Raw genomic sequence first — 72,089 nt, 5'->3', positions numbered from 1 at the left:
CTCCTCTGAGGCAGCAGGTCCAGAGCAGTGAAAGGGATCGTCAGGCTCGTGGACTGGACAGTAGCAGGAGGTGGGGGTCTACCCCAAAGCTGACAGCGCAAGTGAGCAATTCCTTTTAGTGCAGCGCAACACTTGTCGTCTACTCCCACCAGGGGCATCAGGAGGCCCACAAGAGAACCGATCAAAACGCACAACAACGGCCCCCAGCCACCCAGAACACGGCCGCTGGTGTAACGCCACACGGTCAGAGCTGCCATGGTGGACCCCGGGTTAAAGCCTCCATCCTCGGCTAACGTGCTCTCATTTCACCTGCTAGCACTGCCGGAGGACAGATGCCATAACAGCACTGGCTTTGTAGTACTGCATTTTAATGACAATTCAGCTTTTAGTTTTCACTGTTCTTAAACTGTCTGGAAGAAGGTCGACAAAACAGAAATATCCAAATGTTGCGTTTCTCCTTCCGCGGTAGCTGTGATAAGCAAAAAAACATCAACTTTCCCCGGTCAGGACGTAAAAGCATGATACAACATGATTGGTCCAAGCCAAAATGAAGATGTATTCCTATTGGCTACGAGGATACACGGAGCGGTCTTTGATTGGATAATAATAACAGCATTTTACGCTGTTTATAGCTTCTGAGGCAATCCAAACTCGCTGTGATTTCTGTTCGCTCAAAGGTTAAATGAATGTAGCCTATTTATTTATTTTTAACACATAAATAGAGATGCTTTCCTTTATATTCTGTTTGTGCTGCCTGTCTAGTAGTCTAGCCTATATTTATTTTGAAACACAAGGTGGCGCCATTGTTTTAAAACAGCCCAGAAACAATGTTTTACTCCGAATAAAAAAACTGCGGTTTTGTAGATTCGTGTTTTTGATTTTTGTTTTGTGTCACAGCATTGACACCTAAGCTGTGAGTATGAAATATGAATTTATAAAACTGTCAAGGTAGTGGCCAAGGGTTTTTATAAATATCTGTATTTGAGTTGGGGTACATAATGTTGATCTATTTGCACAACTCTAAAGACCATCAGCTGAAATAAAGTGAGGTCATAGAAGCCAAGGCAGACTGCCAAAGCCAACACTTTTTTCACACCAGATGGGCCCGTGATTCTCCTCATAGCTCATACTAACACATTGCTTTAGAGTCCACATAAAAACGCCACAGCCACCCAGGGGTTGACTAAAGAAAGTTTACATTTCTTCCCAAGTTAAAACCCCATATGAAAATAAAATAACTAGAAGAGCCTAGGATCCAACAAAGGCAATATAAACTGTACAAAAGGCCCTTTAAGTTCTAAGTTCTTGTTAGTTTTCTTGTTTGTTGTAATCTGTGGAGGGTCCACTACAGGGCGCACTGACCTCCTATTTTGCCTAAATTGTGACTGGGGAAAACGTGGTTCCTGTAAAATGGAGTTTACTTTAGATTAGCAGATTGTTTTTTGGAAGTGTGCGTTTATGACTGCAGTAAGTTTGTACCTTATTATTATGTGTTTTAGTTTCCTATTACTGTTTGATTGTATGTTTGTTGTTTATTACAATTAGTAATTGAATGTTTTATTTCTGTTTATTCCTAGAAACCACACACCCATATGCATACTACTCATGTTCAACCCCATCAATGTGTACCTCCTTATGTCAAATACAAGAGCCTGAACGCCACCATTTGTCTCCTCATTTCCTCCTCCTACTGAGTATTCATCTGGGCCTTAAGAGGTGTTCTGGTCGACACCCCAGAGCAGTGACAGCTTTACACCCGAACCAGTGCCTACAGTCTACTCTAGTTGAAGTTCCTACCCAACATAAACCAATAGATTACTTAAAGTAAGGCAAGGTAAAATATGAACCCAAGCACACAACAGGCTCTGTTGCTGCAGACCCCAGGTGGAGAAATGGACAGGAGACTACAGCATAATTCTGTCTCCACTGAGAGAAGACCATTAGAGACCAGTCTCTGTATCAAATAGAGTGGGAGTGCAGGGTAGTTCAAATTATTCCAATGCCAATAAAACTGTATACTTTACATTGCAATAACAATGGAGGTCGTTTTATTCACACACGCAGACCTGATGTCCGGGCATACAACCCAAGTAACACTGGTTAACACATTGTTCTAACTCATTTATTAAAATGTATTATCCCTGTGATAACAGAGCTGTTTGGTGGTTAGTTACACATAAATGGTTTTACTATAGGTATACTATTAGTATGGCAAAACTTTTCATGGAGAATTATCCATACTCCATATTCCATGAAATCTTCCAGGTGATGTGCTGCTTACAGAAAGTTAGTGTTGCTGGGGTCATGGTAAAGTATGTTATATAGTAGATTACTTCAGATCAATACAATGAATTTTATGACACTAATGACTAATGACACTAAATGCTGTTGTTCAATCAGACTAGTTTTCTCCAGATTTAAGAAACCTAGGGCCCGACCTTGCCCCCAATCGAACTAGTGCAAAACGAGTGCAAGTGTTAAAGAGGGGGCGTGTCCAGGTGGGGCTGTACTTCGTTGCTGAAGGCTGAAATGGGACGGTACAAGTACATGTAGTAGGTATTGGGCCGGCACAATCACTGCTGGCAGTTTAAAATATTTGTGTGGTGAGAGATTGGTTCTGAAATAAACAAATGGAGACGGAGACGTTATTAGCTGTGGCTTCTGCTTTCTGCTACCGTCGAGTAACTTTAATTATACTGATGTACAAAACAATAAGTTACAATTTACATAAAAATTACTCTTTCAGTCCAAGTCTCTAATTTTCTTGGTAAACAAAACCCTGACTATTCATAGATAGTATTTATTATGTAATCTTAATTTTACAGTTGATCTCCAATTCAAAGATGTCATAAAATGACTTAACTCTAGCAGGTTAGCATATTGACTGTGACACAACTTTTATAACTGTAGCTTTGTTTGAACTTAAAGTTGCATGTTTATATGACTTCATATGGGTCCGTATTGTGATTTTGGGACTGTACCAACCTGAAATAAACAAATGGAGACGGAGGCTGTGTCCCAATTCAAAGGGCTGCAGCCTCCGAAGGCTGGGTCCTTCGTCGGCCGCGAAGGCTGCAGCCCTTGAACTGGCCTCCGCGGACGCCAGGCCATTGTGGAAATGGGACAGGTCTAGCCCTCGGAGACACTCCCCCGCCGCCCAGCAATCGAGGGACGCTGCTACCGCTAATGCTAATGCTAACACGCTCCGCGCAGATTACGCACACGGATCAGTAAAAAGAATACGCACAGATCATTAAACTGTCGGATTTTGTGACCAAAATATTTTAATAATTCGCATCCAAATCTTAGGGCGAAAATGTATGTTTAACTTTTGCAAAACAAAACGGCTATATTTAAGGGATACATCTTAGACTAAATTATAATAAAGTTTAAAAAAAAAAAACTGTGATAAATTTGCTTTACTAAATATTATCATTATTAAGGATTTTATATTGACCAGGGATTACATTTACATACGTTTGTAAAGAAAGAAAGACATCTCTCCTGAGAAAAGATGGTTTATTAAACAATCCAAGGAACTTCTGGAAATACTTTATCATAATATGAAGTCAAATATTAAACCCATCACACACTCACACACACTCACACTGCATTAACAGGTTAGTACAAACAGCTGTATGTCAATAAATCTCATTGTCACTTGCTTCAGCAAAAAGGGAACGCAATCAAAAATGAACACATTATCTTTGTCACATATGATCATGTAGAATACCACTGCTTATCTGCAGTACAATAGTACATGTAATTAGTTACTATCAAAAGAGACACCAAATAAACGGCACATTTCACCATAAATCAAATGTCAGTACAGGCTGAAAAACATTCAGAAAAATGTATGAGCAGATGTTTTCATTTCTGTCTCACACACTTGTTAAGGTCATATAAGACTCTGGACCTCCTCCTCAGAGACTCTGGACATGGACATTGGAGACATGGACAGTGGACTTGGACCACTCAGTCTGATGTGTCTCTCGTCTTCTGGAGGAGGAAGAGCAGAATGTGCGTTACGTCTGATTGATTCAAAGTTCTGTCCTGCAGAGTGAAAACCTGTAATGACACACACATTAAGAAAACTACAAAACTATTAGAGGAAAATAAGTTTCACAGAGCATGCAGCCCCAAAGAACACCTGGACTCCCTCCGCACTATTTACATTTATTATTATTTATATGCAAGGGAGTGAGAAAAACAATTCTTTATATGTTTTTTGTATGAAGAATTGACAATGAACGTTTTTTAACGTTGAACTTAAACTTTGATGTACATTCAGATTCAAAGGCAGTTTACATCTGAAACAGCTAAATGAATAGAGGAATCCCACACATTTGAGAAATACATATTTTCACAATTTAAATCATAATTTCAACATGAGCATGATTCATTTGCAGCTCTTATTATTAGTAGAATTTTCAATGTAACATGCCCCATACGTAATCGTTGGCAGGAGTCTGGGTCAGCACCTCCAGCTCAGTGTGGCCTTTACTTTGTCATCTGCATTTGACCCATTTTATGAATCACAAGCATCTTGCCAGCCAACAGTTCTGTGGCCCCTGCAGTGTGCTGTGTCCTCATACTGGAGGCTGCAGATGAGAAAAGAAAATTCATGTAAAACAGATTTCTCATTGTTATAACATTAGATGTAACAGACTTAACAGACAGTCAGGTCGTATCTACACCAGTGTCTGCACAAATCTGTTCAATGAGCCTCATGTCCATCATAAATCTGACCTGTCCAGACAGGATTATTTACTTTTCACTTTACAAACATGCACGGATTGTTAAACGCAGATAATGTATTCCCTGAATTAAATGCACACGCTGGAGGTTTATATTATGTGATTTAAAAGTAAATATGAGCTTTGATAGAGTCAAACTGAGTCTTTTCAGTTGAATGTATGAAATAATGCGTGTTTTCATCTTAACTCCGAGCTACACTGACCAACTGTTTACATGTTTACACTGTCCGTGAAAACGTGGAGTTTTCTCCTCGTAGCTTCTTTAAATCACTCTGTGGGCTTCTTTTCCCCTAACAGTAAAAACATGATGAGTGTTTGATGGAAATCTGTCCAAATATGACAGTTTGAGCGGACTTTTCATCGCATTAGCTGCACATTACTAGGCAAACTTTAGCTCAAAACTCCGCGGTTCACGCAGTTAAAAACAAATTTACTTGACAGTTTTGTTGGAGTTATGGTCGTATTTTACGTTTACAGTTGTGTTAGTAATGATTTCCTAAAGTTAAAAATGTTACTCACATGTTTTTCTCCGCTCTCCGGACGGGCTTTTTGCTCCGTGTTGTCGCTCCGTGTTTTCGAACATCTGACTGCCGCCGCGCAGTGCATGCTGGGATACTGAAGGCTGCGAAGGATACTCGGATGTGTCCGTTCGCGGCCCCATCTCCATGGAAACGTGGCCGGTTTTAGGGCTGCATTTGAAGGCTGCATGACATAAAAATGAAATGGGACAGGCCTTGTTTCACCGGAAGTGACGTATGCGGCATTAAAACCAGCCTTCGGAGTCTGCAGGGCTGCAGCCCTCGAATTGAGACCATGGATTGGGACACAGCCGTTATTAGCTGTGGCCTCTGCTTTCTGCTACCGCCGAGTAACAGGAAACAGAGGCCAGAGCGCCCCCAAACCGTCTCACCGCATGCTCTGCCATCTGATGGACAAAATTGAAATTGCAATTGCTTCCCAAAACTAAAACACCACTATTCTTTATATACAGAATTTCATTACATTAAATAAAAACAATGTGACTACACTTTGTGGGCGTCACATACATATATGGTGTCGGCATCTGAACCAATCTGTGACCGCTGTGGCATTTAAAAGCACTGCCAGTGTGGGTAATGTCTGTAAACTTTGCCTCATTACAGGCAAGCGGAGTGCGGGAAAAAGTTATGTATGTGACAGTAAAACAGCTCCATAGCCCCGCGATGCAAGTACACACCAGAGGCACCAGGAATATAGAATTTTGTGTGAGCCATGACAGAACTGACCGAGTTTGTGTTCAGAACACTCGGCGTGCACGTGAGCCCCTCTCACGCACCCGCGCAGCTGTAAGCCCGCGCACGCGCGCACACTATCCATCCATCCATCCATCCATCCATTTTCTTCCGTTTATCCGGGGCCGGGTCGCGGGGCAGCAGTCTAAGCAGGGACTCCCAGACTTTCTTCACCTCAGACACGTCCTCCAGCTCCTCCGGGGGAACCCCGAGGCGTTCCCAGGCCAGCCGAGAGACATAGTCCCGCCAGCGTGTCCTGGGTCTTCCCCGGGGCCTCCTCCCGGTGGGACATGCCCGGAACACCTCCCGAGGGAGGCGTCCAGGAGGCATCCGGAACAGATGCCCGAGCCACCTCAACTTGCCCCTCTCGACATGGAGGAGCAGCGGCTCTACTCTGAGCTCCTCCCGTGTGACTGAGCTCCTCACCTTCTAAGGGAGCGCCCAGCCACCCTGCGGAGGAAATTTTGATCTCATCTGTAATGATATATAGGTCACAAGAGGGCGCTGTCGCGCTTTCAATGTTTCTCATTTTAACAACGAATTACAGGTTGTTCGCTCTCATTAAAGCAGTTGCTAACTCGTTGTAGCAAGTCGCATTTCATTGCATGGTGTCAGAAACGGTATTAATCTTCGCCAGAAATGGAAGCGCTAAAAGCACCGGACCCCCTAATGTTGGAAGGAGATATTGCTGATAACTGGAAAAAATGGAAACAAAAATTCGAACTTTACATGACTGCTGCAGGCACTGAACCAAAGTCTCAGAAAGTACAGAGCAGCACGTTACTGCACGTCATCGGGGACGAAGCTCTAGAAATATACAATACCTTTGAATTCATGCAGCAGGAGGACAGATTTAAGCTCAAAATACTATTGGAGAAATTCGACGAACATTTTACCCCCCACAGGAATGTGACTTTTGAGAGACACGAGTTCAACACTCGTATACAGGCCCCCGGTGAGGACATAGACCAGTTCGTTACAGACTTGAGAACAAAGGCAAGGTCATGTGAGTTCGGACCATTATGTGACAGCTTAATGAAAGATCGAATTGTCGTGGGAATAAGGGATGACCAACTAAGGGCAAAGTTGTTGAGAACAGCAGACTTAGACTTACCCAAAGCTATCTCCATATGTCATGCTGCAGAGGCCAGCCACATGCAACTGGCCAAATTACAAACACCACAAGCTGAGTGCACTGTCAATGAAGTCAAAAAGGAGTGCGGGAAAAAATCTCAACTGCCATCTGTTACATCACGCAGGCATAACACGATTCAGGACTGTAAATACTGTGGAAGAGACCACCAGAGAGGAAAATGTCCCGCCTATGGAGAAAAATGCAAAAGCTGCGGAAAAATAAATCACTTTTCGAGCAAGTGCGTGTTCAGCGCATTGTCATACTCAACAAAAAAGCCAGTACACATGGTAGAAGAACAGTCCGATTCAGACGCGGAAGAAATGTTCATAGACATGGTGAAATCAAACAATGATGATGACTGGGAAGTGGACCTCATAATAAATGACAGGACAGTAAGATTCAAAATAGACACGGGGGCTCAATGCAATGTCATACCAGAATCGATCCACAGACAGACCGGTGCACAACTAGTGAAATCTAAAACAAAGCTAGTGACTTATGGAGGACAATGTTTAAAGCCAGTAGGAAAATGCCAGCTGTTGACAGAATACAAGGGACGACTCCATCATGTCGAATTCGAAATTCTAAATCGGACTGCAACACCACTACTAGGGTTAACAACCTGTGTACGCCTTGGCCTCATAAAACGGATTAGTGAGGTAAAAACACACCCAAGTCAGGATATACAGGAGAAGTATGCGGACATATTTGATACTGGGCTGCTTTGAAGGAGAACAGCACATCAAGATCAGAGCAGACACGCAGCCGATCATTCACGCTCCGAGGAAGGTCCCCGTTGCATTGAGAGACAAAATAAAGGCAGAACTGAGGAGGATGGAATACCTGGACGTCACTGAGAAGGTAACAGAACCCAGGCAGTGGGTAAGCAGCATGGTCACAGTCTGGAAACCAGAAAAACAGAAAATCCGGATATGCATGGACCCCAAAGACCTAAATGCCGCTATCGAAAGGGAACATTACCCTATGAGGACGATTGAAGAGGTGATGGCTCGGATGCCAGGACCAAAGGTATTCAGCACGCTGGATGCTCAATGTGGATACTGGCAGGTCAAGGTGGAAAAAGAAAGCTCAGTGCTGTGCACCTTCAACACCCCTTTCGGTCGCTACGCATACAAAAGGCTACCATTCGGAATAAATACAGCTGGGGAAATATTTCAAAGACTCATGACGGAAGTGTTTGAGGACATGGAGGGAGTAGAGGTAATCGTTGATGACATCCTCGTATGGGGGACAAATGAAGAACAACACAACCAGAGGCTGAAAAGGGTATTGGAACGATTGAGAGAAAAGAACATCAAACTCAACCCAGAAAAATGCACATTCGCAGTACAAGAAGTGAAATACATGGGGCACATCTTGACAGCAGAAGGACTTAAGCCAGACCCCAAGAAAATGGAGGCAGTCAAGAAACTGCAAAAACCCACGAACAAGACTGAATTACAGATATATCTAGGGATGATAACATACCTAGGAAAATTCATACCACATCTATCCACTGTAACTGCCCCACTCAGAACGCTGTTAGAAAAGACGACAGAATGGAGCTGGATGGAGGAACAAGACAGGAGCTTCGAGAAGCTGCAGGAGATGGTCACAGAAGGTCCAATACTAAAATACTACGACGCATCAAAGCCAATTAAACTAAGCGTGAATGCCTCTAGTTATGGAATAGGAGCTGTACTTTTTCAAGATGAATGCCCCGTAGCGTACGCATCAAAGGCCTTCACCAACACACAAAAAAGATACGCTCAAATAGAAAAGGAGCTGGCCGCTATAATGTTTGGATGTGAAAAGTTTTACCAGTATTTGTTCGGACGCGCATTCGAAATTGAAAGGGATCACAAGCCATTGGAAGCCATAATGAAAAAGCCATTGGCTGAGGCCCCGCTAAGACTTCAGAAAATGCTACTCAGGCTCCAGAAATACAACATGACCGTGAAATACAAAAAAGGAAAGGAACTATACGTGGCTGATGCCCTGAGCAGGAACTTTCTAAAAGAGACAGACGAAAATTAAAATAACGATGATGTACAAGTGTGTGCAGTAATGTGCTTACCCATAGCACCCGATAGACTCCAGGAAATACGCACTGAAACGGAGAAGGATCCAACCTTCACAGTAGTAAAAAAGTTCATCCTCCAAGGCTGGACAGACAAAAAAATCAGATACACCAGACGAGGCCAAAGTGTACTGGGACTAAAAGAGTGAGATGACAGTAGAAGATGGACTAATATTCAGAGGCAACAAACTAGTGATACCAAACACCATGAGAAGAATGATGCTAAAGAAAGTACACTCCAGCCACCAAGGAATTGAGAAAACAAAGAGGCTAGCAAGAGATATCATATTCTGACAAGGGATGCAAGCACAGATAACTGACACAGTCTCAAAATGTGGCATATGTAACACATACAGAAGGCAAAACAAAAGGAACCCCTGATTGGACATGACATACCGGAAACGCCATGGCAAAAGTAGCCACCGATATATTCGAACTCAATGGAGAACACTACCACGTCCTGGCTGACTACTATTTGAACTTCATAGAGTTAAACAAACTAAACCCCACAACAAGCCAAGCAGTCATCAACATCTGCAAACAGCAGTTCTCCCAACACGGCATACCTGATGAACGCTGCTCTGACAATGGCACACAGTATTCTTCCGACGAATTCAAGACATTCAGCAAGGAATATGGATTCAAACATACCACATCATCTCCCACATACCCCCAATCCAATGGGAAGGCCGAAAAGGCAGTGCAGATAGCAAAAAACCTTCTAAAGAAAGCCAAAGCTGACCAACAAACCCGCACCTCGCCCTCCTGGACTACCGAAATACGCCTCAGGAGGGATTACCCTCACCCGCACAGCTGCTTATGGGCCGCAGAACAAAGACAACACTGCCCACAGCAAAAAAACTGCTTGAACCAAGAACAATAGATGGGGTACGGGATAGAATGAGGATCAACCACGACAGTGAGAAACACTACTATGACAGAGGATCGCGCATGCTACCCGCCCTCAGCCCAGGAGACACAGTGAGGTTAAGGGAAGGTAAGCAATGGAGACCAGCTAAAATAGTAGAACCAACACCTGAGCCACGGTCAAACATAGTGGAAGCGGGACAGCAGTACAGGCGAAATAGGGAACTCATCAAAACTGAGGAAGAGCCCCTTGCATGTACAGAGGGGAAAGGAGAGAATGCAGAAGAAACCCATACATATACTGAGGGGAAAAGCGAGAACATTGAGACAAAAGAAAGACGATACACATTCAGGAAACCCAAACCCATTAGTCGGGGAGCCAAAGTCTCAAAAGCTCTAGAAAATGGGTTGAACCTGACATCGCCTGCCATACTTTTTATTTGTGTTTTTTTTGTTAACTGTGACCCTGAGGACCAATAATTATAACCTTCATTTTGTGATAGAAAATTTTGAAAAATGAAAAATTTCCTCAAATCCTCAGTGGATTGGGTAAGCTGTCTACAAATGCATTCCAGATGCAAAGAACACATGTGGTGACAACATTCAGTGAAAAAAATATTCATAAAACACATTTCTACATGATTTTGGCTCAATTTAATGCCAAAAAATAAGGCATTTTTTCACTTTTTTCCAGTATTTTCATCTTTACTTCATTGGCAATCAACTATTCCCCCAAGTTTTGACATCAGCCAATATGCCATTCTTTTCTTCAAACAGTATAGTCATTCCACAGAAAAAAATATAAAAATCCAACCAAAATCAATGGATCTGTGATGATTTCATTACCATCAACAGGCCCAGAACCTCAATAGAATGTTAGGCTCCTCTCAACATTCCATAAGGCACACTGGATATTTAGCATGGTTGTTAATGTCCACATTATTAAACATCATGGCCTAGGCATCTTTTAAATACTACTACTACTACTACTACTACTACTACTAATAATAATAAATATAGCCGCAAGCGGCAATGATCGGCCCTCGCTTGAGCCTATGCCATGCCCAGGCCACGCCGCACCCTGGCCACGTTGAGCTCTGCACATGCCGTGCCCCACGAATGCACCTTACTCATTGATCTAACTTCTAAATTAACACTAACCCCTAAACCTACGTGCACTCCTAACTAGGGATGGGCATTCGATGAAATTTTCTTAATCGATCGTCGGAAGAATTAACGATCAATTATCGATTAATCATTAACGTTTTTATATTAAAATGATCATCATTATTATTACTATCTGCACTACTAATCCCCGACTAAATAGAAAGACTGAATTTATAACAGAGAGAATAAACTTACCTGAAATGTTTACTCTTAGTGTTATTGTTCTCTTACAGGTTACCCAAAGCAAGACTGATTCAAATGTTGCTACTTTATATCTTAAAACGTTACTACCTTAAGTCATTTAAATGTTGATGTTCTAAGTTAACCCCATACAGTAATGTTGTATATGCCGTATTTCAGTTAACTCAAATTAGAAAAGGGGAGATGTAATGATATACAGGTAACAAGAGGGTGCTGTCGCACTTTCAATGTTTCTCATTTTAACAACAAATTACAGATTGTTGTTCGCTCTCATTAAAGCAGTTGCTAACTCGCACACGTTGTAGCAAGTTGCATTTCATTACATCATCATTTCTGTCATTACGCAGAGCTCATGACCATAGGTGAGAGTAGGAACGAAGACTGACCAGTAAATCGAGAGCTCTCTTCACCACAACGGTCCGATACAGCGACCACATCACTGCAGATGCTGCACTGAACTGCCTGTCAATCTCACGTTCCATCCTTCCCTCCCTCATGAACAAGACCCCGAGATACTTGAACTCCTCCACTTGAGGCAGGGACTCTCCACCCACCCGGAGAGGGCAAGCCACCTTTTTCCGGGCGAGAACCATGGCCTCGGACTTGGAAGAGCTGATCCTCATCCCAGCCGCTTCACACTTGGCTGCAAACCGCCCCAGTGCACATTGCAGGTCCTGGTTCGATGAAGCCAACAGGACAACATCATCTGCAAACAGCAGAGATGAGATCCTGTGATCCCCAAACTGGACCCCCTCCGGCCCCTGACTGCGTCTAGAAATTATGTCCATAAATACAATGAACAGAACCGGTGACAAAGGGCAGCCCTGGCGAAGTCCAACATGCACCAGGAACAGGTCTGACTTACTGCCAGCAATGCGAACACAGCTCCTGCTCCGGTCATACAGGGAGTGGACAGCCCTTAGCAAAGGGATCCGGACCCCATTCTCCCAGAGCACCCCCCACAGGACACCACGAGGAACACAGTCAAATGCCTTCTCCAGATCCACAAAGCCCATGTGGACTGGTTGGGCAAACTCCCATGAACCCTCGAGCACCCGATGGAGAGTGTAGAGCTCGTCCAGTGTTCCACGGCCAGGACGAAAACCACACTGCTCTTCCTGGATCAGAGGTTCAACTATCGGCCGGATTCTCCTCTCCAGTACCCTGGCATAGACCTTACGGGGGAGGGGGAGAAGTGTGATTCCCCTGTAGTTGGAACACACCCTCCGGTCGAGCTTCTTATACAGAGGGACCACCACCCCGGTTTGCCATTCCAGAGGTACTGTCCCCGACCGCCACGTGATGTTGAAGAGGCGTGTCAGCCAAGACAGCCCCACAACATCCAGAGACTTAAGATACTCAGGACGGATCTCATCCACCCCCGGAGCCTTGCCACCAAGGAGCTTGCCAACCACCTCAGTGACTTCAGCCATGGTGATAGACAAATCCGCCTCCGAGTCCCCAGCCTCGGCTTCCTCCTCGGAAGATGTGACGGTGGGATTGAGGAGTTCCTCAAAGTATTCCTTCCACCGCCGGACAACGTCCCCAGTCGAGGTCAACAGCTCTCCCCCCGCACTGTAAACAGTGTTGGTGAAGAACTGCTTCCCCCTCCTGAGGTGCCGGACGGTTTGCCAGAATCTCTTTGAGGCCGTCCGATAGTCCTCCTCCATGGCCTCCCCGAACTCCTCACAGCTCCGAGTTTTTGCCTCCGCAACCGCATGAGCTGCAGCACGCTTGGCTCGCCGCTACCCGTCAGCTGCCTCAGGAGTCCCACGAGCCAACAAGGCCCGATAGGACTCCTTCTTCAGCTCCTTCATCCCTTACTTCCGGTGTCCACCACTGGGTTCGGGGATTACCGCAGCGACAGGCACCACAGACCTTACGCCCACAGCTACGAGCGGCCACTTCGACAACAGAGTCCGAGAATGAAGCCCACTCGGACTCCATGTCTCCAGCCTCCCCCAGAATCTGTGAGAAGTCCTCCCGGAGGTGCGAGTTGAAGGTCCCTCTGACAGAAGGCTCCGCCAGACGTTCCCAACAGACCCTCACTACACGCTTGGGCCTGCCAGGTTTGTTCGGCTTCCTCCTCCGCCAGCGAACCCAACTCACAACCAGGTGGTGATCAGTTGACAGCTCAGCCCCTCTCTTCACCCGAGTGTCCAACACAGAAGCCAGTTACGTCGCCCGGTAACGCCATTCCGGGCGACGTAACTGGCCTCTGTGTGGACGTCTTCATAAGGGGCTTCTGAACCGTTCTTCGTCTGACCCGTCCCCCCGGACCTGTTTGCCTTGGGTGACCCTACCAGGGGCATGAAGCCCCCGACAACATAGCTCCCGGTTCAAGGAGGGGACGTGCGCACACGTCACATTCTCGTCTCTCTGGTGTCCAGTACATTTGGTCCCACACAGGTGGATGTCTCGCAGATTATAGAATACATTTATTGTCATATAAATGTTTCTGATGTTACCGCTTTGCCCACAGATATGATACGTGCCTCTGTTCCACTGTCACAGCCCCGATCTGTCAGTGTATGCGCGTGCAGAGTCCGGCCGCGATTAAGTGAATAAAACGACATCGCTGCATTAGAACCACAGACAGGGTAAGAAAACCCAATTTAGGGCATTGCTGTAAACGGCCTCATGTGAATGAGCACCTTTTGTGCAGATCCAGATCAAACTGTAGAGCCGACCTGAGCCGATACAGGGAGCGAGCAAGGGGCCGTGCTCTGCTGTGGGAGGGCATCCGGACGGCTCCCCATGCAGCACACAAACATTATGAATGTTAAGCATTTAATATCCTAATGTATTTCCAACTAAAAGACGCTTTGAGCATGTTACATGTTGTGTTTCAGTGAACTCGTTTGATATTTATTTTTACGATTCTGGCAGTTCACTAAATGCACCACACCATGTCCTCAGTCTGCTCCACTCCACCTGATATTCAGGCACGGCACACCTCCTGTTTAGAACTCAACGCCTCACACTTGCTAAGATCGGGGGCAAGGCCCCTAATCTTTTTGCATGAATCACTGTAATGGCTGATGATTTGAGGATTTTATGTCCATGTTCAATCCAAAAGAGTAAAGTTGTGTGATAACTTTACAGTAATAATGGCTAGTACAAAAATGTAGTCTAATATATAGATTATTCTCAAATATATATTCCATAAACTTTGGTATTGAGTGTTTCAATCTGCACTTTGGAGACTGTAAGATTTATGCTGTTGCCTTACATTTCTGCTACTCTGTAATCAACATATGGGGACCAAGTCAATGCATGAAATTGTTAGTTTGTAGTTCTTTGTGAACAGATCGATTTTCATATTTATTTGTGAATTTAGTTCAGTTGGAGTTAATGGTCTTGTCATATCTAGTTTGGAATAATCATATCATGTCTGAAAATTCATAAACATTTATGAAGAGATTATGGAATACATGCATTTCCATAGAGGATTTTGTGATCTGTTCCCAGAAAGATTACAGCTATTGTCCCAGTGTGTGTTGCATTTGATTATTTATAAACCTGCTGAGGCCTCAGAAATCTAATGCCAGCTGCAGTGGAATTTTCATGTTGAAGGTTACTGAGCTGAAAAACGTGAATGTATATTGTTGAATATGTATTAAAAAGGTGATGTAAAAACAGGTGATAGAACAGTTCAGGGGAGCAAAATTTTAGATTTTCAATATTTCACATGTTGTGCTTGTGTTTGCAGCTGTTCTGGCTAAGTAAGACTTAAAAGACTAAAGGTTGAAAAATAATTTATACCCCAATTAACAATCACCCATGGCAGTTGTCCAGATGTCATTTTTCTCTGCATCACTGGAAACATCTGCAGCAAATCTTATATTCAAGTCAGCCTCAGGATTTCCTTAATTCCACTTCAAGATTTCTTTAGGTTTTTCATTTATTTGTTCATTTAGTAGCATTTGTAATAACCTTCTACACATGTGTGTGTTTACCTCTCTAAAAAGAAAAATATGCTATTCAATTTGTTTGTTTAGTTGGGCAGATTTGTGGAGCCATTTGTTAGTACTAATATAGATTTTGTTGTGTTGTCAGATTTATTTTTTGTCACCTCAGAAGCTCAAATTTAGCTGCATGTTTTAATGCTGAATATTTCACAATGTGAGTTTGTTCACCTATTCTTTACTATGTTTTTTTTTTTTTTTTTTTTTTTTTTGCAATTCTGTGTCAACCATAATTTAGAAGATCAAACCAAAATACCAATAAAAATCAACATTTAGGAAATTACCTTAGAGAGTTTTTTTTTAACTAAAGGCAGAAGTGAGAGTAGTTGAAAAAGCTGGTCAGCTGCTAAAGAGGAATGATTTGGTTGAGGAATTCAACCTTGTGCAGACATTCATCTGGACTGCCGCAGCGCTGAAGGTAAGCTTATTACTTTACTTATTAGAGTCCACCTATAATCACACAAAAGATCGTGTAGAAAGTTTTATACTATGAAAAAAAATACTAAATTATTTACATAGTTTCATCTACTTCTTTTTTATGTTTTAAACATGTTTTCAGAGGAGTCATACTGGTTTTGCACGAGCAGTAGTGTAGTTAGATCCAGTATTTTGGCAATTCTGCTCACCTCTGCTGCTCTGCATATGTTCTTCTACAGAGAACATATGCATGGACATGGAGAACATGGACGAGTACCTATACGACTTCTACAACTACACAAATTATTCTGACTATGTTATTGATGACGAGCCGGCCTTCAAGCACCAGTCGACCTGCTTCAGCGAAGTCCTGTGTGTCTTTGCTGATAGTAAACGTGATAATCTTTCTTCTGGGTTTCTTTGGGAATGGCCTGGTGATTTGGATTGCTGGCTTTAGGATGAGAAAGACAGTGAACACCACATGGTACCTCAGCCTGGCCATCTCTGATTTCATCTTCTGCACTTGCCTGCCCTTAAGCATTGCCAACATGGTCATGGATAACTGGATTTTTGGCCTATTTATGTGCAAAGTGACATCATTTATAATGTTTGTTAATATGTTTGGCAGTATCTTCTTACTAGTCATCATCAGTGCAGATCGCTGTGTGTCTGTGATGTTCCCTGTTTGGGCACAGAATCACCGCTCAGTGAAAAAGGCTTCTGTTGTTGTTGGGGTGGCTTGGGTTTTGGCTATATCTCTTAGTGTCCCTTCGGCTATATACCGCCAAGTAGACACTCATTTAGGTCGGACCATTTGCTTCAACACGTACCCCCCTCATGGTCACCAGATAGTGGCCATCACACGCTTTTTTGCTGGTTTTGTAGGGCCTTTGGTCATCATCATAGCCTGTTATTCTGTTATTATCTTCAGACTGAGACATAACAAGATGACCAAATCGCCCAAACCATTTAAAGTCATGACAGCATTAGTAGTTGCATTCTTCTCCTGTTGGTTGCCCTATCATGTCTTTGTCCTCTTGGAGCTGAACCATCATAACCTAAACCACAATGTGTTAGTGACTGGCCTCAAAGTAGGCACAGCAGTAGCAGCAGCCAACAGTTTTTTCAACCCAGTGCTGTATGTGTTCATGGGGAACGATTTCAGGCAAACGTTCAGGAGTTCACTGCTGAGAAAGATGGAGAATGCGATGGGCGAAGATGGTCGCACCACCAGCAGATACCTCTCTCGCTCTAGTTCCATGGACACCCGGGCCTCCACACACATCTAGGCAGAGCAGTGGTGGATGAAATACGCAGTTTTGTTTCTTATGTAAAAGTACAGCTACAGGGACAAAAGATTACTCAAGTAAAAGTAACACAAATTTTCTGTTTAAAAATGTACTTTAAGAGTGAAAGTAAAAGTATTCTGTATTTTAAGTAATTCAACAGATTTCTTAATTTTTCTGTATTGTGTATTTGTTTTGCTCAAAGTTGCTCAAAGTTGGGACTAACTCAATTTAATGTGCTAAAAAAAAGTCTCAGCTTTTTCAGCAGGTCTCAAACCATAAAGAAAAGCACTTTTTACTTTTCAGTCCAGATCTAAACCTTAGTGCAACAGAAAGTACAGTTGCTTTCAAATGTAGTGAAGTAAAAGTAAAAAGTATCTTCTGTAAAATGTACTCAAATAAGATACAAATAAGTTTTTCTTAAGAATTGTACTTTTACTTTTGTACTTCATTACAATCCACCACTGAGGCAGAGGGACACTGGACACACTGGAAAAATTTTTTTCTTCTTCATATGTATAACCAGAAAAAGATAAAATAATAATAATGATTCACAGCTATGTGTTAAGGATCTTTATAGTCCAAAGAAGAAATAATGATGATCAAAATAGTCAATTATTATTTTAATGCTATTTTAATATAATTTGATTAGGCGTTGATGTAGCAATGTGTGCAATTCATTTTTATCGTATTAATTTTTATTTCATTAAATTTTTATTTCATTTCATCACTCACTTCACTCTTTATTTTTTTTTTCACTTCACATATGCATTATTTAATCAATTAAAAAAGTAGTTATAATTTTTGTGCAATATTATTTTATTTTTCTTTCCTTCTGTGATGTACCTTTGTAGCAGCATATGTTGTAATTTAGGTGTAATAAAACTGACCCCTAAAGCAGGTTTAAAGGTCCAAGTTTTTGGTTGATTGTGTCATCTTGAAATGAAAGAGGAAACAAAACAGGAACAAATGTCTGGTGCTTCTGTTGTTTTGAAATACAGTGTTACGTCAGTACATGGCCAAGACTACAAAAGGTTTATAAAGGCCAAAGGGGTTTAACATTGTAATTTCTCCAAGCAACAGAAATATCACAATATATATTTCATCTTTTATTAGGCTTTCACAGTACATTCTTCATTCCATATAAAATACATTCAGTGGCACTTGGTGTTAAAACATGCCAGTGTGTAGTTTTAGTATTTAGCTAATAGCCAAAAGTCTTAAAGCATGTCTGAAAAATATACTCTGTCAGCATTTTGCAATATAAAGAATTGTCAATTCTATAAAAATAGAATTATATTAAGTATAGCTTTATACTGAAAATGGAAGTCAGCGTTTCATAATATTCACAAATTTAAGCAATTTGATGAATTATGGCAAAAACATAAAATATTTCATTAAGTTTGTTATCATAAACTAAACCCATTACATGAAACAGCCATTGTACTTGCTCCCATTTTTAGGGCTCCTACTTTAGTTCAGTTTGAGAAAACTTAGAGACAAAGGCTGTTGAGTCAGTGATTTTGAGAAGAATAGTACATCTTGGATTTGAAAGTTTTTATAAATAAATAAAAACACAGGTGTCGCAGCCCATATTGCCCATATTTGGTAAAAACCTCATAAGGCTTTTATAACATAGCAGCTAAAAGGTTGGTTGAAATTCTTCATGTCAGATGTGAGCATTTGCCAGGTGACATACAGGCTCATGCCACTTACTACAAAATTGTGTAAAAGTTGCATTATTTTACATATATTTATATACATTTGACTTTGGGTGTGAAAATATGCCGAGCCTTTATTTTAAATGTGTATGTGCCATTCTATTGTAATGAGATACAGAATGGTTTGGTATTGTTTGCAGACATGTTAACTGTACTGATGCGTCTGTATTCACAGCTGTAGCGTACCTTGTTCAAGTTAAGGCACATGGCCACATTGCACATGTGCATAGAAGTGCTTTTCATCATGAAAAACTGGAAAGAAACTCCTACAAAAATCTGAATAAATAGAGATTAGGAATATGACAAAATAAGGCAAGACACTACACATAAAAGGTGGCCTCACTTTTCCCTTTTCAGCATTTTGGGACCCTTATCCTGTTTGTTACTAAATAAAATAAAATAAAAATATATAAAACCAGTCTATTTGTTCCATCAATATTTGGCAACAATTTGTTCTTTTACTAGACTTTTTCAGATATACAATTTAACAGCATATGTAAAAATACAAAATAGAATAATTTCTGATGTATCTATTACCTATTTTATTTAAAATATTTTTTAACTTATTTTATTTTTTATTTTTTTGTACTATTTCCCAAACTTAAATACAGCCAATTTACGGATAGTGTCTTGCCATAAAACATACTGTCTACAACACACATCTATAATTTAAAGCATCAAACACAGTTACTACATGTATCATCTGGGCCTGTACTCCTCTGGAACCCCTGACATGTGCTTTTTCTTCAGCGCTGCATCAACAGTTCTTATAAGTTCATCGATGTGTGCTCTCATCTCCGCTGTGTAGGGGTCATACTCCAGTTTGCGAAGTCCAGAGCGCTTAAAGTTTCCATCCTTCTGTCCCTCAACACAGAGAAGGCGCTCCTCAGACACTTCCAAGCCCAAAAATTGTACCATGCCTTTGAGCTGAGCAAACAGGTCCCTCTTCAGCTCCTCAAAATGAACCACATGTACACGCCGTCCGTACTGCAGCCAGTCCAATGTGTGCGATGCCCACCAAGGGGCGTAGTTTTTTACAAACTCAGGCCACTCTGAAATGAAAAAAACAACAACACAGGATTATTGTCTGATATTTCACAATTGGCTTTAAATAGTGGAAAATAAAAATAACATAAATATTTGTCATCGTTATCTTTGTTTGTCTACTGTAGTCATACATGTTCTAGGGGAGACTGATGACAGCTTGGCTTTGACCACTGCTCCTCCAACTACAGACACACAATCATACTGACATACTCATACAAAAGCAAAGTGGGAGAGGTGTCTTTGCAGGGACATAAATACAGGATGACAAAGTTTGAACTTGTGACCACCTTGCTGATGGACGATCTCTTACCCATGTTGTTAATTTTCCTGAAAATGAAACAGATCTGAACTATCATTCATAGTGCGTTAGTATGGCTAGCCACACATGAACACGCTGTTATGCCTGCCTTGTTTGTTCAGTTCTTGTCAGGTACTTTAATGACATGCTAAATTTTATTTTGGCCTTTTGTGTGCACCATTGATTGAGTCAGAGAAAGCAGCAGCTTCCCTAACACCCACCTGCACTATTCACAGAGAGGCTCTTTAAAGTTTAAAGAACAATGCTAAATTCGCACAACTCAGGTATTGTGTAACAAGAAGCAGACACCAGAGAAAAGGGAAAGAAAAAACATTAATCAAACCAACCCAGAATTGACAATGTAAAAATAAACATTATAGCATGTGCACTGTTTGTAGGTTAATAGGCAGATAATATTGTACTGACGTTACAAATATTTACAATAGTACTATTAATGTTTGTACACAATTTGCTGATTTTAAGTAAAACAATATGATATTAAACAGAAAAAACTTGTCTTTATGCTATGATAAAGAGTGTGCTCACGGTATAATGATGACTGTGGTTCCCTGAATGCTGACTCAAACTAAAGCCTGCGTCAGTCACACAGGCATCAGTTGTCAAAGCAAGTCCAAAACATCAATGTTCACTGGGAAAGTCAGGGCAAAATGTGCTAATGTTTTCACAAAGAGAGCAACTGCTGACTTGGCAACTCTGCAGCCCAGCACAATCGATTATGACACCTCACAAAACACCAAATCGCAACCAAAAGACACCTGATCAAAGTGAATAAATAAAATAATTCATTACTATAGGCCAAATTCATTTGGATGGTTTTGAATGATTATGAAGAGCTACTTTAAGACACAGATATTTGAGATTGACAACAAAATAATGAACATAGGGCAAACCAAAGTTGTGAGTTTAAAATAGAGCTACATTAAAGGAATAAAAAAGGAAAGGAAATATTAGCTACTAGAACAATTTGAGAAAAACATAAATTTTTCTGACAATTTAATTTGTTTATGTTTTAATAATATGATTATAATATCTAATTTGATTTTGTTGAAGGTTCGCATTTAAAAAGTGCCCAGAAGAAAAGACTTACATTTAACATTTCAGAACATGTCAGTACAGATCTAAATGACAGGTTTAGTACTTTTTTTAAGCAGAATAAGACAGAATATTTTATTGTTTGTGGAGGAAATTGAAGTATTTCAAAAATTGCATGCTTTGTCATTTGCTAATTGCATCCATTCAAATTGACATTTCAAATTGATTATGATTATCTTAATTAACATGTGAATATTTTGCTAACGTGGGGTCCAGCCTTGATGGAAATCCTTCTAAAAAGTTAGAGGAAAATATAATTGACAATGTGAACAGTATTTTTCTGGACAAGGTGGGAAAAGATGAAATAATAAAAATTGTTAAAAAGTGTGGAAACAAAAGATCAACTGACTGTGAGGGTTTGGACATGATGATTGTGAAAAATATAACTGATTCTGTTACTGAGCCCTTAACAATGGGAGTTTTCCCAGATAAAATGAAATTAGCAAAAATAGTTCCTCTTTATAAAAATGGTGATAAACACAACTTTTATATAGGCCAGTCTCACTGTTTCCACAGTTTTCAAAAATACTGGAGAAGGTGTTTTCAATAAGACTGGATAGTTTTTTGCAAAAACAAAACACACTGAATGATGACCAGTATGGATTTAGGGCAGAGCATTCAACAGCAATGGCAATAATGGAACTAATCGAAAAGATAGCAAATGAAATTGACAAGGGTAATAATTTTTTAAGTATATTCATTGACTTACAAAAAGCTTTTGATGTGATAAATCACTCAAGATTATTTAAGAAAATTAACAAGTATGGCATTCAAGGAGTGGCTCATCAGCGAATAGCAAGCTATTTAGAAAACAGAAAACAATATGTACAACTCAACGACCAAATTATTGATATTATACATGAATAATTTTGTTAAAGTTTCTGGGCTTGGGAAAATTCTATTTGTTGATGATACAACAATTATTTTACTCGGGAAAAGACATAAAAGAGGTCACAAGTAAAGTTAACAAAGAGCTAAAAAAAGTAAAATACTGGTTTGATTTAAATGGATTGATTCTCAATGTTAAAAAAACAAATTTAATTTTATTTAATGATAATAAGAAAAAAGACAACATAACATTAGAAATAGATGGGATACAGATTTAAAGAGTAAACAAAACCACATTTTTAGGAGTTATGATTGATGAGGATCTAAACTGGAGGTCTCCTATAAATTACAAGGCAAAATTTCCAGAGCCATTGCTGTTCTGCATAAAGTAAAGTTCTCTCTATATAGTGCAGCATTATTAACTTTGTATAACTCTATAATTGCACCATATCTGATTTACTGTGTAGAAATTTGGGGGTCAACATGTAAAATTTACCTACAACCTTTATTTATTTTACAAAAAAGGGCTCTCTACAACAGTCATTGTAGAGAGCCATCCAACCCATGATTTGTTCAAGTTAAAGTGTTGAAAATACATGGCATTGTTGACTTAAGTATCTTCAAAGTCATGTATATAGCAAAGTGTAGAGTGTTACCTGTAAATATTCAAAGACTGTTTGAGAATAGAACAAGCCACTGCAATTTAAAAGGAACCTACATGTTTAAAAAACCCAGATTCAGAACCAAGGTTATGGAATGAAGCATCGCTGTGAAAGGAGTTAATTTATGGAATAGTCTTGACAAAGATATAAAAGAATCAAGTACAATGATGACATTTAAAAAAATACATAAAATCAAATGGAATGTGTATGTATGAAAACTAAGTTGTTGTGCATAAAAGTGAAGGTTTCTGTTTACAACTGATTAATAATTGTGCCTGAACTGAAATGTACTGATTTGAAATTTTTAGTAACCATCGGTGTTGATGTTGAAAAGGGAAAAGGGAGCAGATAACATAAGATTAGTCTTCTTTCTGCTCCTTTTCATTCATTTCTTGTATGTTTGATGTTGTGACACTGTTGATGTCTTTTTACATTTTATGAATGAAATAAATAAACAAATAATAATAATAATAATAATAATAATATTAGAAGCTTGTTGAACTATATAAGGAAAGTTTAATATAGTTTAAGCCTTTGATTTAAAATCTCCAAAAAGATCTACTTAAGTTTCTGTTAAATAAATGCTTACAAAATGCCAGATGACTCACTCATCCATTTATAACTGTGTTTCTATTTATTTCATAAAACCGGAAAATCTGAGGAACAAATTTTAGTTATGTGGATCAACATGACTCATGATCAGACCAACCATAATGACGCAGTGTGTGGTTGGGTCTCAGTTTCATTTCTCATGAATTTTCATTCAAAAAAGTATTTGAGCCACAACAACAGAAGTGTTTATTAACCACAAAACTGCCATATCAACTGCTGACCATTCAGAGGTTTTCTATGTCAAAAGAATTCAACTGATCAGTAAATTCAAACTCCTCAAATGGTATCAATTTTTTGGTCTTCCTTTTAGATTACTCATATTTCAACTGTTCCCGTCTCTCTTATCTCTGATCATCTCTCTCATCAATCACCTTTATGGTCTGGAGTTTCTGTGCACAAACATCTATTGTATTACAGCAAGTACATTTACATGGGCAGTAAAAATCAGAATAATCTGATAAGATCTGATTACTCACATGAAATGGCATGACATTTAAATAACTTGAAAACGCAAATCAGATAATGGTCAGGGTTTAAAGTGTACAAAGTGTCTGTGTAGCATTGAATGACGGTGCTTTGACTCTCACCTTTCCCTTTCCAGTGGGCCTGAGAGGCAAACCCAATATGGCCTCCATACTTGCGGTTGAATTCTGCCATGAGGGCCTTGTAGGGGTTACGGATCATGAGGATGCCTGCGTCAAATGCTTCGATCTCCTTCCTGCCGCTCTCATGAGTCTTGATGCAAATTGTCCGTCCACTTCTCCAATGGTCGCGTTCACCTTTGAACCCTGCAAACAGCCCACAATTAGCCAGCTATTCCACTGTACACTAACCACTGACTGGATGTCATTTTAAGTTAATATTCTTAATTCAAAGCCCACCAGGTTGTTTTCAATGGCAACAACTAGCTGTTTGAAAGTAAAATATTCTTATTAATTGAAGACCAAAATATTGTCTTTAAAATCAAGTTATGTCTAAACCGTATACAACCAGCATATTATTGTCTCTATAACTGTGGTTATAAAAAAGCAAGCAATTGCAAATATTGTTCGGTGTGACAATTCAGTGTTCAGTGTGTCAAGACTTTCAAAAACTGAGCAGTCAAGGTAAAATGCACCTTTGTTATAGAGTGATCCATCAAAATAGTAGCTGCCAGTGTAGAAACCGGTAGCAAGCTCGATCAGGTGACGTGCCCAAGTGTTGCCTGCTCCGGGGAAACTGCTCAAAGCAAACAGTTGCTTGGAGCGGGTAGGCAGAAAGTGGCGGTCCATGCAGCGGTTATCTGAAAATACATCCATTTTGTTTTTGTTCATCCATTTTGTTGATCTGCGTATTTCTATTAGTAGCCACAGAAATCTATATTAATAGTTTGCAAAGTACAGACATAAACAACAACAAACAACATCAAAAACTGATACATGTGCATGAACTGATCCTGTATAGATTTTCTCATCTTAAATTTTATTAATAACTTCCAGTATATTTAGCTGCTTGCATATGCAGTCACAAACAGGAAGTGACTAGATGTGTTGTTTGCACTAATATCACAGCTCAGTAAAGCTCAGTTAACACCTAAAAGCATTCTAAGTGCCTCCTGTCTATGTGGCTACAGGAGCTCAAATTATTTATTCAAAATATGTAATCAAGTAACTGATGTGTTTTTGGCCAAAATTCTAAATCACAAGGAAAAAGTCCAATAGTTGGAAAAGGCTCAATGGTTATATAAAAAGTTAATCTTTAAACTGTTAATTACTTTAACATCTAGTTCAAATGTTTGTATTTTTGTGTTTTTACTTTACCTTGCACCTGTGTCTGATACACCACAAAGTACTCGTCATTCCCACAGCTCTCAAACTCCTCGCCTTGGCAACGGTAAAGACACAGGTCCTCCTCCTCCAGGTCATGAAGGGGGAAGAGAGGAGTGGGGAACCCACAGTGACAGCGATCTCCAGCCAGCACAGCCAGCGTCTTCTCCTAAAAACAGTATTTGATTTATGTGGTGATGATAAAAATAAAATGGATAGTATTTTGATTTCTTATGTGATTAAAGGTGCACAATGTAACTTTTCTGGTGCATGGTCAGCCACCTGCTTGTCTTCATGGATATTTTTTTCAAGATTAAGATTACATTTATTGTCATTTTTATGCACAAAATAAAAACTAAATCATGTTTTGCAGAACCCCTTCAGTGTAAAAGTCAATAGCAACATGTCAATATATATTGATAAATAGTCATATAAATAGTACATTACAAAATATAAATATAATAATTGTCTTCATAGAGATGTCAGTGCTGTGTCTTGATTCCATAGTATGGCATTAACTTATCTACACCAGGCAAGGTTACATGTCAGATCTATGGAGGGGTGACCTGGCTCACAGTAAGATTTTTTCACAGTATTTTTTTTTTTTACAATAAAAATACCTTTAATAAAATACATGCAAGATTGATAAGTTTAATGCTATACTGTGGAACATTCCAGTAAAAGCAATAACATATTCATGAATCAAAAAGCAGATATTCAAGAATATTAAGTGATGCAAAATAATCTAATTATTCCAAAACCAGTGACTGATGTATGATATATTTGACTATCCTGAGTATAGTTACTGTAGTACTGAAGTATTTAAAGGCTTACCCTCTCTGTGCACATGTCTACACACTTGTCTACAGACATGTTTTGGATCACGGCGCTGAAAGGAAGGGCCATGGTGACGTTGTCTGGTTTGTGGAAACAGCCCTTGAAAATGGCACTACCGTCTGAAAAAACAGACACAGGACACAGAAACTACTCAGAAAGGAAAACATCATTCAGTCTGTTTATGTGGTTACTGAGCTTGGCGGATTTGGTCTGTTTCCATTGACCCTGTGTAAAGGGGTCCCACTGGGAGGGTCTTGGCTATTCTATAGACCTGATCTTCTACTGGATTCTGCCTATAGCAATGCTCTGTTATGATGAACTTTGACCCTTTGTTCTTGCTTCCTCTCAAATGAATGGAGCATAAATCTAAACAGTAACAAAACAGTACATAGCACTGGACAAGAGGCTAGGGTTACATGTTTCATTATAGTCAGTTATAAAATCTGTTAAACAAGAGATGAAAATGCATATTTAAATTAGATTTGACACTTTTTTCATTTAATTGTATGTATTAGTTGTACTTTTTTTTTTTTTTTTTTTACAAACATTTGGAACATTCCATTAAGGAAATTATGTTGTGAAACAGTTATTGGTGAGCCCATACTTTTTAATGCTGAATCAAAAATCACTTAATGCTTTTGAGGGAGTCAGCTTTAACTGAATAATAAATGCAAATGGCCTATATGGAGCTCCTTCCTGTGTTTTCAGCAATCCTTTAATGCCTGAGTGAAAAGTGTGTGCATTGCAGCTAGCTTATGTTTTATTTATCTGTGACCTTGTCCCTAGATTAAACCTGCATCTTTGATATTTCCCTGCTCCCATGGGCCTCCTTTACACTATTCAATTCACTCATGAAGGAAGATCACTGAAAAGGGAAATCACTGAACCAAAGAATAAACAGTGAAACCACATTTGCCTTCTCAACACAAAAAGTTCCCTCTTTGGTTTCAGGTCTTCATGTGCTAAATAAAAGTGTCAGGGGTTAAGTCAACTGTTAATGGAAAAAAAACTAAACAAAACAGAACAAGTAATTCAGCAGAAATTACTTCCAACTAAAAAGTAAATTTACTGACATTTACTTTGATCCCCGTATGGGGATCAAAAGGCAAGTCAGCATAAGATCATTTCGATGATTTAAAACAGACATGTCAAACTCAGGCCCGGGGACCAAATTTGACCCGCGATACAATTATATGTGGCCCGTGAGATCATATCAAATATGTATTAGAGCTGGACGCCGGCTACAGATAGGCTACAGAGACATTATTTATTTAAAATGTTATTATTTTATATTATACTCTCTGCATTCAGTGTTTAAGCAAAACTATTATTAAACATTTATTTTAATAAGAAAACTGTTAACATGATAAATCTCAAAAGAAGAGAAAACATGCAGATCTTGTTGAAATTTTTCAATAAATATTTAGTTTGGCCCACAACTTAGTCCCAGTTTTTAATTTTGGCCCTCTGTGAATTTGAGTTTGACACCCCTGATTTAAAATATACGGTTTTAAAAGATATGGGGTAATTTGAGTTGAGGTTAGGATTAGGTTAATGTTACTCAAATAATTATGGCTAAAGTTGTGATCAGTTTTCAGAAAATTAATATATATCAATGTCTGGAGCCCCAATATGTGTGTGTGCATAGTGTCTAACCTTCAGTTATTGCAATAACTATACTTCTTATCAAAGTGATGATGAAGTACAGTACATTTTTGACATTTGAGCATGAATTATGTGTTTAAAGGTAATTATAATGTACATGTGATGTTTTATTATGCAATCACATATTTTGATACAGCTCTGCTCTTAGCCTGCTGTGTGTCTGGGCCTGTGGGCGAGTGGGACTCACATCGCCGTGCCGACTCCTGGCTCAGCTCTAGTCGGTAGATGGACAGGCGATTGGCCCCTCCACAAAGGTTGTTCTTCTCGCCCTTACACTGCATGTTGCACTCAGACTCAGAGGCATTGGCTGCTTGTATCTTGTGCCCACAGTAACACTCTGCACCAAACTCCAGGCCTGCAAACATGTAACCTCTGCAAAAAAGAGAATGACACAGTTTTGTCAAAAAGGACCTCAATTCAAAGAACAAGAATCATTATTCTGGGAATAAATGCAAACTAACTATAAACTTATTTGTCATAACATTACAGATATGAAAGACAGATGTAAACAGGAGGGATATATTGGGCAGATATCTTTTCTTAACTTATTGCTGCCTCAACTGCCAACAATTATAGTAATTCATGTATAAAATATGTTCCTCACTTCTTTGACACACTCTTCAAAAATGTATTTAACTCTTATTATGGTTAGCTTAATTGTTCAGTGAAATCAACTAAAACTGGAATCTAACTGGTGAAGCTCCTGTGCTGTAATTTGTGTAAAACTATGTTAACTAAAATTACAATTGCAGTTATGTCCTGATTCAAAATATCATATCACCTGCCCCAGTGGTAACTTTCGGAACTCCATTACAAGCTAAAACTACACTTACACAGAGCAAATCCCTTGGGCTGTCAATCAAACACAACGCTCTGTTGGGTGCAAGGTGTCACTGCTTCCTATTTGTTTGTCAGCTTTTATTAACCTGCCGCTAATGGTGGGGTATAGGTGACAGGAGAGAGGAAACACACTATAGGAGCTGCAAATGAGAAACCTGCAAGATCTCAGCTCCTGCTTTGGCCTGACAAATCACTGATGTGTGTAATTTAAAAGGGGTATACAGCGTTATTCCACTGGGATGAGTAAAGGTGAGGAGAGAGCAGGAGGCACAGATGAGAGACGTGAACAAAATGACTAAAAAGGCCATAAGCACAGGGAATGCTTATGGATGACATGATGTTCATTTGTGTTTGGCAACAGTTATATACCAGAAAATTTATATGAAAACATGGATGATATTAAATTCTTTCTGTTCTCACCAAAAAATCCCTCTCCCTATGTGCAGATTTTTTAATGATATCATTGATTTGATTAGCAACCATCTTCATTCAACCAGTGATCATTTGTGGCTCAGCAGTTATTTATTAAGTGAGTTGTTGCTATCAGCATCCAAAGGCAAATATAAATGGACAAGTAAAAAAATTGACTATAAATAGATATACTATGCAATCTTTTCCTCGCACAATTATTCTAAATATAATTCTAAGTACTTAAAATGCACACTTTCAAATTTAATTTAACATTAAATGGAACATATTTGATTTATTTAAAGTCATCTTAAATTTTTTTAGATGAAGGAATGTAATAAGGTACTTTGTGTAAATTGCTTGACTAGGTTCTTTTTACACACATCAAATTCAATTGAAGAAATATTTTTCCAGTATCCAGGCTGGGGACAAACCATGGAGTACATCGGTGGCTGCACTGAATGACTTCACATGATTTTTGCACCTAAAGAAAATAAATTACCATCAGTGAGAGCTGAGAGTGGGTGTGACTCTTCTTCACACTCGAACCTTCTGAAAACTACAGATTTACATCCTTAAATGTCAATAAGGTTATCAGAAACACCATTTTTTCTTCCTGTATGTGACACAGATATGCACAGAGATAAAGGCCAAACAATGCCTCAGGTACAAGTATACTGGCTCCTTTTCTTATCTTGTGCCAACAATAAAGGATATAACAGCTGCAATGACATTGACTTGTGAATGTAATTGTAATTGTTATCTCAACCTCAAAGGCCTCTTGAGTTCACATGTTTAATTTTAATTACTAACAGATGTATGACCTATATAATTTGGACTTCAAAACCATCTTAAAGGGTTAAAGAGATGACAGAGGAGAGGAGACATGGAGAAAAGAATATTTTCAATTTTACCTTTCTGCACAGTTGTCCTGGCAACGGAACACAGTCATTTTTTTGTAGTCGAAAAAGGAAACTCCTCGCAGCGCTCGCCTCTGAGTGTCGTCCACATAACAGCCAATGTACTTTGCTGAAAACAAAAAGATTGATATATGTCAATACCGTGTGCTGTCAAAACAACATTGGGAATAGAAATGGATTTGTATTCATAAGAAGGAGGAAAAACACAGCCATACATTCATATGGTCTATACGATGTAAGTCAAATGTTGCAAATAAAAATTAGATACTAATATGTTTTTCTGCAACATGTACAATTCTGTGCCAAAATCTACTTCAGCGTCAATGTTTTTTGTTTTTTTTCACAAATCCCATGTATATGTCAATCATAAAGAATCTCAAATCAATCATTTCTTAATGAGTGAACCCTTGTGCCCAACAAAGAGCAAATTCTAATCCAAGATCTAATATTTTCAAGTTAAAACTGAAATCTGGATCCACATTATTATACATATTTTATCTTCATTTCATTAATGTGATATTCTAAAATGTTCATAGCATAGTTACACACACCAGACAGCTGTATTTTTGTTAAAGATATCACTCCCAGAGTGAAAAATATCTATTACAAAATGTACAATAGAAGTTGGTTCCTGTATGTATAATATAAAGTTAATGTATTGCAGCAAGCCCAGGTCCAAACTGGGGCACGCTGCTTTTATTTTTTTATGAGGGCACACATCCCCTTCTAGTGGTGTATCTCTGTAGTAGCAGGCATCTTTCTGCATTTTTCAGAAGAGGGAGGGGCATTGGACAAGTGACTATTATACATACATATACACTCAGTAGCAGCTCTCCAATCTCTCATTAAAAACACTGTCTATCTTTCAGCCTTTGCCAAACAAACCTCTGGCCATCTGCGCACAGCCATTATCCCCAGGAGCTTCTGTTAATAGCTTCATGTGCACTGAGTTCCACTGCCCCGCACCACTTTAATTGTCATTGTCTAAAGGCAGCATTTGGAGCCACGCTAATCCTCCTAACTACTGCTGCACTGGAAAATAATCTGCTTTATGATGCAGAGAAATGCAGATTTTTTTTATATTTGAAGTGTATAAGAAAGCTACATAATATAAGCGGAAACATTGCTTAAACCACGTCTAAACCAGAATTAATAAATAAGCAGTATTCAGAATGGGACAGGTGATTAAGTAACTTTTCTGGTGGATGAGTTATCTGCCCCCTTGTCTCCATGGAGATTTTACTGCTTTGCCTGAAATATTCCAGAGTGTGGCTTTAAACTCCCCATTCTTGTTTTTGTTCAGTCCTATGGATTTATTACTAAAAATGCAAAACCTTGCATTCTTAACATTAGTTGGCTTGCCTCTTCACAGGTTTGATCTGTGAATGGGCCTGGTAGCATCGGCTTCATTAACTCCATGGATTTAATGCTGTGGAACATTCATGGGCAAAGGAATGTAGCATTCCATAGTTACATAGTGCACCTTTAATATATTTATTATGTTACTAGATTTGTATTTTGAAATTTTTCTCACATCAGAAAGATAATGCCATTGTTAAAAGTAATGCTAACAGACCCATTACAGAAATATGTGAAGCCGCAATGTGTGCAGCCCTGATTCTGAGCATCTCATGTTGCTTTCTTCCCACAGTTTAACTCTTATCTTTTCTGGACTGTTGCCATCTAATGAGATTTAAGACTGCTTGTGAAAAAATGGAAACCAGAAGGGGGATAGCATCTCTTACAGCTCAATCATAAGCTGGTCTGCAGTGTGCTGAGAGCAAATGAGCACTTTGAAGCTATTAATTACTCTATGGCCATGTCCCACTGCAGTTTGGGGAGGTAAGAGAGTTAGAAGAGAGTGATGAGGGGAGATGTACCCAGAGACCTTGGCTCCATCAGATAATCCTGAGTTTCATTCTGCTGTGTGCACGACTGTTTCCCTGACCGTGAACTGGGATAATGGCCCAGGGTTTTAAAAATCAATGCAGAGAACCACTGTATTTGGTTACTCTAATCACTGAACTTCTTAAATAGGATTTGACCTTTATTTTGAGGTGTTTAAGCATAGTCATAATATAATAGATATAATTAAATCTGTACTAAGCATTCCAAGGGTTGCCTCTCCACAGAGCTGAGTTGACTTGGTCTGGTTTGGACTCCATAAAAATAGAACGGTTTAATGCCATACTGTGAAACATTCCAGACAAAGCAGTAACATTGCCATGAAGAAAAGCTTTTGACTAATCCTCCACCAGAAAGGTTACACAATGCATCTTTAATATTCATGAACATGACCACAAGATTATTCTTGTTTGCAGAAACTGTAAAGTCATCAAAACAAGTGTGCTAGTGCCTGTCAAGAATCTTTCATACAGGTTGTATCAAAAATGTAAGCATATTATTTGAGAAGTCATAGCATACCTCTTCAAACTGATCTCTGAATGTTATTTTCCACTCTACACAGTCTAAACAGTCCTATTCAGTGATAACATGCTTCAATCTATATCCCAAATGTTATGTTTTTTTACTCAATTTAACTGTGTAAAAACATCTAAACAATCTGTCTGTCTCCATGTTTTAATTGTGTAGTATTGTGGAAATCTCATCTTATTTTCATGTGTAAACCAAGATTTTCCTGGGATCAGTCTCCTAATCCAGTGGGCCAGAGAGTAATCTAGAAAAGTTGTTCTTAATCTCAATTATTTATACTTGATCAGTGTAGACCGGGGACATGGAAGCGCTCCGGAGCCCACACGAGTAAATGATACCACAGCCTCACTCAGGTTTCCCGCAGAGGGGCATAAGTCAGCACATTCGTTGCTGTATCTGATCTCCTTGTCAATGTTTTGAAAATGTTGTCACTCACATGTCATGAGAAGTTTACATGTAAACATTTGCGAAGGGATTACACCCGGCGCTCTAAATCCTGTTATAGTCAAGCTGTGATGTGGGTGAACATGTGGCACGAAGAACATGAAGCAAATACAAGGACTTAAATCACACTCAGTCAACTCATTTACACTTAAGAGATTTTAAATGTCACAAATTATGCCTGCTAATCCCATCCACAAAATAATCTAGTGCATTTATAAATACACGTAATGAAGTGTTTGTGAGTTTGATAGCAATTATACTAATAGTTCCATATTATAATCTGCTGGATATACCAGTGAAAGCTTATTTATGATTGAATGTGCATTTAATAGTAACAAGAAATCAAGCCTTGAAACACAGAAGCATAATGTGGGGCATGCATTTATGAATGAATATACTAGTAATATATTTGCGGACAGTAGTATTTACAAAATATAAAGGAAAATGTAATTACTCAAAAGTTAGTAGATTTAAGATATTTAAAATCTTTCACAAGTAAGTGGTAAGTATACAGTGGAGGAGCTATGCCAAGTTGTGAATAGATTATCTATATCTTCATTTTGTATCTCGTTCATAAAACTGAATTAAACTTTTCCTATGACTATAATAAGAAGGCAATACCTTACTGTATCAAGAAAATTAATCCATTGCACAAAAATTATAGCACTTCGTCAAACTAACCTCTTCCATCCTCCATGTCTTTGGCGTTGCGCCCTTTAAGGGCCCTGTTCCAGTTACTGGTGTAGTCCTTGCCTTCTGCCTCGGCTTGTCCGTTCTTCTTCCATGGAGGGCCAAAGCGGCGGCCCCCTACCTTTCTGTTTTCTTTATTAAACACCCTGCTCATCAGCCCCAGCCCGCGGACATGCAAAACTGTGGTCCTGCCTGCCATCTCCGCAGCAACCACAGAGTCCCCCCGGGCTTCTCCTCTGCTGGAGCTGGGACTGTCCCACATAATGCCTGAGTGGAGGAAGACCAGGCTTCCCGCTGTCAGATACAGCAGGATGAGTGAGAAGAAGCGCACCGGTTTTCGACAAAAGTAACGGTGTATTTTGAGAAGAGGTTTGACCATTGTCCTGCAGCCACTGGACCACACTATCCCAATGGTGAACACAATCAAGATCTGCAAGAGGGGGAGAGCGAGGGTCATCCAAGCATGGCTCTGCCCCGTTCTCATGAGGGAGACCCATTACATGACTGGACCTCCTGCGTTCTTATCCATTGTAGATAGTGTCCCAATGTAGCCCTGAGAAGTACCTATGGGTCCCCGGCATGTAAGTGGAGCACCTTTGGGTGAAACAAGATCACTGCAGCTTTCACTTCGGCCTTCAGAACACAGCAGTGATACGGCAGCACTTTTACCGCTCAGCCTCAAGTGCGTGCCTGTCTCCACACAGTGCACTCAGGTTGTTGTACCTCTCCCACAGCATGGCCCGGGACATACGGGGGCGGGGTTCACCATCTGTGGAGAAGAGAGAAAATACTGAGCGAGTGCACACCTGAGTAAGCTGGGGTTCAGGGGTAACAAAGGAGCTTGCCAGCAGGAGGCATAGACAGAGTGGGATTGGTAAAAATATACATTGCACAATACCACTGCTATACAGTATAATGATTTAAAGTATGAATGTATGTTAATGAAGATTACTTTAAATAGTAGAAAAATACCTTCTGGTGATGAGTAATAAAAAATAATATTCATTTTAGCCTATTATAGTATCTAGATCTCTTTAGTAATGTGTGAGTCATGGCTCTATACTGAAACAAGCTTATATTTATATGAGTATCTTCTTTTGGGGTTAATTTTTCACAAGTGTGGGTGGCCAAGCGGTCTTGGAGGCATCAGTGTAAGAATCACAGCCCAGGATGGTTTCTTTACATGGCAACGTTATTCCAATAACATTGAGCAAATAGCATCATCCGACTACAAAATTGATCCCACATTTAAAAGGACCCTCAGCCTCCCATTGGCTAGCCACTACCAACAATTCAGGTAAACAGTTATTTCTACCCCTTTTACAATGAGGCATAATCCATTTCTTAGAATACATATTCACATATAATACACATGTATCAATAAAAACATAAACATCCAATTATACAAATCCCTGCCATTTTTCTCAGAATATAAAAATATACATTTTTGTAAACCAAGCATCCCCACCCAGAACCAATATAAGCCAGGTGAGGTCTGTCGGAGCGCTTTTGGCAGACACCACTCGAAAGATGCCGCCCACCGACATCTGTAAGTTTTACACTTGTAACTCCAATAATTCCACATTTATCCATTTTTGGTACTCAAGACTTGCTAATTACCTACTGCCTGTGCTGTATGATCGAATCCAGCGTGGTGCTCCTGACCTCACACAACCTATCATGAAGCCCTCGACCCACAACGTTCACAAGCATGTTTCACTTTTTTAAACTTGTTTTATCTTTTATAAATGTCCATACAAACATTTATGTTTGCATCACTTTATTGAAAGTCATTTACTGTATGTTTACTGTACTTTAAAGCCACAAGTATTACAAGAAGGGGCAATTAAGCATTTGTTCTTCAAATTCAAAAGCACTACTAAACTTAATAGCTATCTTTTGCCCCTAATCTTTCTCTTAAGTAATTAGTATGTGAGGACAACTGTGTGAATTTCAAGACACAGGATACCTGTCTCAATGGGTGCACTGTTTGAATGTGAGTCCCAATCAAAAGGTGTAACACTACACTCTTGGGGGTCAAGGAAACTTCTAGAATGTTTGATGGGACACTCGCTCCTGTTTGGCCCAGGACAGATCGGGAGGACTATACGAGCGTCACCTGAGCCCATGAGTCCCTCCCAGAGTCTGGGAAGAGTCCTGAACACTACTACCTCCACATCCACACACAAAGACACTCTTCATCAGGTCTCATTTTCCAAATACACCCTCTGCATCCCAGTCAACCACTCCACAAGAGCACCTTTGAAATTCATGAGATTGCAGGTTGGACTCTATTGTAAGGTAAATCAAGGTACCACATGTTTTATGAGAGTCTTAAAGTACATGCTTGTTCAAAATGAAGAGGGACAGCAACTCAAATAATCCAACAGTAAATGCTAAGAAAGAAGATGAATGCAACTGCCTCTTGTTGCTTCAATACAATTCCCAAGCTTTTCTGGGGTCAGAACAATATATCTCTCTCTCACTCATACTGCAATTTATAAAGGAAAATATTTGTAACAGTAAAAAACATTCCATTGTCCCCACAGGGAAATTTGTCCCTTTCTTCAGTGCAAAGGGGAAGTGTGTGACCACAGAGCAATGCCTGGGGATCCTTCTCCACTCTCTGGAGTTCTATAGAGGATTTAACTTACACGCTGTAGCCACTTATAATAATATCATTTATATTTACAAACAACACACCAAAATAATGAGTTGCCTCAACAAGCCTCATTTGAATGGAGCCAAACACTGTGGGTGATGTCACGCTCACTTAGTCCACTTCTATATACTGTCTCAGCATAAAAATTACCTGCAAGTGCATGTAATGCCAGATATTTGGTTGAACCACCTGGCCAGGTTGCAAAGGATTTGAGGAGGATTGTGAACATGACTGGATTTTGCTGGCCTTGTGAGTGTCTCTGCATCACATCTAATTTATTATTCACATTTAGTATTATAGCTATGGTTTAAAATGCATTCTACTTGCAGTGTACATTTACTTTTAAAATGGTTGCTGTTATTTCTATCTTTTTTCTACAGAATACAATAGTTAATTGTCAAAGGCTTAGTGAAGACTAGGACACAGCTATGGTCTGACCCTCAAAGTCATGACCCAACTACCGACAGTACAAGAGTTTCACATACAATATGGAGGGGCATATGCTGTCTATTTTCATTCCCCCATACATTTGGAGCCAAAGTGAGTTGTTTTTGCTTGAACAAGGGTGAGGCATTTCTATGAGCCAAACTTCACAATCTCGAGTGCAATCCCTGCAGCTCAAGTAAAACATCATGATGCCCTCCCGCTGTTTCACATGACTTTTGTTTTTGTTTTTTTTCTCAGTAGTTATTGTAAAAAGAGACATAAAAGATGGTTAAAAGAAACACAGAACAAACAGTTCTTAACAACAAGTCCTTTCTTACCTTGGTGCATATTTGTCATAACAGTTTCATTAAATCAGACTAATCGCAGATTTAGCTTGTTTTAGTCCATTAGAGATGCAACTTGAGGCCAAATATTTCAAATATTCATTTTTCCCACATATTCTCAACATGAGAGGCAGAACCAGTACAATACAAAATTTGCACCAGAGAGGACATTGTCTAAATAAATGTCTACTGTGATTTGTCATAATGTAAGCATGGGTTTGCTTGTATAAAAGAGACAGCTCAAATAAAGACATTGGATGCCAAACCCCTCTCACTCGACACACATGAGCAGCCATACAAGTGTGTGGTCTTTGTGGTCCGGAGAATGGGCAATAAAAACAGTGTATCATTGTGCCAGAGCAGTTTCTTCATCCTTCTGTCTCCAAAATCAAACAAATTACTCAACATATGGACTGGAGTCATGCCTTAACTTTCTGTTAGCATCAGTTTTGTCAGTTCAACCAGAGTGGGGGCTGAATAACTGGAGTTGTGCCCAAAAACAGCAGCTCTGCGTCTCACACAGGATGTTTGGGATAAAGGAAGAAAAATATAGTTTGAATCAAAGTTCTGTAAAGAATTAGTGGTGTTATGAAAAATGCTGTCCTGTGAGAATGAGACATGCATTGAAAGTAGGCCAGATGCAATGTTGCACCATGGTTATAACTCACAGCTTCTTGGTTTCATGACCGACAAACTATTGCATGTTTCTGACCCTTAGAAATGCCCCATGGGACTTACAACACAATGTAATAAGAATTCCATGTCCAAGAAATCACCATGTTCTTCTATTGTGCTATAAAGACACATAAGTCTGCTCATACATACATTGTATGCTCATACATACAATGCTTTAAGGTACGTGTGTGACTATGTCGCATGGTTAAATAAAAACTTATAAGTCTGTCAGCTGCTTTTCATTACGTTCATTCAGTATGGCATTAAATGAATCTACCTCCATGGAGTGAAGAAGGTGATGCCACCAGGTCAAGTTACAAGTCAGATTTGTGGAGAGGTGACCCCACTCAGAGTAGGAATGCATGTTTTGTTTAGTAATAAAAGTTGAAATTGAGCAAATGCAAGATGCATATGTTTAATGTCATGCTCTCAATTATACCAAGCTTGTGGCAATAGAGACAAGCTGTGATCATCACCCATTAAAGTTGCACAGTGCAAATTTTAGATCAGACAATAAATATTATCACTTTATTTGACAAACAAATTACCTGAAAAAACAAGTGCAATGCTTTTAAAGTAGATGTTGATACTACTGCTGTGGTCCCTTGTGTGAAAAGTCTGAATTATTCCCTGTGTAATATTCATGAGGAGGTTGTGTTTCACTGGCACTCTAAATACATGACCCTTTTTACTGAAGAGCTGACCTGAGATCAGAAAGCCCTGCTTAATGTACACAGGGTCAGTGCAGATTAATGATAAAGAGATCATGGCTAGTATCATGAAACAATTGCTGTTCTTATGTCATCGTGGACATCTATGACTGTGGTAATTACATAGCTTGATTTAGTATAAGTGACTAGATCAACCAAGCACAGAAAGAGTTTAAGGCACCGAAGCTTAAAAACACAGTTCAGGATGGAAGGGAAAAAGCTCTTTTTAATCCTGATAATACGCACCAGCCCATTAAACTCAATACTGACCTTTTATTCTGAACAGGAATCGGTAAATTATAAAGGGCTAAAAATAATGTAATCCTCTTCTTTGTGGGCAATCGCAATAAGCTACAGTACTGTAACTGTGTGACTCATAATTCATTTTGTTGCAAAGTGGAGGTAAGTAACTGATAAGAGTCATATGGCCCCTATTATCTCTGTACAATGAACGGGATCATCACTTACATAAATGAGGACAATATTCTCTACTAATACTGTTGTTTTGGTTTGATGAACAAAGTTGAAAGATAAGTGTAGTATGCACTTCAAACTCTGTGGTCCCAGACCAAAAATTGAGCCAACCTTCTACTAATGAAATCATTGCTGTCAAAGGTAGTATCCTCAACATTTACCTCACTCTAGTTCACAAACCCACTTCATTTTGTTCTCAGCATCTGCGTTTGGGCTCAAGCCACCTGTGGATCAAAGCAATTGACCAATCACAGGGGAGCACTAGGACAGCCCAGTTAGCATGAAGTATTCATTTGGACCTTACGCCTTTTCCTGATTGTTTTCAATGGGAGCTGTCATGAATTGATTTTGTGTAGACTTAAAAGTGCCACACACAGCAATATGGCTTCTGCCAGGTAAATTCAACATAGGAAATTGCGGATTTTTTCTTTGAGAAAGCAAAGCTGTTACAACATTTTAATTATTCTCAGAAACACTAAAGGGCAATAGGACAAACTGTTGGAGCATACAGTCTGGACAGTAACAAGAAAATTGTTCTTTCCATAGAAACAGACTGAAAGAAAGTAGGTGTAGATTATTTGGAATATGTTAATTATATATTCATTGCCACTTGACTGATATGATTTTTTTTTTTTGCAGTATGTAACTTTACATATTCAAATGGCATTGGTTTCTGCACAAAGTCATTTAAGAACTGTGGATGTTGACAGACAGGTATAAAGTCATTCTGAAAGAGTAACAGAATTGCCCCCCTCTGTTGCAGCATATTGTTTATGTAGGTAAATATATAGGTAAAGCATTATACATTTTAATGCTTTACCTGGAAGTGCTCACTCAGACATGTAAGATTACAGGACCAGACACTGACTGACAAATTTCATTATTTCCCATAGGGGTGGTTTTAAAGTAACTGATTAAATAGTACCTCAATTCTTTCCCTCTGAAACTATTCAAGGTTTAAGTGTTAGCACAATCAAAAAACAAAATAACTATTAGATAGATACTATTAGATACTACTAGATATTATTTCGACTTACTGTTCAATATAGGAAAGCTGGAGAACAATATAGGTTGGGCTTTTAGACAAAATAATGGCAGTTTAACCTTATGTGAATATTCCTTACATCTAATTGATAAACAGCCCTCCATATGCATTTGTCATCAGGGACTGGTAGCAGGCTATGATCAAACACATTATGACAGGTGTTTTTAATGCTTGCCTATATAAAAAATAGTGTGAAATTGAATGTATGGTGCATGGTAGATGGGATAAAATAACTAATTAATTATGAATACATTTTATTATGCAGCCATAACACACTTTAACAGAGCCATCCATCCTGCTCTGTCCACCTACACACAATAAACACAGATCTCAGCACATTTAGCTTTCTTTCTCACTCACAACAATGACAGCCACATCCCTATATATGACGCCTAAAGAGAGCTTATAGAACTGGCTGCAAGGGCCAGTATATGCAGGAGATAAGCTGTGCGCATGTAAGCATGAACAGAAAAATATTTAGTGAACTGCGAGCCTTATCATGGCCACGCATACCAGTCCTTAAAGGTCGAGGAACACCAGAAGGCTTCCTGTCAGTCGACCCATCTCTTTCCCCACATCATGGAGTTGATACGATATTTATAGAGCACTGATACTGACTGCTATAATTGACAAAGTTGTGAGTTAGTATATAATGACCTGACTGATATATATTCAACCCTCCAGGGGCTCAGTAAACAATATGGGGAGGAAGTATAATTATTTTTGTAGGGCAGTTCAAATCAAAAGGTAATTTATTTAGTATACGCAGATACTACTACTTTTGTCTTTTCTTTTTGTACTTTTGTACTTGTACTTGAAATGTACTTCAAAGCAACATATCCTAGGGCATCATGTAAAACATTTACCAAATCCATAGAGAAATAGGAAGGCGTCTATGAAGTGCAAGCAACCAAAAATGAAAAGAAGAGATACAGAGATAAATGTTGTGTTTACTCATCTGTAAATATGAACTCTCAGTAAGATTTCCTCCAAATTTGTAAATACTGAAACTATAGCTAAAATCATTTTCAATTTGATTTGAAACAATAATAACAATAATACTAAACACTTAAGTATTGTAGTGTCACCAAATGGCAATATCCCCTAAACATGTAAAACATAAAAGAATTGAGGTAATTGGTGCAATAGCACTGGCTGGGTTACAGACTGGACAGACAATTGTATACAATTAGATGTAATGTGACGAAATAGGGGAAGTGTCGTGGGTTTACTGACAGCAGCCTACTTTGGACTTGAGCGGTAAAACCCCAGCCCTTGCTCCATGATGTATCAAATAATGCCATCGTGCACATTTGAGTGTCCCCCTCTGATGCAACACACAACAACATCTCTGGAGCAGAGGGATGTGAAAAGTCTGGAGGTGTGAGCTTGTGTTTACCACTGTATACATCCATGGAGAGAGACACATAGAACAGGTCTCCTTTCATAGCTACAAAACAACATAGAATAAAAACAAACATGGAAACCTTTTATTTCCTGTGTGCTGGTTAACCTGGCCCTACAGTACAGTCACCTGATCATATATTTCTTTTCCATTCACTTATTGTTCAAAAATGAATATTTAAATACAAGGATGAATAAGATGATTTGAAGGAACATATATATTGCCCTGATCTATAATATCACACATAAACTTGTCTATATAGTCTGCCTACCTTCAACAAAGCATTCTCCTATGTTCCCTGTCTTGCTCATATTTATATTGTGTAAATCTCTGTAATTCACACAACTTTGAATGTGGTGCTTCAGGATGCCTAGGAGTTAGACTGCAGTAGGCATTGGACAATAAGCAATAATATCGTTTATCTTGATTAAAAAAAAGGGTAGACAGTAATTGTTCGTGGGACATTTTATATATTCATGATAGTCGTCAGCAAAGGTAATCGCCATAAATCACTAGAATGGGTAAAAAAAAAGATATTTATTCATGATGATTTCTTTTTACACTAGTATTAGTCTCTTCAATCTGAAATTCACTGTATTCTGTATCCAGATCAAAATGCTTTCAAATCACCGAGCCTACCCTTAAAAATAAACTATAACTATTCCAAAACAGCCCTCTGCATTCATTCAGGTCTGGGTCACAATGAGTACACTGTCACCATCAGTAATGCACATACAGTCAAAAACCTTCATACATCCACTCATACACTTTTGTTTTGACTTAGACAATGTTAAACTTGAATGGTTTTGCTGAGTCACCCTGCCCTCAACCTAAAGGAGAGAGGCTCCACAGACTAGTCAACCGTGCTTCCCTTAACCCTGATAATTCCCACTCTCACAGCCAACCTGGACCAACCACTCTGCAGACAGACGGAGCATATTAACAGTGCGGAGGAGCTCAAGTGCAAAACCCCTGCTCACTGCCAATAACAGGCTAGTATGGAGGCTGAAGGGGCTATCTCTGTAAAGTACAAGTAGGAAAACAGGGAAATATCAAATTGTTGTTACATGCATTATGATTGCACTTTGATTTGCAATTTATGTTTCAATAATAGTCAAAGTTCAAATTTAAACCTGTACAGAAGAACTGACAAAAAAGCTCAGACAAAAATAAAATAAAAATAAACTGACAAACCAATACAAGTATTACAATTTTGAAGATGTTTGTACAGATCTGAACTACAGTGTTAGGAGTTTTTATGGAGAATAAGACTGGATATTTTGTTGTTTATGGAGGAAATTATGGTTGTCTTTGTGGTTTGCTAATTGCATCCTTTCAAATTGCAATTCTGATTTGATTGTGACCAATTTTGCAGTAAATTAATAGAATAAGATGAATGGATAGGAATAATCCAGTTTACTTTGAGAATATACATATTAGACCTGGGTAATTTAACACATCTGTCAGAGGGAATCCCAGAAGATGCAATTACCAAGCATAGCATATGTATGAGAATGAGCTACATTTAGCCTTAAATGACAAATCTCCCAAAGGACATAAACAAAAACACAGTGTTTTGCTAGCACTGTAAGAATGGCAGTGTTGCTTGTATGTTGAACAAGCTTTGAAATAGTCAATTAAAATACAATAAACTTTTTTTTTTTATCTGGAGAGGGATTTTTGAAATAATGTGAAAAATTTGCCAAGCAAGTGTGACAGCCTAATTGAGCCCAAACACTAAAGTGGCTTCTCAGCTTCAAGACATGGTAATAAAATCTTTTCTTGTGCAAAAAGAAAAAAAGATGTCTTTGCACTACAGCTAAATATGACAAAATTAACTATATATATTCACCTTTTATATGCAACGAACGAATGCATGATTTCAAAATGCATTGTAATTCAAAATATATAATATTTAGTTTTAAATTTCTCTGGCATTGGTCCTATTTTTTCCTGAAACCCATGGATAATCCTAAACTTGCACAGCAAGATGAATTCTCGCGATATTTGTGCATTCACAAATTCATGAGAATCCATCTTGGAATGTACCCGCTGTACAGTTAATTGGGTGGGTGACCAGTCACAGAGCAGCACTGAGGTTGGTGCGGAAGCCAAAGGCCAAGCACCCATACAAACCAAAACAAACATGGCAGCAGCTGTACTTCAGCCTATTTTAGCATCAATATGAACTATTTTGTTTGTGAAAAAAATGCAGAAGGTGAGAGCTTTTGCATTTGTGGACAGCAAAGATGCTTTTCTCTCAACTGAATGTGACAAAAGTTAGATTTTTCGGCCTGTTCTGCTGTTGTGACGCTTCATCAGATTAAAATAGTCGTCATGATACTTCACTGTTTCCCAATCTGTTTCAGCGAGAGCCAGTCCAGATTGATAATGTGTAGAACTCAATTCAGAGTGACACACAGATTAATCTGGTGTTAGCAAGGTTAGGATAGTCCAGTGTTTTTGGCCAAATTTGTAATCTAAACACCAAATATCTGCAATTAATTGTGAAATGTGAAGTGTTTGATCACTACGCGTTGTCATCTATAAACAAGAAGCTGTAACATATGAACAAAAGAAATGCTACCATGCCCATTTAAAAGAGTTTTAATTTAGTTCGTTACCGAGAAAATTCTTATAATTTCTACATATATATTGTCATAAATAATTGCAGCCTTTCCAATTTGATAAATGTGTCAACAGCAATTTAAATTCTGTTGAAATCCTTATCATGTCTCTAAAAATGTTTACACAAAATTGTCCTTCCTGTATTCTCTTAAAATATCCACGCATGTAAAGACTGCAGAATTGGACATTGCTGTATATTGACAGTAGTTTAAGGTTTAAGGGCACTCGATAGACTAAACTGAGTGCTTATATCATGGTGCAGTGCCAGTCTGGGGCGGTGTGGTACAGCAGGTACAAGGAAGCCGCAGTTTAACTTGGACAAAGACCTTTTTGTGTGGCACAGATCAGGTTGGAGACGGAACACCAGGGTTTACTGCACAAGGTGAGCAATTACAGTGAGATGGGTCTACAGGTCACCAGGAGAATGTAGACTGTACCCCTGTAACAACTATGGTAATCTATACAGTAGAATTTGGATATGAATATTCATTTCTTTTCAAAACCATAATTGTCTTTTAGTACTGATTTCATGAACATAAGCAATACAGTCTGAACTCCTCTCCAAATTGCATGCTTTTAATGGTTGGCTGTAGACCTCACAATTGAAAAGACCCATAATAATTGATGATTAGACATGACTGAATCTCAAGCTCAATCAAATTTGAATAATAGGGCATAGGGTGTAGCAAAATAGTTTAAAAATTAGACAGACACTTTTGGTCTATTTTTCTTTTGTTAAATATTCAAATCAAATAAATAAATAAAAAACAAAAACGAGACCATCACACTGAAATGTTGACAGTGATCAGTGAATCTATGGCAGCAGAGTAGGTTTTTGATGTCATAGCTTTGACAAATTGACAGCGCCATGGCAAAATTGTGATGCCTTTTTGACAGGCATAAATTTAAGTTTCTGTATTGGCAGATGGACAAGTATAAAGAGACATATAATGGCTCAAATTAGCTCAGCAATAATCCAATCCCTCAGTGGGGTGTTTGTGTAGCTGTCTGGACCCTGGGCCAGACCACGCTTCAACATATTCAAACAGCCCAAAAACACATTACTAACACAGCTTTCCATTCACAATTCACTAGACCTTAGCTGAATTACAGTGACACAACTTTAGCTGGTTAAAGTTTGTCTGGAGTAAACTATTGCTCCAACAACAGCAGTCTATGTCATGATTAACTAGATCTGTCTTGGTGGAAAATGTCTGGCCTTGTTAATAATCCGCTCATAAGCTGCAAATCTGGAGGCTGCATCCCTTGGACACAGTCGTGCCATATGATCCCAATACTCTTAATGCTCTTATCTTATGAAAGAAAATAAAGTAGGTGACTTTATCCAGCAGCCAAGAAACTTAAGACAACATACATTTCTGGCAGTATTTGGCAAGCTATTTTTACTTGTCTTTTATTGGTGCTGGTTTACCAAGAGAAGCACACACCACAGTGGTATAAAGTAACCAAGCAAAAAGGCAAGACAAATTGCTTACTGGAAGTAAAAAGTAAACCAGAAAATATAGGAAAATTAAAATATACTTTTTTGGACAAAACACAAACTTCGTTTCACTCCAGACAATATCAAAACAATAGGTAATAGTCATTAAACAATCTAGTGCATGGTAAAAACAATATACTTCAGCGTAATATGAAGTAGAAGTAAAATGTATGTTGTGGTAAAAGTATTTTAGAGGTATACATTTAACCCACCTTTCACTACATCACGGTATATTAGACTAAGAAAGCAGGTGTCTCTAATTCTTGCTGCTCAAGAGTGCCCTCACATTTGATCTGAGGCCAGTCCGTGAGAGGTCGCCAAGAGGATGAAGAGATAAGCTCTGGAGGAATTCAAAGCCTAGTAGCTCCATGGATGACCACCCCAACTCAGCCCCTCGCCACCCCCTCACCAACCTCTCACCAGCCCCTCACATTTGCAAAACTAACAAAATGAATTCACTAATCATGGTTTTGATCACTGATAGGATGATAGGGGAGCTTGGTGTAAATCATATACAAAAGCTGCATTAAAATAAAGGTCTTTATATTTTTTTTATTTTTAAATAAAATAAATTTGTTTTTGCTTTGATACATATTTAAAAGGTATTTTAATAGTTGTTTAGATGTAGTGATCTGTGGATTAAGGTCAAGGGTCAGTTGTACAGTAGCTGTAGGTGTAAACATCCAACAGCAGGGGAAGCGCTGCATTATGTCCAATGTACAAATATGACTAGAAGCACTTGGCATATTTCTTTAGTGCCGCTCTTCTGTGCCAGGGAGGTCTGTGTACAGCCACATTCAAAGCTATGTCAATGTGTTTCTTTTCTTTGGAGTAAATAAGTCATCTTATATGTCTAAGGTGATCCACTTTACTGACTAATGGGACAGAAAAAATACCTTTTGTAAGAACAAAACTGGGCTGCAACTATGTAACCAAATTTATAGCTGCTTTTAATTTGCAGACAAATCATAACACAGAAAAACTTCCATCATAGCAATGCTGTTCCCAACAGCAATGATTTCATTTTGAATGTCTTAATTAGAAACTCATCATAAGTCTGAATGTTGTAATACACCACAATAAACTCAACATTGAAGTCAATAGTGGGGAAATCAAAAAGACGCATCAAATCATGCTGAGTGTGCATTGTACCCAGGGGCTATAATGATCCTGTGCAGTGGGGGTGAAGTTACAACAGAAGAGGAAACTGTTCAGACTCTGTGAATTAGCAGCTCAGGTTAAAAATTAGCAAGAAGGCTTTAATGAAAGTCAAACAACATCACACTTAGAAGGAAAGTGGCCTCCAGCCAGAGGCAGAGAGGGGATCTGAATGAGAGGACAGACCATATATGTAATAACGCAACAGCCCACGGTTCACACAGACATTACAGCCTACTCACTAGTCCATATGTGGCAGCCTATCATTTTTATAGGGTAATTCAGCATATTATTACATAGCATAATCATTAGACTAGCCTACTCTGACAGTATGCCTGTACGTAACCCCAAGAGGTAAGCAATTTATTCAGACTGCAGCTGCAGTAGGCTAGGTAAATCTTTGCGAGCATAAATCTCATATCATTGCAGCACATCGAGCCCTAAACTAGTGCATGTAGAGCTGATGTAGTCATCTTACCTAAGTCACGATGGACGCTGGTGCCGTTCCCGGGACGTCTCTGGAGATGGTCATATCTGGGGCTTGGAGCTGGCGTGATGTTCACATCCGCGATGATTCACTCTCACATAACTCTCAACATGACGAGTATCATTTACTTATGCGTCTTGCGCAGGCTAGCAACAATTCAATTAGCTCTCCGAGAGTATAGTGTGCCGCGCAGTCAGCTCTGATGTAGACGCGCACACTTGGCACTGTCTGTCCAGGTCCTCCGGAGATGTGAGCGGTCACCGCGTCATGATGCGGCGGAAGATTGACCTGTCCTCACTGTTGCTTGTCCGCTCCGAGTGAGAGGAGAGGCTGTATGCGGAGAAGCTCTGCTCTGACACGAGAGGACCAACAGCGCTGCCTGCTGTACTTAAAGAGACACGGCACAAACCTAGCGGAGGCGCAACCACTGTCTCAAAGGAGACACGTGACACAATGATGAGTTAAAGGCATCTTGTGAAGTCAACATGTTTTTTTGTTTGTTTTTTTCAACTCACATGCAATAGCTACAATAGCACTAATAGGCTATTTAACAATAAGACAGAAGAGCATTCAATTTTGCTGCTGCACATTTTTTAGATCCCACAGACAACACAAAACAAAGAAGTTCATTCATCGCCTCCAGACAAATATTTTACTACAATCAGAACTTTCCCATCAGGCCTTGAGTCAGAACAAGCCAGATGTGTTTGTGACAAAATAAATATCTGAAGTCATGTTTTTTGTGTTCTCTGTTAATGTTTAGCCTATGAAGTACAATTTTCCCCTAAATGTTCACTTAGCAAACTTAGACGTACCTGAGACAAGTATAACGGTAGACCCAGACCTGACTATTTCCACTTCACTTTCTCTCCATAACACGCACCAGTTCTTATTACAAGCTCAAGTCCTTCTCCTTCTACTCTATCATCGAGAGCTCATGTACTCATGCCGGAATGACGCTGCAGGTTTTAGCATTATACATTCATGAAACAGTTGGTTGTCTGCACCATCACCAAGAGCGTTGTCACCCAAAATTGCTCCCCTCTGATGATTCAGCCAAGCATTCCAGGTTTGAGGAGCAGTCCACAGATTACTGCTGTTACCATCAGGGAGACAAACAACTGTGTTTACTCTTCAGCAGGGTGAGAAACAGACATCTGAATTTCTAGTCTTTTCCAGACATTTATTTGTGAATAATGGCACACCAAGAGTGCATTGTGTGTTGGTGTGTGGGTTAATTATACACATTCAAAATGATAAGCTTTTTGAAATCATGATCACTTGAGTGTGAGCACCAGCAGGTTACATATTCAGTTTCGTACATCAGATTTAAAGGCCTGTATTACATCAGATTAACTCTTGTGACTTTAAAATGTTGTTGCTTCCTTGAAAACAAACATGGAGTTGTGTTTCACTTCATTTACATACCATTCATAGTATAATATGGGCCTTTTAACCCACCAGTTGATGACCTTTGGATATTCTGGACAAAAATGTAGAGCTGAAGCAAAGACATACAGTGACAAGACCTTATAATCACATTTGCTTAGAAACAAGAGAGATAACCACTGTGCCACTGTGCAACTCACCTGATGTTTTTGTTCCATCAAGTTGTGAGAAGAGGAATGCTAGTAGATGTTGTATGTTAATAGATATGAGGATATCGTTGCAAATTTTTCATATTTAGTATTTTCCTTTGGCCAAGTAGCCTGACACAGCCATGTGCGAGCTGTAAACCAATAATTACTGTAACTCTATAGCAGGCTGCATGCCTCGTGCTGTCTACATCCGTTGGTGGATATAGGACTTCATCCCACATGTAACAGAGAAGAGTAGGGTGAAGCTTCTCTCATCAGAAACAACACAAGAACACCTCTAATGTTACTGTAAACATATGCAGCTATTTGTTTTCCTTGTCCCCCACAATATCTGTGAATGAAATGAAGGATGGGTCAGAGAGCATGTCTTTATATAATGCATATTAGTCAGTAGGCAAACAGTGCATTACAATTGTGATTCTATTTTGATTTATGTTTTAATAATATCGTTCTGTTCAAAGTTCAGATTTTAAGCATGTTCAGAAGCATTACCATTTCAATGAAGATTGAAATATGAACTGCCCAACTAGTCCCAGGCTCCCATGTATTTCAGGAAGAGTTTGTATAGTGGTCTAAACTGCAAAGTCAGCAGGTTTAGATATTTAGTTGTATGCAGAGGAAATCATAACACTAATTGCAACCATTTAATCTCGCAGCCTAATCTGTTGCTATGACACTGCAAAAGCTACAACAAAACACATAGATGTTAATTTCTATGGCGATGAAGTCGTGCCACCTTCTAACCTAAATCAGTCGATAATCACGTGTCATGTTTATTGATCTGCTCAGTGATTTATTACACACCCTCCAGCCAAATACCCATGAGACCAATCAGAGCACTCACATTCATTGAGTGATGGCACTCTTTCATTTGGTCACATATCAACATCACTTGTACAGTACAGTTACACTAACAACATGTGGGAAAAGTTTGCATTGATTTTACATAATGAAATAACACAATCAATAAAGCACTGACCTTTAAAAATAAACTATTGCTTCCTTGTCCTTTGAGTTGAATTCTGCCTATGATTACAACTGTGAGAGCATGAAGGACTTTTTGTCATTAGTGATTCCAAATTAGAACTGGTAGCAATGATCTTGCTTATTGTATTCTAATTGAAACTCATGAAAAATAGAATTTCTACAATTACTTTCCCCTTCATAATGAAATACTTAAGTTGCCAAGTGAAAGTCTTATGTAACTCATTTCAAAACTGGCTCTGAAGCTATAGGTGCATGCACCAGACTGACTTCCTGCCCATGAAAGCAATGTTGAAGTTTCAGATATTAAACAATATTTTTTCTCTCCCTCTTTTGCTTGTTGATGCATGTGCTGGGGATGACGTTTTAGACAGACAGTGATGTTGTTGGAAATCACTGCAGCACTGCCACTTTATAAAAAGACAGTTTGGTACTAGTAGGCTATATGGTGTTGAAAAGTCTTAAAATATGTTAGATTCCCAAGAAACATGAGAGAGTATTCATGGCCTGAAGCAATCATTATTATGGTGCCTCATGTAGTCACATTCATTATTCATTATGGATGGTTGAAAAACAGCATTGCATAATCTTACAGGCCACTCTAAATTAATAAACTGTATGCATTAATTATGTTGTGTTTAGTTAAAGAGGCACATTTTTCTTTCTTTTCATCAGTAACTATCTTGTAGTCAGTTATCTTCTTGTTCAGATGTCACAGTCACCTTTTAACGTGAAATGGGGTTTAATATGTGGTACTTACAAATCAAGACAGGAAATGAAGTGACACATTTGGGCACAATGTAAGGACAAATTCTATTAGTATCTTAGTTGGTTATGGGTGCAAGATGAAGAAATGAAGAGATTTCATTAAACCATGTCAGATCTGGTTTTATGTTATGTCTGTATTTAAAAATAATGTAGCTATATTGCTAAAAGTGGCTAAATATGTGTTTCTGAAACAAGTTGAGATGATTTCTTATAGTTACTTTAAATGCTTTTTCTTGTTGCCTTTGGGGTACAATAAACTAAAAATAAAAAAAAAAAAGATCCCATGACAAGGTTAAAACATCTGCTATTCACATTGTTCGAGCTCCCATGTACAGAAATCTAATTTGTCTCTTCTGATCCTCGATTCATGGTTATTATGAAAGAAGTTTTTCCTGTGTTCACTATTGCATAAAATGTGATAATTGGTGCTTGTTGGAGAAATGGTGGCTGCAAAGGTGCGAGAGCCACAGTCCCCATAATTATATTGCACACACCCACACTGATCTCAGGTCTCTAATCACAGTCATTCACTTGGGCTAATTATTAATTTTATTTTATGTTTTTTACTCTGACTAGATATTTCACCAATATGATCATGTGGTAGGTAATGAAAAAACACAGGTGTGGTGGTTGAGGTTGTGCTTCATTCTAAAAAAAGAAAAAAGAAATAAATAAATGCCATACCATTCCAATAGGAAAGCATATAACCTTGACAAATAGGAAAATGTACTAGTATATGATTAAATGACTGGGTGGCATCTTCAGTGATTCTCTGACGTGGTCAATAATTCTCAAGTGATCGAGAAGTTTGGCCACCAATAAAATGCAATGTTGTTTTGTTTTATGTATGTTATAACTATCTTTGAATAAGAGAATGTTCTATAACTCAAACTGAGGATATGTATTTCGAGAGTGCACTGGAGAAGCGCCCACTTCTGTTCTCAATGTCATTCACCACCCAAACTATTTCACATGATCTCATACAGAAAGGCTCTTGTTTTGCTGAGCTGTTCACCCACAAGTACAAATACACAAAGATTGATACTGCCCAGTATGAGCTTTTATTTAGCAGGTATTGGATGCTGTCATGCTGACTATAACATGCTGTTAAACTTTTCAGTGAAGGTTCAAAGATCATTTTGCTGTTTAAAATTCACATCATCATAGTAGCTGTATTTGTATGATTGTTTTGAGAAAGGGAGAAAGTCTGGACCAGACTAGCACATGTCACCCCAGGTGGGCCCAAGTGTGTGTGTGTGTGTGTGTGTGTGTATATGCTACTACTACAGTAACCCGAGTCAGAGGATGTGGGAGAAATGTTTATTACGATACCCACAGTCCAAGCTAATGGCCAAACAACTAGTAGCTCAGTCCAACATCCACAAACGGCAACTGCTATCACAACTAGAGATTGACGAGGTACAACACAAATGCTACGTCAAGGGGGAGCCAGGACGCCAGGTCAGAATGGAGTTAACACCAACTCCCTAACCAGAGATTGGGTACGTAGCGACTGACCTGAAAGATAAGATCATGGCTCGAATGAACACAAGGCAACCCCGATGCCAGTTACAGAGGTTAAGTGAAGTACCATCTGAAAGTCTCCTAGAAGATGTGAATGCAGCACTGAGAGTGATCCCTACCACAACCATCACTGAAACCAATGAGCTGATATACACTTCAGCAGCAGTGATCCTAGAGGTGATGGGCTATAAGAGCAACCATGGGAGCCATGAGATATGATACCCACCATGGAAAAGACGGTTAGAGGCTAAAATCAAAGAGGCGCGGAGAGAAGTGAGCCAACTGTCAGAGGCCCAGAAAGGTGCAATGAAAAAGCAAATACGCAAGAGGTACAACCAGATGCCCATACCTGAAGCACTCGAAACTGCCAAACAAAGGCTCCAAGCCTTGGCCAGCCGCCTAAAGAGGTACACACAAGATAATGAAGCCAGACGAATAAACCGGCTGTTCGCAACACAACCGGTGAAAGTGTACGCTCAGTGGCAGGGTAATAACACCAGAGCAGACCCACCAAGGCTGGAGACTGAAAGGTACTGGAAAGGCATATGGGAGAGGGAGACATCGCATAACACCGATGCTCAGTGGCTGGTGGATATGAAAGAAGACCACAGCAACCTCCCTGAACAGGATCCAGTCAGAATCACAGTGGCAGAGATCCAGGAAAGAGTCTCAGGTATGAAAAACTGGACCGCACCAGGCCCTGACATGATCCACGCATCAGTGCTCTCCACGAGCACCTGGCAGCACAAATGAACCAGCTGCTAAGGGATGGGACTCACCCTGAATGGCTAACCCAAGGGCGTACGATCCTGATCCTGAAGGATCCCTTAAAGGGTGCAGTCCCATCCAATTATCAGCTAATAACCTGTCTCTCCACAACATGAAAGCTCATGTCAGGCATCATTGCGGCTAAGATAAGTGGGCACATGGATCAATACATGAGCGCAGCACACAAGGGCATCGGCAAAAACACCAGGGAAGCCAAGCACTAACTCTTGGTTGACTGAACAGTCGCCCACGACTGCAGAACCCGTTAGACCACCCTGTGCACTGCCTAGATTGATTACAAGAAAGCCTACGACTCAATGCCACACACATGGATCACTGAGTGCTTGGAGCTGTACAATATCAACAGGACTCTAAGAGCCTTCATTGCGAACTCGATGCGGTTGTGGAAAACCACCCTTGAAGCCACTTGCATAAGTGTCCATCAAATGTGGCATATACCAAGGAAACTCACTGTCCCCACTGCTGTTCTGCATAGGCCTGAACCCTCTCAGCCAAATAATCGACCGCACTGGCTACGGATACCGACTCAGAAATGGGGCCACCATCATTCACCTCCTCTACATGGATGACATCAAGCTATACACTAAGAACAAGCGAGACATCGACTCACTTATTCATACCACCAGGATCTACAGCACAGACATTGGAATGTCATTTGGGCTTGAGAAATATAGCAGGATGGTGACAAAGAGAGGGAAGGTAGTCCACACAGAGGGGGTCTCACTCCCAGAGGGAATAATAGCAGACGTTGAGGACAGTTACAAGTACCTTGGTATCCCACAAGCAAATGGCAACCTCGAAGAGGCAACAAGGAAAGCGGCAACGGCCAAATACCTGCAAAGAGTGAGACAAGTCCTAAGAAGCCAGCTCAATGGCAAGAACAAGGCACAGGCAATCAACAGCTATGCCCTGCCATTAATCAGATACCCAGCGGGAATCATAAGCTGGCCAAAGGAGGAGATATAGACACGAAAGCTCCTGACCATGCATGGAGGGTTCCATCCCAAATCCAGCACCCTGAGACTGTACGCAGGCCGGAAGGAAGGGGGCCGAGGACTAGTGAGTGTGGGAACCACTGTCCAGGATGAAACATCCAAGCTCCTTGTGTACATCAAGGACAAGGCCCCAACAGATGAGGTGCTCAGAGAATGTCTCAGACAGTGGGGTCCAGAGGAAGAGGTGCTGGAGGGACCATCATGGCAGGACAAGTCCCAACATGGGGCGTACCACCGAAACATAACTGAAGTGGCTGATATCAAGAAATGCTACCAATGGCTTGAGAGGGCTGGTCTGAAGGACAGCACAGAGGCACTGATCCTGGCTGCTCAGGAGCAGGCCCTGGGCACTCGAGCAATAGAGGCCCAGATCTACCACATCAGACAAGACCCACGGTGTAGACTGTGCAAAGAGGCTCCTGAGACAATCCAGCACATAACTGCAGGGTGTAAGATACTGGCAGGGAAAGCAAACATGGAGCGACATAACCAAGTGGTGGGCATAGTGTACAGAAACATCTGTGCACAGTACGGGCTGGAGACCCCAGGATCAAGGTGGGAAACACCTCCAAAGGTTGTGGAGAATGACCGAGCCAAGATCCTGTGGGACTTCCAGATACAGACGAACAGGATGGTGATGGCGAACCAACCAGACATAGTGGTGGTGGATAAGAAACAGAGCAGAGCCGTGGTGGTGGACATCGCACATCCAAGCTATGGTAATATCAGGCAAATGGAACACGGGGAACTAGAGAAATACCAGGAGCTCAAGGAGGAGCTGGAGAGAGCCTGGAAAGTGAAAGCATCAGTGGTGCCTGTGGTGAACGGAGCACTTGGGGCCGTAACCAAACTGGAAGAGTAGCTACAACAGATACCGGGAAAACAACGGACATCTCAGTCCAAAAAAGTGCAGTACTGGGAGCAGCAAAGATACTGTGCAGAACTCTTAGGCTCCCAGGCCTCTGGTAGAGAACCCGAGCTGAATGAGAGTGAGAGACCAACCACTATGGAAGGTGAGAAACACACACACACACTCACACACGCACAGACACACGCACGCACACACACACACACACACATATAGCTTGATAGTGGACAGAAGAAAAAAGTATATATAACAAATTAAAGGTAAAATATGCAGGTATGTCTTCCCTTGTTTATGCACGATAAAAAACATAATTTTACAGCAAACAACTCAATTAAACAGAATAGAATCAAATGTGCTCTGACCTCAAGCAGGATTAAAAGAGAGCACACTAGAGCACACTGTCCATAGATTTCATCCACATAGTTTTCAATATTGTAGTCAGTATAGATTAGTTTTAAGGGCGGCCCTGATATCTTCTCTCCCACTCTCCCGATGTCAACAGAGCCATGCAATCATATCTGTTTCCCCTTACTCCGCACACAAACACATCGACTCAAACTACAACAGATGTTTACTTTTTCCCTAAATACCCACGTTAACAAGAAGAAAAACAATATAAAGGAAAGGTACTGTAAAATGCATTATACAATTAGACTGTCTGGTTTGATTTGTTGTAGGTCTAACTGAAAAGATTAAAGAGCTTGTGAGCTGGCATTTCCACATATAATTGGACTGCTTTCGTTTCTGCGCTATAGCCTAAATATTTGTTTGTGTGTGTTTTTCTATATCTATAACATAAAAAGACATCAACAGTGTCATAATGTTAAACATACAAGAAGTGACTAAAAAGGAGTAGACGGAATGGTAATCATGTGTCACTGTTTCTGGAGCTGCCCTGTATATTACTATTGATCAAATCACTCGGCTCATGATAATTATGTGCCAATAGTGCGTGGGCCATGAAGAAGGCAGGGAGAGGTTATTGATCCTCATACACAGACAGCGATCCCTCTTGTTAAAATGGGAGGGTTTTAAATTCTTGCATTTAGATTCCATGATGTTGCCTCAAGATGCTTAAATGTTTGTTTTGTGTGTGTGAATAATAACGTTGGCAGCAGGATCACTGTAATGCGGAATATGTATTTATTTATTTATTTATTTGTGATCAATTATTTAATTACTTGGAATTTGCATATTATGTAAAATATATACATAGTCCCAAAATAAATTTTCTTTTACTCAAGTAAAATAATTTAGTTACCAGTCGTCACAGGATGCTTAAGAAATTGTGTAACAGTGCTGCCTCCCAGTGGCCATATGATATTCAAGACCGTGAACAGTGTTATAACATCTAGCAAGGTTGATTTCCCCTAAAACGCCACACAAAAATTATCGCATTTAATAAAACTCCCCCCAATAAATATAAGGAGTAAAGTTGCTGTAAGATATGAACTGAGCATTAAGCATTGGTTGAGCCTTGACAATTCCACTGTTGTTAACAGTTAATGTTACATGTTAACAGTTAATGTTATACAGTAAAAAAGCCAGACAAAGCCCAGACAGAATGCCTATAAAGTCTTTAATAGGTCTATATATTTTTATTTTTAATCAAATATATATATTTAGTGTACAAAGTTCAAACTGCTCTTGATTCTGTAAAAAATGTTGATTTCACAATAAATGTGAAGTTTACAGCTTTCCAATAATTCAATAAAGTTTCACATTGGGAGCTTGATAGGGTTGACAAAATGGAAACAAAAAATAATTTTAAGGGGTTAAATTAACCTTGATATGACATCGTGTAAACCAGTGTAAACAGTATTTTATAACGATAGATCCAATATTCCTACATATGTACCTCAAATCATATCTAACAGAGGAAAAAAAAACTAATGACCTTCATTAAATACAAAGAATATGTCCAAACTATTTATATATATATATATATATATATATATATATATATATATATATATATATATATATATATATATATATATATATATATATATATATATATATATATATACACACGCACACACATATATATATGTGTGTGTGTACATACACACATATTAGGTCAAGACTAGTGTGAGGTAAGGTTTAAACATTTACTGTTTGCAGTGTGGGAACAAACGGGACAAAAGTGAATAATCCACAGGACAGCAAAAAATATTCCACATAGTTTTGCTCTACTAGCTCTGCTTATTCCACTTACAGTATTTCCTATTTCAATTTTTCAAAAAACTGGAAAAAAACTAAGTTGATGTCAATTTTGGTTTAGATAGCAGTATCAAAGGCACCATAGTGAACAAATTCAACCAGGCTAAACACTGTGGCCATAGCCCACTAACACGGTTTAAAATGTGTATCAGACATCAGAGAACTGTTACAGTTTACACAAAAACATTCAAATACATAAAATATAAAAATACATGGGTATATATTTTAACTCAATAAGTCATTTAGTAAATGTAAAAGACAATTTCTCTACCAGTCTAAATGTTTTGTTTTTTTTTTGAAATAAGTAGGAATGTAGTCACAAATTATACGACATCAAGGAGAATAAACGCTTACATGTTATATCATACACTGTAGAACTAAACAGATTTTCTTCAGTGGTTGAAGTTTTGTAGAAATTAATTCAGCATAGCCACCTATTGGGTTTGGTTACCTAGAGGGTTGTCCACATCCAGATCTACTGTAGGTTTTATAGCTGCTTTGAATCGCTATTGGGAGAGAAAACGAAATAGATAATAAATAAGAACAAATAGCCACTTCTAATCATACAGATAAAATGGTGACCTACCTATATTTATGATATAATACGGTTAAACCTGTTCAGTGGTTTTATATGTACACTGTGTGTATTCTTACCATTGGCTTTTTTTTTACATTTTACTTAAGCTATTAATATGGTATTAATATCAATCTCAACGTAAGGCACAATGTCTATCTCCTTCTTTCGTACATTTATTTTTTCTTTTGAATGTGAAATATCCCCAAAATGCTCACTTTAACAGGAAGATAAAACCCAAGTCAAGCATTTCAAAACATTTTGCCATCTAAGAAATTTATTATGGTACTTACTTCATACAGGGATCCCTTGTTGATGTACATCTCATGAATAGCCCCCAGTGGTATCCATATGATAGACACCAGAGAGATTGCCCAGCCCACACCGTCAGCCCAGTTTGGATATTTGTATTTTCCATAACGCACTGGAGTGTAATGGATAATACTGGACACCAAAATACACTGAGGAAGGACAAACATATGGTATAATACATCCAGTAATAAATCACATTAATATCTCTGGTATTCTGTCAGTTATCTTACCAGGACCAAAACAGGACAGAAAACAAGCCAACACAGACGGAAGTAGATGTTTGGAGGCCTCCCAAGCATTCTTCTGACCATGAGAGAGATACGCGGGACTCCTAATATTATGCCAAAGATAAAACATATATATATTGTATTTAATTAATCTGTTAAACTTGAATTAAATGTTTTACCAAAAATCCAGCAGACAGCCACAACTTCAAAAAATGCCAGAAACACGAGTGAAACCACAGCAGTGTAGTGGTCCATTAGCTGAAATACATATATACCTCCCTGCAAAAGAGAAAATTACAAAAAATACTTACAGGAGATATGAAATATATGAAGCAAAATATGGAATTATTTAGTGAAGAAAAAGTGAAATAACTATAAAATATAAAAATATTTTTCAACAAAGCAAAGGGTGGTTATATATATATATATATATATATATATATATATATATATATATATATATATATATATATATATTTTTTATAATTTAGGTTAGTTAGGTTATTCAGGTTAGAGCCCTATGCTTCATTACAATTCAGATCTATGGAGAGTTGCCCCTACTCACAGAAGGAATTAATGTATTTTTGAGCAATAGAAACCCCATGGAACATTCCAGGCAAAGCAATAACATTTCCCTGGAGACAAGTGGGTATCGACTCTTCACCAGAAAAATTGCACTCTACACCTTTAAAGCAGTTAATATGGATACAAGAGGATTTTGCACTGATATCCATCCATCCATCCATCCATTTTTTTCTGCTTATCCGGGGCCGGGTCGCGGGGGCAGCAGTCTAAGCAGGGACTCCCAGACTTCTTTCACCCCAGACACGTCCTCCAGCTTCTCCAGGGGGACCTCGAGGCGTTCCCAGGCCAGCCGAGAGACATAGTCCCTCCAGCGTGTCCTTGGTCTTCCCTGGGGGCTCCTCCCAGTGGGACATGCCCGGAACACCTCCCAAGGGAGGCGTCCAGGAGGTATTCGGAACAGATGCCCGAGCCACCTCAACTGGCTTCTCTCAATGTGGAGGAGCAGCGGCTCTACTCCAAGCTCTTCCCGTGTGATTGAGCTCCTCACCCTATCTAAGGGAGCGCCCAGCCAGAGCTTATGACCATAGGTGAGAGTAGGAATGAAGATTGACCAGTAAATCGAGAGCTTTGCTTTTCGACTCAGCTCCCTCTTCACCACAACGGTCCGATACAGCGACCACATTACTGCAGACGCTGCACCGATCCGCCTGTCAATCTCTCTGTCCTCCCCTCACTTGTGAACAAGACCCCGAGATACTTGAACTCCTCCACTTGAGGCAGGGACTCTCCACCCACCCGGAGAGGGCAAGCCACCTTTTTCCGGTCGAGAACCATGGCCTCAAACTTGGAAGAGCTGATTCACATCCCAGCCACTTCACACTCGGCTGCAAACCATTCCAGTGCACATTGCAGGTCCTGGCCTGATGAAGCCAACAGGACAACATTATCTGAGAACTGCAGAGATGAGATCCTGTGGAACACCGCATGGGTTCAGATCAGGGAGGCCGTTCCTCCCAATCACCCCTCTTCAACTGTCACTGTCATTCCCCACATGGGCATTGAAGTCCCTCAGTAAAACAACGGAGTCCCCCGGTTGGACTGTCTGGTACCCCTCCCAGGGACTCCAAGAGGGCCAGGTACTCTGCACTGCTGTTCAGCCTGTAGGCCAACACCATAGTGAGAGACCTGTCCCCGACCTGTAGGCGCAGGGACGCAACCCTCCAATTCACCGGGTGAACTCCAACACATGGCGGCTGAGTTGTGGGGCAATGAGCAGGCCTACACCAGCCCGCTGCTACCGCCCGCGGTCAACACCAAAGAAATGGAGAGTCCAGCCCCTCTCCAGGAGTTGGGTTCCAGAGCCCAAACAGTGTGTGGAGGTGAGGCCGACTATATCTAGTCGGTAACGCTCAACCTCCCGCACAAGCTCAGGCTACTCCCCCCCCAGCGAGGTGACATTCCATGTCCCCAGAGCTAGTCTCCATGTCCGGAGATTCAGTCACCGAGGCCCCTGCCGTCGACTGCTGCCCAGATCTCTCTGCACCGGCCCCATATGGATCCTCCCGCGGGTGGTGAGCCCACGTGAGGACGGCCCCACGTTGCTCCTTTGGGCTGAGCCCAGTTGGGCCCCATGCGGGAAGGCCCAGTACCCACCCCAGGCCTGGCTCCAGGGTGGGGCCCCGGTAACACCGATCCGGGCGACGTCGCTGACCTCTGATTATAACTCATCATATGAGGTTTCTGAACCGCTCTTCGTCTGACCCATCCCCCAGGACCTGTTTGCCTTGGGTGACCCTACCAGGGGCATGGAGCCCCCGACAACATAGCTCCCGGGATTGTTCAGGCACTCAAACCCCTCCACCACGATAAGGTGGCAGTTCATATTACTAATATACCTGACCTTAGTAATATGAGGGAGCCCCAGCAAAAAGCAGAGCAGACACACAGCTAAAGCCAAAAGCTCTTCTTGCTTCACAAACTGGAGGATTTTGGTGCCAAATTCGTCCTTCAAGAAGGTTATGGCAACTTCAACGGTGGCAAACTAGGAATAAATACCAGAAAAAATTTTGAAAAAGACATTAGAGAATATGAAGCGATGTTCATAAACAGCACATACATTACATTATGGAACAAATCAACTTAATTTACTAATGTTTTTCAGAAAGAAAATGTACCTGACTGTCAAGACCCAGACACAGAAGCATAAAGAAGAAGAGAGGTGCCCAGAGCTGAAACACTGGCATGGTGGAAATGACTTCAGGATAAACCACAAAAACTAATCCAGGGCCTATATATTAAAAATGTTAACATTACACAGTTGATCATATCATTGTAAAAGATTTTTTTTTTCAAATGACAACGGCCGCATGAGTCAGTCAGATCCCATTTCATGTATAACAAAGGCTGGTTACGGGCTAAAGTCATTAAATAATGAATGAGTCTGGGTAAAGGTCTATTTACAAGTTTGCCAACAGCTTACGTGCTGATAGGACCCAACTTGCTTACAGTACAGTTCAATGAAAAAGGCTCTTGAGCATTAGTCATATCTATTCATGTTATGGTCCAAGCATGTAGTTTCTGTTATTGACCTTTTGTGAAAACCTGGTGGATTATTAAATCTGCCAAAGTATAAAATCTCACTAAAAAGGAAAACTACCAGTCAATATTCCACTGGTAATGTCACAATAATGTACACAACCTTACACAACCTTGAGTATTTTTCCACATCTGAACTCACCGTCTGTGGCAATGTTGTCCACTGGGAGGTTATGGATGTGTGCCATGTAGCCAATAGCAGAAAAGATCACAAAGCCTGCTAGGATACTTGTGAAGGAGTTTGTCACTGACACAATCAAAGCATCCCTGAGGAAACAATTTTTGAAATAACTTTCATAAAGTTGTTGCATGTTTTGTCATGTAATTTGTCACTAATATAATATTATGGAGAGAAACTGATTTGACACAGCAATTTCTCTGACATCTGAACTCTGTACTCTTACTACAGCAATTCTAAATATTTTTATTTATGTTCCACTTTCTGTTTGGATTATTTTGTAAAACAAATATGCTTTAAGGCATATCAGAACTACTGACAAACAGTTGAACATGGGAACTTATTGGAAGCATTCAAAACAACATTGCAAAAATTATTAAGCACTTGTGTTAGTTTACAGCAGAACTGGAGTCACATCACAAGAACAAATGTTTGTCCAAAGGCATTATTAGTGTTACCTGAGAATGTTGTTGTTAAACTTGTTGTAACTAGACATTGAAATCATTGAACCGAATGCGATTCCAATAGAGTTAAACACTTGGGCAGCAGCATTTACCCAAACCTATGAAAGAGGAAAAAATATTGCAATGTCAATTTGGATTTTTAAATATGATGGTTTTAAATCAAAGATTTTAATTCACATATGCTACTGGATACTTGTAACAATTCAATGTCATTGTTATTTATTTTTACAATGAGTTAATCTGTTGCTTTATTTCTCATATAACTTAAATTGCATGGATTCAAATGGAAGGTTATAGTCCTGAGCTGCTATGACTATGCACACTGCTACTATGGGCTAACCAGAGACAGAGAGAGCATGCAAACACCACACTGAAATGCCTCCTCTGGTTTTAGAAATGAACCCTGGGCCATCGACTGCTAACCACTCAGCCATGGTGTCAATTAACCTCACCTTAATTTGAAACAGTTTACTCCACACTGGGGTCACAAAGAAAAGAATGCCATTGACTGCCCCTGGAAGCTGCACATTATTGATGAGCAAGGCAAACAGGATGAAATATGGGAAAATAGCTGTGAAATACACAACCTGAGAGACAAAATATATAAAAGAAATAACTATTACAAAATTATAGATATTGACTCAAGGCAGAAATGCTACCAAAAATAAGCAATATTTAAATTTTGGCGAAATATTAAGTCAATAATGTGTGAAGTCTTGATCTATATATAATAATTTATGTACAATGGCATCTATCTAACCTTGCCAGTGGATTTAACTCCTTTGAATATGCACATATAGACAACGACCCAGGCAGTAACTAGACAGCCAAACAGCTCCCAGCGAAGCCCACCAGAATCTTCTATGCCCTCTGTTTTTTCAAGAAGTTTATAACTAAAATGACAAACAGAATATGCAATTTTATTAACATAAATCAAATGCTATGTCTGTCTGTGGTCATAATGTTATGGTTGACCAGTGTCATGAAAACAAAATAGACTCACTCAAAAAACTGCTGACTGGCAGATTGCAGGTGGGTTGCATTGCCAGTGAAACCACTGGAGCAGTTTTGGACTACATTCCAAGTTTCATTGCATGATTCCCATGGTAAAGTTGATCCAAATGAGTTGAACAGGTAATATATTGCCCAACTCATGAGCACATTGTAGTAGGTGGAAAATACAAAGGAGATGACAACAGTGGCCAGACCAACACCTGCCAAAAACATAAGATGTGAGACACAAAAGAGGACAGAGGGCTCTGGAATGAAGACAGATACATCAGTGTCAGTCATGCAGGTTTGGAAGTTATTCACTTTTACACACAATAGAAGGCTACTACTCCTGTGCGAAAACACAAAAGATACAAACTATTCCTCCTCCTCCACCTCACTACAGGGGCCATTTCTCAGTAGACTCTGTACTCATGTACTCCCTGGTATTGATGTGTGGGCTCAGGCTCAGAAAAAGGACTTCACAGTAAGTACTCCAATAAGTGACACATTTAGGCCTATTAATCTTATGATGGTAATAATAATATTTAAACAAAAATTAATAGGCTAAGTACAAATTAAAACAACTAAATACGCGATGCTGACATATAGCCTAACCTGTCGATGAAAACATCCAGCTTTATGTTATTTAAGGTAGGCCTACTCATTCAGATTGAGACACTTAAGTTTCTGTTGTACTGAAAAGCCTGTCCCTCATATTTCACAGAATTGGTTAATTAACTGTAAGGAAATTAAAGTATTGAAGCAAAGTTTATTCTACACATCTGGTAAAAAAACAAACAAAACAACAAAGCCTACATAGCTTAATAGGCTATATGAAAAATGCGTCGCGTTGAGGAAAATAAACCATTAGATGATTAAGAATACTGATTTCCATGCGCGCAGTATCTATCAGCTTGACCGCACTCTGCTCGCTCCGTGCGCACGGGCGGCTGTGTGCGGAGGAGACAGCCGCGGGCGAGGGTGGCGGTGATGGGCGGTAGGTGCGCTTTGTGACGTGCACTGTGGTAAATATACTGAGCCGTGTACGGACAAGTCCCCTCCGATGCATCCCCGGTAAAACGGGCAGAGCAAGTTCATAATGGAACAGGATTTGTGTCTGCACAAGTAGTGGATTGAGAGCACAGATGGGCACATTATCTTCATAAATGATTTGGCCTTGTTGCACCTGTGCACAGTCCGAGTCAGGTTTCAGCCACAGGTGTGACTCTGGTCCAGTTTTGCAGGTGTCATTCTTCAGACCAGTGCAGCGATACGTTTGACAGCGTCTTAAATCATTAACATGGTTCATTAAAGCAGCACTGCGTAATATTCTTGGTGGCGGGCACATCGCTAGCCTGACTCCAGGGAGATGAGACAAAGGTTGTCTCACCGCGGAGACAAGCAGCAACCTGCCATCCACCAAGTTGAGTTACAAATCAGATCTGTAGAGAGGCAGGCCCACTCCCATTAAGGATACAGGTTTCTAAGGCATTTTATGGCAATAATAACACCCATAATAATAAAGCCTTCTATTAATTAATTAATTAATTTATTTATTTATTTATTTATTGTTTGAAGTATACAGTGGCTTTAATGATTTGCATTTATGTTACAGTGACCTCTCTCTCTCTCTCTCTCTCTTTAATTTTCTTTAACCCATTCTGGCCTTCAGTAGTGTATGAGTCTGCACTAGTAGATGAGCTGTTATGTTTTACACAATTGTTTGGTCTGGAGGGAACCCTACATAGCAACGGCATAGCATACAGTGCAACAAAGCAGAAATACTCCTTTGACTGTCACTTAAAGATGTTTTTGTAACATACACACAGATTATATATTTTCTTCTGCATAAAAGATATACTACAACCTTATGCACCCCTTTGAAAGTCATGTGCAGCCTCAGTCAGTTTAGTCTGGACCTGCCATGTTCTAGAATGACAATGATCCAAAGTAGTGAGGGTCAACATATATATATAAAAAAAATCACTCTAAAGCTCTATAAAACACTTCCAGGTGTTTTTTCATTTCTTTTACAGGGATAAAAACTGAAACTCAGTGTGCTTCTTCCAAGCTAATAACATTTAATTGAAACATGACAACATGCAGTTAATTAATGACAGATTAACAGTGATTTATATGGCTGCTGCTCTTTATGCAATAAATCAGTCAGAAAACAGAGGAAAACTACCTGCTTTTGGCCCTTGTTTAGCACAGAGCATAAACCAGGAAGAAATGAGCGAGAAATCAATGGGAGGTTGTTTTGACCGGGTAGATAGTCTCTGTCTTTAAAGAAATAAGAAGAACTTTGTAGAGAATAATTACATTAGGAAAGAAAGATAGCATTTGCACATCCCCAGAATTAATAGTTTTCATTTGATGGCTGGGGTCTTGATTCAATTTGTGAATGAGTACAGTCAGAAATCAAATGTTTGCTCTGCAACAAAAATATAAAAAATCAGCAGATAATTGTTAACTGGTAATTGTTAATGAGGATGCTTACTGTTACTCAACTAAATATATGAATGTGTGCTTTACAAGTCCCCGACCATCAGCATGTGCAAGAAGTTATTTTGAAATTGCTTAATACATTCATCAATACTACTATTTAATTTGTGAGTCGTGTTAAAGAAAAAAAAAAAAAAACAATCATCAAAGGAAAACATAATCATAATTTAGTGGAGCTTCAAGGGGCTAGCCTAGCATGGCACATGGCCTTTTCCATTGTAATCTAAACAAAGAAATTCAGTCTGCTTCTGCTTCTGCTGCAGGTTTGATTTGCTCAGATGCATATTTAGAGGTTTTTGCAACGCAGCAAATCCAGGTATTATTTTCAATTTTCAGTTTGTATTTTGCTTATAATTTTCTGTAATTCCTGGAATTAGTTACTCTCCACCTGTTTACATTACATGTAGATAAAATCATTGGGCATAATTCCTTTGGAATACAATGAAAAAGCTGTTAATTTTCAATTAACTGTATTTAGGAAATAAATTACATAAATTGTGAGTGAGAAAAGAGTGAGATTATAAATTGGTAACACATACCAAACTATCTAAAATGCTGATTATGGACTTGGAACACCAATTTTGAAATACAAGTATAAAGCCGTGTATATCCTGTACAGGACATTTGGTCAAAACTAGCTGCAAATCCTCATGCAACTTACAACAGTTTTTAACTAAATCTTTTTTTTAAAAAGAGGAATACTTTAATAGTCAAATATTATTCATAATCAATGTCTCACATAAAAGCACGCATACATATTAGTCACTTACCTTTTAATATAGGGCATATTTTGGCAAAAGCATGCACAGGTCCTAAACAGGTGTATTGCCCAATTGTGAATTCCATAAAGAGCAGAGGAATGCCACACAGGAATACCATTGTTATGTAAGGAATCATGAAGGCACCTGGAGCAATACAAAACAAATAAATAAAATTGAAATAATAACAGGACATGTAGAATAAGCACAACAGTTGACACTGTGATTAAAGAGGGGGTATTTCACTTCTATGGGGTATTAGCTGTTATAACATAACATTTAGATCACCGTGTTACCTTTTATTGTTTTAAATACTTGCCAAAAGTATAAATCTCACTTTCGTTTTTGAGTCTCTCTTATTGTTGTGTATTTTATAACGTTCCTCTTTAAGGAATAACCTTTAATATAGGTTGTTTTGATTTAATGGGTTTATTATATATGCCTATTAGCCAATAGCTTATGGACTAAAATAACAAAATAATATATGATGTAATATGGGCTATTTTCCTTTATGATTGACACTATGTTGCATTTAAAACGCCCCCCAAGACTTCTTACCTCCTCCACTGCTGTAGCACAAGTAAGGAAACCTCCAGACATTTCCAAGTCCCACCGCGTACCCGACCGAGGCCAGGATGAACTCCAGGCGCCGGCCCCATGTGGGTCTCTGTTCCTTGGTGTTGATCCGGAGCTCGTCCACATCTTTGCCATTCGTGGGTACCAGGGCATAATCCCTTTCACTAGAGCCCACTTCAGCATCCATTGTTAATTATCAGGCCTATATATATATATATACACAGTCGAGTAAAAGACAGATCAATGCAAATTCATTACATCATATATATCCCCTAACACTTCCTGAATTGTTTTCAGTTAGGCAGGCTCCTCTACAAAGACATATAGCGGGAGAAGGCTACGTAGCGCACGTGAGGAGCGCACACCTAAGGATGGGATTTGGTTTGATACCGGCTTCTGTCTCTAAAGTCCGCCCCATGAAATCCGCTGCTATTCTTTGCTGTCGCCGGCCCCGACCACTGAAGCACAGCCGTCTGTGGAGCGCAAGGTTGGGGCCCTTCAAAATAAAAGCTCACTATTAAACATCTGCTTTTTAGTACTCCGACCTCTCATTTGAAATATAGTTTACTCAATCCTCTTATCAGTTTTCTTCTATATTTAATTCGAATTATTAATTTGGTAGGCTATCTTCCTCCAGTGGTCCCCTATAGCATATCATCTATTTTTACACACCATACTCATGTTTTACAAGCTGGTCATATCTATAATTGTTCACTTAACTCCACATGATATGACTATTCATGGGTTTCAGCTTCCTGCTATATATGGTGCCATTTTGAGATAAATTGTTTAGATTTGAATTGTTTATTGCTATGGCAATGGTCCTAACCTAAAGGTTAAATCTGTATGTGATTTATATCTAAGCCTAGCCCTGTGTATACTGCTCAAAGAAATTAAAGGAACACTTTGAAAACACATCAGATCTCAGTGTGACAAAAAATTATACTGGATATGCCGTGCATATTTTTTGGCTGGTTTTCCTCTAATGCTGACTTTGGCTAGAGTGATTATCACTACTGGGAGTACAGAAGTTGCACAAATTGTCCAGTTTCTCCAGGATGGCACATCCACATGTGCTATAGTAAAGAGATTTAATGTGTCTAACAGCACAATCTCCAGAACATGGAGGAGACAGGCAGTTACTCTAGGAAAGCTGGACAGGAGAAGGAGAACCCATCAGCAGGACCCATATCTGTTCCTTTGCTCAACAATGAACAGGTTGTGCACTGCCCTTGCCCTACAGAATGATCTCCAGCACTGGTGTGTATGTCTCTGCCTAAACTAAGTCAGAAACAGACTTCATGAGGGTGACTTAAGGGCGTCCTACCTGAGTTTTGGTAACCCTACCATCCCTCTCCTACCTGAAAAGCTAGTGTCTTATAAGGAAGAATATAATAATGCTTTGGTTAATAAAGATGTTATGGAACAGTAATAATTATAAAATACTTAATTCAAGCAATTTAGATGTCACCTTCATTAAAACTGATAAAATGTATTCTGCCCCACTTTTCTAAAACAAATATATATATATATATATATATATATATATATATATATATATATATATATATATATATATATATATATATATATATATATATATATATATATATATATATATATATATATATATATATATGTTGCTTATTAGATTCTGAGATGAAGACAAGAGACTTGACCCACCTTGCCTGTGTAGTGTTGTGTGTGTGAGTGATGCTTAAATGATAAGTTAGTGACATCGCCTCCGTCTACTAAGCGCAATAATGTTTCTGTCAAGATTTTCACCTATATGTAACACTCTACGCAGCCACTAGATGGCGACACCATCGTGCGCACTGGCCCGGGCTCTCGGCTCCAGGTGCGGGCTGCAGCGGGAGTCCTTCCGCTCTCCGTTCAGACCAGCAGGAATGTGGAGACGGCATTACGTCAGTTGTCCTGCCAGCGGCAAGAAAGCAGCCTCGGCCAGGCGCAGATAGATTATTGTTTTCAGTGGAGACTTAACCAGGTTCGTGATTTCCTTCCCGTAGCCTGTCCGAAGTTTGTTTTGTCTTGAGCGACTCGAGACGAGATAGCGCCGTGCACAACACTGAAGCCTTGATTTAGTATGGAAAATCATCGTACGTCTAATTAACGACGAGTCTCTCGCAGAGTAGATGGAGGAAGCAGAAGGTAAAAAGCACTCTTGGTTGTAACTTAAACCTGTTTGTGTTTAGTTACGTTCGTGTCTGATTGATTTAGGTACTGATGGCTGTTACTGCGCTGGCTGTGGGGAGAAAATCCAGGACTCTTTTCACATGAAAGTACTTCAAGATACCTGGCACAACGCCTGCTTTCAGTAAGACTTCAACATTAAGATTTTTTAAACACGCCTGTATTTGGCTTCATCCGAGTAGGCTATATGTGAATAGCGTTTCCAAAGAAGAAAGCCCTGGAAGGAGTAGGAGTTGCTATGAAATTGTTACTATTGTTTGTTAGTCAACATGTTGCCCTTGACTGCACAATGTTCCCTATTTGTAACTCCCCCAGAAGCGTCTGTTTTAAACGTGCCTGAACATATTTGCTTTTGACTGTTCACAATTGTTTCATTGCTTTGTTGAAAAAAACAATAACAATGTACATTTCAGTGTAAAGTTTGACAGCCACCTCATAGAGTGCTCAGTGAAAATGGTCATTTTCTGAAGGACTTTGCCCCTGCCTTGCTTAATGATTGCATTAGACATGATGTGCATTATGTTTTTCAATCCAATAGGCAGAAATTTCTTGTGGTCCAGAGAGCCTGCTCTATATAAACTGTACAGACAGTGTCTAATGACCTAAAAAATAGTCAAAGGATCCCAGTGTAGAATAGTGCATTAATGCGCATTAGTAGATCATTTTGGTTACTATGATGATGTTTGGCTAATAGCATAAAAAATGCACTGTGTAACTTTTTCAGGTTAGGAGTCCACCACCTGCTAGAGATATTGTTCATTTAAAGATGTTTTCACTGCCAAAAATACCTCAAAAACATTAATTCTTAATGTGAGCGGTAGCCTCTCCACAGATCTCACCTAACTTGGCCTGGTGGTGTCACTCACTTTTCCATGGAGATACACAAGTTCCATACAATTCTGTTGAAAAAACAAATACAATGTACGTTTTAAAGACTGGCATTGGTCTTAATCCTTCTCCAGATTCTTTGGGCATGAGGTGGTCTACTACCTGCCACGATAAGTAGCAGAAAATGAATGAATAACTTCACTACACTGGGGCATGCAGAGCAGTCAGAGTTTTAAGAGTGAACTTGGTGTGCATTGACAGCCCATGCCAAACAGTGTCCTTACTTAACCTGTTAACACTACTACAATTACTTTAGTGGAAAAGTTCCTAACTCAGCAGCACTATTCCAAAATGAGTTCCTCCTGTGTGTACTCCCATGCATTTCTGACATGCAGCACTGTAGCAGCATCCACTTTAGACCTCACTGTAATGTAAAATATTACATAAATTTTATATGATTTTTTACAATGCTCCAAAGGAAACGAGGGGGGAAAAATTCAGTAGTAGTATCAATTGTAAAACAGAGATTTTTGAGACTAGGCTTAAAAAAGGCAATGTTGTCAGCAATGTGAATTGCTTTGCTTTTCTCTGTAGTAAAATTAATTATATTTCGCACAGTCAGTCTCACTAATGCTATGTCTGAAGAAGGAAACGACTAAACCAAAATAAATTGGGACCCCCCCTGTAGATCCTATTGTCCATTGTCCACATGTTGCCACTCTCGTGCCCTACTACTTGGGCTAGCATTCCTGTTTTGTGATGTTGTGCATGTTCCAGTAAACCTGGCAATGCTCTGGGGCCATAGGTAACACCAGAATCCATTACATTCCTAGACTGCAAATCAGAGGTGTGTGCCCGCTGTCCCAGACACTGGCTGCCTAATGCTCAACACCATAATATGGATTTTCTGTACTTTTGTAGAGACCTTGTAGACTTTCATTTTAAACATAGATTCAAAATTCCATTAAAAAAAATACAAGTTATTATATTGTACTGGTAAAGAGAATAATCACATGGGAAATTAATATGCTTATTCTGCTTAACAAATAGGAAAAGAAATTTTGTTCCTTTCATTTATGTTTACAATGTACAGGCCTATATGTTAATGTGTGTCCCTTGGTCTGAGCTCAATTGTTATTAATTGTCTAATGCAAAATATTCTTATATTATTGAACAAATCTTTGCTAATTGTGTTATATTTTGTACTGGTCCTGCCTATTTCTTTAACAATGACATAAGCTTTCATTACATATGGGATATATGGGCCCATGAAAGGTCAAATGCTTAAAGGCCATATTTTTTTTTTCACAACAACAGTGATTAAACAACTGCATGAATGTCAGCTTGAGGAAATGACGAATGTGTAGTCTTGGCATTGTATTGTCTATTGTGTTAGATTAAGTACACCACCACTTAATGTACGTGTCAATTTTAATGAGGAGGAAGTAAAGTGTTTTTGAAACCCCTATTAAATCACATTGATATTGAATGCCCATTGTCTGTTAATGGACAGTAATTGTACTTTATCAGTAGGTTTCTGTTGATAAGTAGGGTGGTTGGTGGACATTGTTTAGTTTTCTCCACCTGGATACCGGCAGGTATTACTGTACATGCCTGATGAGATTCTGCATTTTGTGCTCCTTGTCTAGATAATGTTTTATCAGAAGAGATGACAGTTGTTTGGTATCCACTGTGCAATATTGATACAGAGATAAGGATTGTATGCCTTGACCAGTAATACTGTGACTAACAAGTAAGATTTGCCCTTGTGCTTGAAATCGTCCAAGCAGATTGCACTTATCATTGCCTGAGTTTAGTTATTAGAGCCACAGATTTCATGGAATATTAACATTGCTTTGCTCTTTACTGACTTTAAATTTGTATATTTCATTTGAACTATTTGTATAGTTCCTCCACATGATAATTACAGACCTATATCTATGTGACACACCAGACTGGAGCCAATATTACTCTCACCTCGTGCTCATTCTCAATATGTGATGCCTTTTATCTGCAATGAACAGTTTGTTATGTTTCCTCACCGTATTTGTCATACTAATGTAATCAGAGATGTCTGGATGCTGAAAACCAACTGCAGCGCCCACAAGACTGTATATCTTTACAATAGGTACACAGTGTTTCCTTAACAGACTACTAAACTATACTGTATTATATATCCACAAAGAGAACCCTTTGCCTCAGTGTAATCTTAGCTTTACCTGCAGGGCATAAAGCAACTACCTGAATATTACATGCTATACTTGACTCTACTAACCTAACCTTTGAGACGCTTAATCATTTTGATTGACTTACTGTTGTCTAACCTGCCGTCAGCCATTTGCATTACCAGTGCAGCTTGTTCAAAGAACGCCCATAGCCGGCAGGTCACTCCCAGTATCAAGTCACTCCTGTCGTGTGCGTGTTTAACATTTTGTCTCACAGTGGTGCCAAAACAACATCAGAATGTATAGTGTAGAAAGCTTTACTTTACTTCTTTGCTGTAGATGACTTATTTTAATTGGTACAATCCTGGAAATGCATTTTTCATTGTATTTACCTGGTTTTATAACGCAACTGCAAATTTAAAAATAATTAGTAATTGGCTAA

At 39.4% G+C, this 72,089-nt stretch overlaps 5 protein-coding genes and 2 long non-coding RNA genes across 11 annotated transcripts in view; 3 read left to right on the top strand and 4 right to left on the bottom strand.

Annotated features, from left to right (window-relative positions):
- Window positions 1-495, bottom strand: part of ficd (FIC domain protein adenylyltransferase) — a 2,205-nt gene extending 1,710 nt beyond the window's left edge. Inside the window, exon 1 of the mRNA XM_020935510.2 lies at window positions 1-495. This exon is cut by the window's left edge and continues 14 nt beyond it. Within this exon, the coding sequence (XP_020791169.1) occupies window positions 1-257 (257 nt within the window). The 5' untranslated portion in view covers window positions 258-495.
- An 892-nt stretch (window positions 496-1,387) lies between these two features.
- Window positions 1,388-1,662, top strand: LOC129411347 (uncharacterized). The gene is made up of 2 exons (XR_008633262.1): window positions 1,388-1,467; window positions 1,578-1,662. It is a non-coding gene; the product is annotated as an uncharacterized LOC129411347 (long non-coding RNA).
- A 1,840-nt stretch (window positions 1,663-3,502) lies between these two features.
- On the bottom strand, window positions 3,503-5,611 carry LOC129411266 (uncharacterized). 2 transcript variants are annotated; one of them, XR_008633227.1, is made up of 3 exons: window positions 5,277-5,611; window positions 4,452-4,601; window positions 3,503-4,068 (listed from the first exon to the last, which is right to left on the bottom strand). It is a non-coding gene; the product is annotated as an uncharacterized LOC129411266 (long non-coding RNA). The 2 variants fall into 2 exon arrangements; XR_008633226.1 differs by having other exon boundaries at window positions 3,503-4,601.
- Window positions 5,612-15,743: 10,132 nt separating this feature from the next.
- On the top strand, window positions 15,744-18,064 carry cmklr1 (chemokine-like receptor 1). Its single transcript, XM_020935515.2, is given in 3 exon segments — window positions 15,744-15,864; window positions 16,103-16,244; window positions 16,246-18,064. Coding segments are annotated over 2 exon segments (1,038 nt in total). The 5' UTR covers window positions 15,744-15,864; window positions 16,103-16,113; the 3' UTR covers window positions 17,153-18,064.
- A 197-nt stretch (window positions 18,065-18,261) lies between these two features.
- On the bottom strand, window positions 18,262-47,865 carry wscd2 (WSC domain containing 2). Of its 2 annotated transcripts, XM_020935532.2 has the most exons (9): window positions 46,979-47,327; window positions 33,464-34,241; window positions 29,900-30,014; window positions 27,925-28,109; window positions 26,070-26,191; window positions 25,230-25,404; window positions 24,548-24,712; window positions 24,018-24,218; window positions 18,262-19,922 (listed from the first exon to the last, which is right to left on the bottom strand). In XM_020935532.2, the coding sequence occupies exons 2-9, from the start codon at window positions 33,954-33,956 to the stop codon at window positions 19,570-19,572; spliced, it is 1,809 nt and encodes a 602-aa protein (XP_020791191.2). In that variant the 5' UTR covers window positions 33,957-34,241; window positions 46,979-47,327; the 3' UTR covers window positions 18,262-19,569. The 2 variants fall into 2 exon arrangements, with proteins under 2 accessions (XP_020791191.2, XP_055017566.1); XM_055161591.1 differs by lacking the exons at window positions 33,464-34,241; window positions 46,979-47,327 and adding an exon at window positions 47,803-47,865.
- Window positions 47,866-56,563: 8,698 nt separating this feature from the next.
- Window positions 56,564-66,886, bottom strand: si:ch211-225b11.1 (uncharacterized protein LOC561694 homolog). 2 transcript variants are annotated; one of them, XM_055162054.1, is made up of 14 exons: window positions 66,426-66,886; window positions 65,880-66,014; window positions 64,793-64,887; window positions 62,615-62,825; window positions 62,372-62,504; window positions 62,064-62,198; window positions 61,606-61,709; window positions 61,112-61,236; window positions 60,549-60,661; window positions 60,275-60,415; window positions 58,029-58,128; window positions 57,853-57,953; window positions 57,604-57,771; window positions 56,564-57,242 (listed from the first exon to the last, which is right to left on the bottom strand). In XM_055162054.1, exons 1-14 carry the CDS (start codon window positions 66,524-66,526, stop codon window positions 57,171-57,173), a joined length of 1,734 nt encoding a protein of 577 aa, XP_055018029.1. In that variant the 5' UTR covers window positions 66,527-66,886; the 3' UTR covers window positions 56,564-57,170. The 2 variants fall into 2 exon arrangements, with proteins under 2 accessions (XP_055018029.1, XP_020791127.1); XM_020935468.2 differs by lacking the exon at window positions 64,793-64,887 and having other exon boundaries at window positions 56,566-57,242.
- Window positions 66,887-68,279: 1,393 nt separating this feature from the next.
- Window positions 68,280-72,089, top strand: part of limk2 (LIM domain kinase 2) — an 11,316-nt gene continuing 7,506 nt past the window's right edge. Inside the window, exons 1-2 of one of the 2 annotated variants that reach the window (XM_055162065.1) lie at window positions 68,280-68,612; window positions 68,682-68,778. In XM_055162065.1, coding sequence (XP_055018040.1) covers window positions 68,597-68,612; window positions 68,682-68,778 — 113 coding nt within the window. In that variant the 5' untranslated portion in view covers window positions 68,280-68,596. The remainder of the gene's footprint in view (window positions 68,613-68,681; window positions 68,779-72,089) is intronic. The other variant, XM_055162064.1, reaches the window with a different exon arrangement.

The sequence above is a fragment of the Boleophthalmus pectinirostris genome, unplaced genomic scaffold, assembly GCF_026225935.1.
Source record: "Boleophthalmus pectinirostris isolate CB_2022bp ecotype Guang Dong unplaced genomic scaffold, ASM2622593v1 HiC_scaffold_4, whole genome shotgun sequence".
Lineage (NCBI taxonomy): Eukaryota > Metazoa > Chordata > Actinopteri > Gobiiformes > Gobiidae > Boleophthalmus > Boleophthalmus pectinirostris.
Note: the sequence above shows the minus strand (reverse complement) of the source record. Positions and strands in the feature narration are given on the sequence as shown.

What these genes read in the sequence shown, in the direction of transcription:
- wscd2 (XM_020935532.2), bottom strand. Translation starts at nt 33,956, where the DNA reads ATGAGAACGGGGCAGAGCCATGCTTGGATGACCCTCGCTCTCCCCCTC. An exon ending in TAGACATGTGCACAGAGAGG is followed by an intron (nt 25,405 to 26,069) that starts GTAAGCCTTTAA and finishes TACTGTTTTTAG; the next exon opens with GAGAAGACGCTGGCTGTGCT. An exon ending in TGGATCACTCTATAACAAAG is followed by an intron (nt 24,219 to 24,547) that starts GTGCATTTTACC and finishes GGCTGTTTGCAG; the next exon opens with GGTTCAAAGGTGAACGCGAC.
- si:ch211-225b11.1 (XM_020935468.2), bottom strand. Translation starts at nt 66,630, where the DNA reads ATGGATGCTGAAGTGGGCTCTAGTGAAAGGGATTATGCCCTGGTACCC. An exon ending in GAGTTAAATCCACTGGCAAG is followed by an intron (nt 62,199 to 62,371) that starts GTTAGATAGATG and finishes TTTGTCTCTCAG; the next exon opens with GTTGTGTATTTCACAGCTAT. An exon ending in ACAAGGGATCCCTGTATGAA is followed by an intron (nt 57,243 to 57,603) that starts GTAAGTACCATA and finishes CTCTCCCAATAG; the next exon opens with CGATTCAAAGCAGCTATAAA.